Raw genomic sequence first — 72,089 nt, 5'->3', positions numbered from 1 at the left:
TAACTAAACTTTTAACTTATATTAGTTTTATAAATGTTAAACAAATAGGTTACTGCTTTCTAGTTTTTAGTTTCTATTTCTAGTTTTTTGTTTTCGTTTCAAGTTTTTATTTCTTTAATTTTTTATAGTAATCCCAAACAACCCCTTAGTTACCCTCAAGTACCTCAACTAAACAATGGGACAACAATATGGTCCATCTTAACATGTCCTCATGTTTATTAGAGAACTTCTATTAAGAGAAATGGATCATGCATAAAAGATTGATATTCATATCACCTATAGCAAAAACAAAAACATTAATAGGATGAGATTAAAAAATGAAAAAGAAAAAGAAGATAAAATAGGCAATAAATAAAAGGAGAATAAGAAGAGGATGGTTATTGTTAAGACGAGAAAAGGGTAAGGATAAAGAAGAATAAGGAACTCGAGAAGGAGATTATGAAGAAGGCTAAAGGAATATTAAGTAATTGTAAGAATGAATTTAACTAAAGTTGTATTAATGGTATGAACTCAAAAGTTTCATACATCATATCATACAATAGTCAACATATTTATAGGGATAAATGCATTTACCTATAATCAAACCTAATTAAAATACTTTTAACAAGAATGATCAACCCATGTGTTGGATGAGAATACAATAGGATATGGATTAATCCACAACATCTAGATAAGAGATTTGATGCCTAACTTTCACAAGTGTTAATCATTCTTCCCCTTGTTTTTCTTAGATACCTTGATCCATGTTGCCTTTCTTTTTGTCTTTATCTTGGTTGAAAGAGTCAGTTCTTCATAATCAATCTCATTATTTAAAGGTGTAACGACCCGGCCCTTTATACAGACCTAGATTGCTACCACAGATACAGAATACATGTACCTAATAAACATACATAAACAACCCGCCCTAAACAGGGACATACGGGTGTATCTCATACATAACTGTAATTCAAATGCTGCAGAAAAACAAAAACATCCATAGAGATTCTATTAGACATATACCAGAGTTCTAACTGTATCTTTAATACATAGGATCCAATAAAACATAAATTGTATTACATCCGTAAAAGAAACTAACCAGGCTAACAACCCAGTACTAGTACAAAAACTTACTCTTATCAATCAGATTCTAAACTCCAAAGTCTCATTAGAAGACTAGGATCGATGCCTTGAAGGACTTGAAACAAAGGTTGTAAGATTGGGGTGAGACACTTTTCAATAAGGTGGAAGATATTACAACAGCAGGTGATTACATGAGTTTATTCTAGTTAAAATAGTTGCACAATTCCAAATTCATATTACTACACCATAGGAGATATACAAATATAATTTAGCATCGTTACAAGTGAGAGTTTCCGAGGTTAGGGTAGGGTACAGGCCCATACACTATATGATCCCTCCACACTGTACTCAACCCTATGCCCTTGCCCATTTTAGTTTTTAAATCATGTATATGAATATTTAAAATAACGACCAACTTTGAAATGTCATAATATGCCTATTTACCCCGTGGCATAGGTTGTGCACTAATAACTCTGACATGCCCTATTCGTGCAGGCACTGTCAAACATCTATTATATAGTCCAACTGCCCCACCTGGTCCATTATTTCACCAGTGGTCCCAATACTCCTACAAGCTGACTACCTTTGTACCCACATTGATTCACATGTGTGGTTGCATTGTACTTTACTAACAACAGAATCGCGCCTTTAGAAATTGGAGTATCTTTCAACTCCTTTAGTCTGAAGTATCTTTCAACTCCTTTAGTAACAAGTTGTGGTCTCATTTATCATATATACAATTTACAATGAAAACTTAATAACCTGTGCATTTCCAGTATTTTCACAATCTCATTCATGGACTAAACAAGCATTCTTTCTTTCTTTCAAACTGAGGTATCAACTAGCACATGTACTCTCGGTTTACCCCTTTTCACTTATAAAGCTTGGTATTTAACTGGCACCTGTTTTCCACAGTTTTAGATAGTATAATGGAAACTTAGTTCCTATAGTTTATAACTGTATATACCAATGCATTATAAGTCCATTTAACAGCATATATCATGTTCATTTCGTCAAAAACCACTTTAAGGAGTAACCGTTTCAAAAAGTCATTTAAATGAAAAATGAGGGTTCAAGCATCTCCTACTAGTAGTTTAAAGCAACTAGGTAAGTTTTTAAAGCATTTGGAGGTCATATGCAAAATCTCTAAATTTACCAAAACCGTAAAAATAATTAAACTGACACTTTTTCCCGGTAGAATTTTGCAAACGAACAGTCATAACATACATAATAGTATGGACTATAGTTTTATCGGTTTACTTTTCAAAATAAACTGATGTAAACAAATCCCCTTACCTTAAACCTGAAATCGAAACACAAAAGAATCAATCCAAAACAACGACTCGGGGTCCCCAAAACCTAAAAACCGGAGAATAATACTTCAATATAATTTCCTATACTACCGATCTACCGAACCGAAATCGAATTCAGACCCTTACCTCGATTTTAGGGAAAATCCCAAAATTCCACAAATGAAGATCCGTTTCACAATAAACGTAGAGATTCTCCTCCTGATCCACGTGGTAAAGACAAATCGTAGATTCTGGCAATGAACGATGCGAAATCCTAGAGAGAGAGAGGGTTGATTCGAGTTCTAGAGAGAGAGAGAGAGAGAGAGAGAGAGAGAGAGAGAGAGTTTATAAATTAAACCCTAACTTAACCTTTAATAAATCAAAATAAATATCTCCTCCAAGATATTTATATATAAATATCTCAAAATATCTCCTTTCAAAATATCTTCTCCAAAATATTTATTTATTTATTTTTATTATTATTATTATTATTATTATTATTATTATTATTTTATTTTTTTTGGATCGGGTTACTACAAAAGGGATGTATATCACTGACCAAGTAGAACTATTGGCTCAACTAGGCTTTTACGTTTATAAACTACCCCACTTGAGTTTGTTGATAGCTATTCACCCACATTTTTAATTAATAAATATTGCACCATCAACAACGAATTTTTTATCACAAATTGTCTTATTTGTGAACTAAATTTTTAAAACTAAAAAAAAAAAAAAACTTTAAGAAACCTTGTTGTGATAATAATTATGATATATGCCCTTTCTTTTCAGTTTGTTGAGTAAGCAGTTGGACGATCCCTTTGCATGTGACCTTTTCTTTAGTGCAAAGCAAAGTATCTTTCTACAATAGGGGTTTTGCTTCTACCTTTTGCATAGGATCATTGGGTCTCCACTTTTGCATATTAATATTATAGTTGAGGACTTCATTCATTTAGGATTTGGTGAGTGTGTGTTTTGACTACTACTTACAAATACTCATGTCTATAGGGCATAATTTACCTGAGTTTTTAAAGATTGATTACACAGTTAGAGCTCTTGGAGAGTGATGGAATCTGTTGACTTTTTAACTCTGATCCCTGTTTTGATTATGACAAACCATGACATCCCATTTGTGTACCTAATGTATGAATAGGATAAATGTCAGAATGCACGGATAATTATGCAATATAGAAGTCAAGAAAGAACTTAAAGCTCACATCAAATTGGCATATTCTATTGAATTACAAAGAGCAAAGACTGAAAACTTTACTATTTTTAAGTTGTAATAGTAATTAGGTTTAATTTGTGCACGCATCTCATGATTTAATTAAAAACTCATACTTGACCATAGATTGACCTTGGGACCCAAGATTTTAATAAAAACCTTTTATTCAAAAACTTAAACTTACACCAACAGGTTTAAATTGGTTTTGAAATCAAAACAAATGTGCAAAAATTATTTCAAGTGAAAAATTCCAAAACAAGTTCTTCAAAATCCCTTTCATGTTTTTGTTGTCCCATTGATGAGTAATTTTCTCAATCAAAAAGTTCTCATCTTAAAATATGTTCAACATAAAAATTGTGTGATTTTCTCTTAGCTTTATTTTGATACCAAGAACCTCTCATTTGGAGTTTTCTAAAAAAGTAATGCCCAAAATGCAGAAAGGTATCCGCAACAGAAAAATTTCCTTCATGTTTCTTTTGTCTCTTTGATAAACATTTTTCTCAATCAATCACTTCTTATCTTAAAAAGTGTTCAACATGAAAGTACTGATATTTTCTCTTAGCTTTCTGTTGATACCAAGAACGTCCAATTTGAAGTTATATAGAAAAAGTTATGTCCAAAAAATTGAAAGGTGTCTATAGCAAAAACCCAGGGCCAGCCGATCGGATCTTCACTTCGATTAACCAGAACTCGTGCCTTTGAACATCTAGTCGACCGGACCTTGGCCCCAATTGACCAGGCCTCTCGAAAAATTGTCCCAACTACCAAAAAATGGCGAATTTTCAAAATAAAATTATATTTTAACCCCCTAACGACCATATAACTACTATATTGGGTCTTTACCTATAAATGCAAGCCTAAAGCACTCGGAAAATGTTAGAAAAACAATTTGGGAGCTTACTTGTTTATTTTTTCATTCTTATTCATTTTTATACCCATTTCTTGAAGATCAAATTCTATTTTCTCCTTCTCTTTCATTTTGAAAACTCTTTTGGGAGAAAATCTTTTGGGTTATCCAAGGAAGCTTGAAGCATATATCCATTCATATATTTTTGCTTCAAAGGCTTCTTCTTCTTGAGGTATTTTTGAAAGCTTGAGCACATATTCACATCTATATATTTTGCTTGAAAGCTTTCTTATTTTTGAAGATCGAAGTTCATTTTTCTCCTACCTCTATTTTGAATATCTTTTTGGAGAAAATCTTTTAGGTTATACAAGTAAGGTTTGAGCATATAGTACCGTTTATATATATTGCTTGAAAACCTTCTTGTTCCTTGAGTTGATTTTGAAAGTCTTGAGCATATATTCAAATTATATATATTGATTCAAAGGCTTCTTTATCCTGTGATATTTACAAGTTCAATCTTGAGAAAAATATTTTTCTCCTCCTCTTCATTTTGAAAAATCTTTTGGAGAAAATATTTTTGAGTTTTACAAGAAAGCTTTGAGCATATTTAAACTCATATATATTGCTTGAAAAGCTTCTTAATTTATCAAAGGTCAATATAAACAAAATCATATTCCTACTCTCATATTTTACTTGTAAAATATTTTTAGAGAAATTCATATACTCTACTAAGCTTCAAATATAAATTATTTGAGAGTGCATATAGCTTTTAAATTGTACATCTTTGCTTATTTAAGAAGTACTCTATTGTACAAAAATTTCATTTTTATTTGTATCTCTGCGGTTCGAGTCGTGAACTATGGCCAAGTGAGGGTACATCACTTGGAGAGGCAGTTGCGCCTAGAAGTAGCGACCAAGCGTGGGGTGTCGCTTGAAGAGGTGGGATCCATCATGTAAGGAGTGTGTAAAGGGGGACTCCACCCTGCAAGGAGTGTGTAAACGGCTTTGCTCCGCCCGGTTAAGTGAGCAGGATAGTGGATCTTCAAGCGGGTTGGCTTGAGGCGAGAACATAGGCGGGTACAGCTGAACCTCGTAAAAATCGGTGTTTGCATTCTTTTTTTCCCTACACTCTTTATATTTTTGTACTTATATGCTTGCATCTAAATTATTGTAATTATTGTGAATTCTTGAGATATACTATTTTGTGATTGATTGGGAAATACTTAGACTGCTATATTTGTTTTAAATATTTACTCGGTTATATATTGTGGGATTTGTAATTGTTTAGAAATACCCTAGGTTGTGTAATACTAGTTGTGCTCAAAATTAGGGATTAAGAAACCTAGAACTTTTAATACCCAATTCATCCCCCCTCTTGGGAACATACCATAACTGTCAGAACCTTTTTTGCATAATGTTCACCCTTATTGGCCCTCGGTTACACTCTTGGGAAATGTCATCTAAGAGTTGATTAGATTGTTGAGGGATGTTGATCCTTTGTATGTCTTGTTCGAGTAGTGTATGGTGTCACTTCCCTTAGTTATGGCTAATGGGTGGTAAATGATAGATACTCTAACACAAATATTATGTTGTGGGGATGAGAGTTACCCTTAGTGTTGGCTAGTGGAATGCGAGTTTAATTCCCTTAATATTCAAATCATGATTCCTTGGTACAACCTCGGTTGGGTTTTCAAGTCGTGAGACTTGACCACTGGGTTAGATAGTAGAGTGTTTTCATAAATGAAAATGAGTACAACTAGATAGAACTAGAAGGAGTTTTATTGCCGCACGAGTGTGACTTCGTCACACTTTAAGCAGATTAGGGTAAGGATGATTCCTTGCAACTTTAGAAAATTTTAAGCTCATGACATATGAAGTACTAAACTCAAAAAGAACCATAAATGTTTCCTAAACTCTAAACCCAGAGTTACAAACCTTTAGAGGACTTTGTTGTAACCCTAAAATGTTCTTATGGTTTAAGTTTCAGTGGGAATGCGATTCAAAACCTTTTTTTTTGTGGAATTAATAGTTGGATGCTTTTATGGTGTCGCGAAGTCCCGGACTCGGCCAGAGAACCACTCTCTGGCAAAAATAGGGTGTGGCTGCGAATAGGGAAAAATGGATGTGTGATTTTGAAAAAGATTTTCGTGGAAAATCAATGTGTGATGGAGTCGCCACTAACCTTTTGAAGTGCGATTAGAATACTTAATTGCTACCCCGTTAGGGGTAGAATTGATCTGCGTCACCAGAGTCGGCTTTGGGAGTACGGTTATGTGAGGGGAAGGGATTAGCACCCCCTATGCGCCCGCTCTTATGAACGGTACCAAATTAATAAAAAATTATCCCCAAAATAAATCTAATAAGCCTGTCAAAATTATTTCCTTTCAAAAATCAAAAGAATGAAAATACCATATAAGTATTCCCTCAGAGCTGGGGAAATCCAATACTCAGAAGAGTCTATGCCCTTTGTTGCAATCATCGGGAAGGAAAATCAAGAAAAAATAAGGTACAAAATATGCTCTCGGTGGTTTTGAAATTTATAGATTTTTCTAAGTGTAAAAATAATATTTCAGGAGGTTTTCGGACTCCTTTGGGATGAAAACAAACCTTAGAAGTATTTTTTGTGATTTTCAAAGACTTTTATGGATTTTTGTGATTTTTTCAAGTGCAAAGACATTTTTTGGTGATTTTTCAATATTTTTTCCAAAGTAATTAAATATCAAAAAAGGAATTGAGACAAAATCACAAAAATTTGAAAAGAAGATGAGAAATAAAATGGAAGACTAAACCAGTTTCATATCGGTTCAAAAAACCCAACCAGTTCGGGAAAGAACCAACCCAAGGAGGGTCGACCTGTTTTAGGCTTGGTCAAGGCCAGCAAGCCAACATGCGATGATTTTTATGAGAGTGCATGTATCGAGATGACAAGGTACCAGGGATGGTCTTCATGTTCCCAAAACATTTTTTCTTTTTTCAATTTTTATCTTTTCTATTTTTTTTTGTAATTTTCCATATCTCTCTAATCTCAAATATCGAAAAGATAATTAAAAATAATGAAAGTCAAGTATAAAAGGCTAATAATATGATACAACTATAATTGTGACAACTTGAATAAAAATGGGATTTGAATAATTAAGAGGGAGAGAAAATAGGAACAGAAACAGAAGGAGGCTCCGCGTTCATTGACGACATTTTATTTTAGAGAATGTAAATAAATTCAAGAAATTGCCAACATTCGTTGACGAATATAGGGCCTCGTCAACGAGTGCATAAGAAAATTCATCGATGAATACAGGGCTTCATCGATGAGAAAATACCGAGCGGGGTTTTTGGCCGCTCTGAATTTCGTCGACGAATGCAGGGTCTCGTCGACGAATTTAATGAAGGACTCGTCGACGAGGTGACATGGCTCGTCGACGAATCCTCTGCTCTATAAATATCAAAATCCAGATTTAAACTTCATTATTAAGCAAGCTTCACTCCTCTCTCTCCTCCCTTCGGTTTTCTCTCTCTCTCTCTCTCTCTCTCTCTTATATTCTGGGCCAATTTTACGCCGGATCGACAAACTGAAGTCACCACAACGCTCTTGGGGAAGTTCTCTCCAAATCTACCAGAGCGGATCGTTGGTGAAAGTGAGTTGGAAATCATCCCTGAATTGAGGTAAGGCTTTTTAAGCCATATTTGGTCTTGCGATAGTTATAGGAAATGATGTACGCATGGAAATACTAAAGTTTAATACTGAGAATTTTCAGTTTCAGGGTATTGGTCAGGAAACCCTACGGGTGTTAGACTAGAGTATTTTGTGGGCTTTCTCAATAGCCAGGTAAGGGGATAAACTAAGCTAGTATTTTTTAAAAATTGTTTGTATATTATTATAGAATTCGGTTTCAGGAAAATAAATATATTTATATATGATTTATATTTGGGAAAATTCTGTTAAAATGACGGTATGTTGAATATGTGAAAATTTGTTAGTGTGGCATGAGTATAGAATGCTATGAAATACTGTTTCTGGAATTGTGTCTATGATACGGATTTTTATAATGGGAAAACCGGCGTACGGGTCGAGATTTTTATATGTGATATGTTTGCCGACGTACGGGCCATGCTATGATGTGATTTGCCAGTGTACAGGCTGTGCTATGATATGTTTTTCGGTGTACAGGTCGTGCTATGATGTGATTTGCCAGCGTACGGGTTGTGCTATGATATGTTTGCCGGCGTACGGGCTGTGCTATGATGTGATTTGTAAACGTACGGGCTGTGCTATGATGTGGTTTACCGGCGTACGAGCTATGCTATGATAAAATGTATAATACCGGCGTACGGGCTGATGATTTTTATGATATACATATAAATGCGAAGTGATATGATTAATGTGAAAATTAATGATATGAAATATCAATGTATCACAGTTTTTAATATTTGTTATATGGTATCAGAACCTGGTTGGCTTGGTCTAGGCTAGCACTTGCACGGTACCGTTGCTATGTGTCCATGATTATGATATTTGTGTTAACGCCGCTATACGGAGTGGTGTGAGATTGGATGGTCGATGTGGCTTTTAAGTAGTGTGTGTGATCGCCCCTAGTGTACGGACCAGGTCAAGCAGGCCCATCGGACTTACAGACTGTATGTTTGACTTGGCAGTAGTCGGCCAACCATTGTCAGGTCCCACCTTCGGGCCACACAACCCAGTCATGTGTGGGTAATACATGACAACAGCCAGTTAACCTACCAGGATTGCTTTTATGTTACTATTACTATATGAAATGAGATATGTTTATGAAAATACAATATGTTCTGCCATGATTTGATATATACATGTTTTCCTAAGTTTGATGAAACAAGTACTGAATATGTTATGTATGGTATATGTAGAACACAGAATACTCATGTTGCCACACACTGGTATTAGTTTATTTCCCTTATTGAGAGGTGCCTCACCCCTAAATTTTATAAACTTTTCAAGAGCTCCAGATAGGAGAGCGAGAAAAGTCCTGCTAATCTAGAGCAGTTACCCGCCCTTTCTGAAGGGTAAGTCTTGTAGGGACGGTTGGGTTTTGTGGGAAATATCCCTAGATTTTATTTTTGGGATGTATATACTGGATCACAGTGAAAGTAGTGACTCTGGTATTTGTGTAATGAGATGGATGTTTTGTGTTTATAATACCATGATTACATGTTTCATGCTGCTTAGGTTTCAGTGTTGTGTTCTGATTTATTCCTGGTACCCACGGGTCCAGGTGTATTATGATCTGCTGAGCTGGGAATTATGATATTGATTATATAAGAAAAAAAATGTGGAAATTAAGCAGGTCGTCACAATAATGTGGAAACCCATTACTATAATATGAATCACCCAACATATATACACTAACCATGACCAGATTTAACTCATATGTTAACCAATTCTAACCAATAAACATAATAACGATATAAAATCGCTAACCGGTATCGCAACAAGAAAAAAAACCCACAAATACTACAAACTAAAAATAACAAATTAGTATCAATAATATACAATAGTGACAGCTAAAGAAAGGCAAAATAAAAACATGGATATTATTATTCTAAACAAATACTAAAATAATAAAATAAAATGAGTGTGTGTGCTTGTGTGTGTGTGTGGGTGGCATGCATGCATGCGTGAGTGGGTGTGTGTGTGTGAGTGTGTGAGAGATTGTGTATATGTAAGAGTGTGTGTAACAGTGTGTGTAAGTGGTGTGTGAAACAATGTGTGTTAGTGGTGCGTGTTGTAGTTTGTGTGCAGGTGTGTGTTGTGGTGTGTGTTTAGGTGCATGTAGCAGTGTGTGTGCAGGGTGTGTACAATATGTATTTTGAGTGCATGAAATAGTGTGTGTATGTGTGTATTTGAGTGCACGAAACTGTGTGGGTGTATGTGTATATTTATGTGCATGAAACTATGTGGGTGAAACAGTGTGTGTGAGGGTGTTTGAGTGCGACCATTATTGTGTGTGTTGTTTAGTGCGTGTATTTCTCTGTGTGCGCAGGTGTGTGTTGCTGTGTGTGTGTGCTCTACTGTGTGTTGCCTGAGGTGGTGTGAGACTGTGTGTGTGTGTGTTCTGCTGAGGTGGGGTGAGGCTGTGCATATGTTCCACTGTGTGTTGCCTAAGGTGGTGTGAGGCTGTGTGTGTGTGTTCTACTGTGTGTTGCCTGAGGTGTTGTGAGGCTATGTGTGTAGGTTCTACTAAGGTGGTGTGAGGCTGTGATCATGAGAGGGTGGGTGAGAGAATGGAGGAGAGTTTTATGAAGAGAGAGAACTTATAGAGAGAGGAGAGAGAAGACAGAAAGGAGGCGAGAACATAGGATGAAGAGGCGGGTCATGAGGTGAGGGAGAGGGTCGGGAATTGTAGGGGAGGTGTGTGTATGGGTTAGGAGAATAGTGTTGTGCTTGCCGCACCTAACTCTAGCCTGGGCTTCTTCGTGTTGGGAGTCTCCGTGGATTTCGAAGCTGGAGGTTTTACATTGGAATTGATGGCAGGGGGATGATGAAACTGAAATGCAATCAAGCAAACAAACCTCAAATTCTTAAGAAATCAAACAAACGCACCCACACGAGCGCAGTAATCATAGAACTATCACCTGAAATTCTTAAGAACATTATCAATTGGCCATCAGAACTGAAATTGCACATTGCAACCGAAAAATATCAAATTGGAATTCTTGAATTAGAATTTGAGCCTCAAATTTACAGAAGTTCTATAGCCTACCTTGTAATAAATGAAAATTGAAACTGAAAAAGCTGGTGGTGTTTAAACCGACGATGGTGGGATTGGTTTCCCGATGGCCAAAATCTGAGCAAGGTCGAGGTTGCCAGTTGGAGGTTGCCTGCTATTTGCAGCTTGCGAACGACAATGGTGGGAACTATGGCTAGCGGAGACAATATGGTGATGGAGAGGATGCCGAAGGTGGATGCTGGTTCTCCAGTTAAGATGGGAGAAACTGGGTGGTTGGAAGGTTCGGACGACAATTGGAGATGGAAGCTGAGACAACAAGGGCAGCTAGGGACGATGTGGATTAGGTGAGACTCGTGGGATAGGTTGAGTAAGGGAGAGATCATGAGCGTCTATTGCGATGAGAGAAACTGTGAGATAGAGAGAGCTGAGATTTATGATGAGGATGCCGAAGTGGGTGACGGTCGATGGTGCCGGCGTGGCTTTACTGGGATGACGCAGAGGAGGTCACAACTGCTGTTTGATTTGCTCATAGCGGTGAGGGAGGTTGAAGGTTCAGTAGTGCGGAGAGAGAGATGAGGGAGAAGAGACGAAGGAGAATGAAGATGAGGGTGGAGCTGGCTTGCGATGGCGTGAAGAGAATAGTTAGGAGTTGGAGTTGGCTGTGGCAGTGGTGAGACAGTGAGGAGTTGACGATGATGGTGGTGCTGATACTAGAGGTGGTGAGTGAAGGTAATCGGCTGGAGTTGTGGTGGCTACCAAAAATGAGAGGGAAGAGCTGTGGGGGAAGCAGAGGTTGAGGGAGATGTGTAAAGGTGGCTGCTACATGAAGAAAAGGTGAAGACTCCCCCTGTACGTGTATGATCAACGAATAAAAAATGACCTCCCCACTCCCTTTCTCTCTCCCTCTGCCGATTGTGCTGGGCTGAGACTCCCTATTTATGGGGAGTCTGGGTGGTGATTACAGCTGAAGATGCCTACTCCTTTATTCCCAGGAAGGAAAATGCTAACAAATTTGGTGCATGCTTCTCCACTGATTTTTGAGTACTATAGCAAATGACAATTTGTACCAGGACGAACTTGAGTACTATAGCAAATGACAACTAGGATGAACCTGAGTACTATAGCAAATGATGGCTTGCACTGGGATGAACCCAAGTGCTATAGCAAAGGATGGCTTGCAGTGGGATGAACCCAAGTGCTATAGCAAAATATGGCTTGCACTTGGATGAACCCAAGTGTTATAGCAAAGATGACTTGCACTAGGATGAACCCAAGTGCTATAGTAAAGGATGGCTTGCACCGGGATGAACCCAAGTACTATAACAAAGGATGGCTTGCACTGTGATGAACCCAAGTGCTATAGCAAAGGATGACTTGCACCGGGATGAACCCAAGTGTTATAGAAAATGGGGAAAATTCTAGAAAAGATCATTTGAATGTTGAAGACATATTTTGGGATTTGAAGGCCTATGCCCTTGTCTTAAATTGGTGTTTCAAAGCATGTTATTCTATGTCTGGGGTCAATTGCCCCAGTTTCAAGTATTCTCAAGACAAGGATGACTCAAACGAGGATGCAGAGGAAACCTATTCATAGGAAAAGCGTGAATGCATGTTGCTAACTGCGATCTAGAAAGCAAGGACATATGCATATTGAACAATACCATGTGTATGCAGAGTGTGTCTACTTTATGCAATGCAATGCAATGTTGAAGCATGAAAATTATTTTTCTAATGTGCCGATGATCGACCATCCCAACTCTTACTTTGGCCATTTTAAATTCCAATCCAATATGAGGGTCCATGAATTGGTTTGTCGAAGATTCGTCTTGTCATTTGCCCCAGTTACATTCTTTCAACTTCTACTTTGATGTGGAGATATCGGGACTAACTATAGTAAGGCTTAACTCAAAATTTGCCCCAGTTGCCACTAGTCGTGGCCAAGCTTTCATCCTCCAACTCCTATTCTGACGCGAAGGCACTGAAACTGATTATTGAAGCTCTTCACGAAATTTGCCCCAGTTACATGCATCTATAACTGCTCCTGGCCTTCTTTTCAAATCCTATTCGAGTAAATCTCCGAATTGGCTATCTTTGCGGGATACTTCTTTGACTATCCAATCATCTTCTGGAGCTTTTGAAGGATGGAAGGGGTTTTTGTGAATGAGAAATCATGCATCAATTTGCAGAGTCAAAATGGGGTATGCACAAGATAGATGTTTTACTATGTTCATGCCTGAGAGGAAAATTTTATACCAGTATTCGAAAGTCGTGTGATATTGATGCTGGTCTTTCAGCCTGGATGAATGGCTTTCTCCCTTTATTGATTGCCCCAATTTTGTTAAAGGAAATATTCCCTTTTTTTTCTTTTGATAAGGGAACCATTAACACTCCGTTGTTTAGATCATTGTCCATAGCTTAATGAATCTTTACCTCTGTTTTGATCTCAAGATGGACTTTAGGACTTAGAATGAAACGTAGGCCTCAGGATTCAGGTTCTCAGAAAAATAAGGAAACTAAGGCTAGAAATTTCCTTCCCCGAATGATATATTTTTTTGCCCTAGTTTGTGGTGAGGTACTTGAAAAGTATTGACCAAACTTGTCCTTTTGAACAAGTTGCCTACGTACCCTTTCGGGATCAGGTCATTACGTAGTTCAGACTCAACATTGAGCCTGATAAATCATTTGAAACAACAATATATTACCAATCTGATCAGGACTTTCATTTGGACTGTAATGTAGGCTAAGGGTTAAAGGTTATCAAAGAAAAAGGTATGATAAGGCTCAAATTGTGTTCATATCATCAAAGGTAATCATTGGTCAAGGATCACATGTGATGTATGTCTCTTAATTTCTTTCTTTGTCTTCTTTTTCTGCGTTTTCTTATCTTTTGCTTCCCCTTTTATGGAGGATTTTTGAGCATCATGTTCATTGGGAGCTCAATAGGGACTAAACTTTTCAAAATTTCTCTAGTGTGGGGTGTGACCCTTTTATAGGTTAAATCAAGAATTGAATATTTTGAACTCAACAGGGCTAGCAAGGGATTTTTAGATCTTCTTTCTTGGTAGCAAAAAGATGGTCTGCCATCATTTTAAGTAACTAATTGTTGTCTCATATAATTTGTCAAACCCCTGAAACCCTAAACCCGGTTTAATTTTGAAAAATGACTTTTTAGAAGAAATGGTTTGACATTTAGACTCAAGTGGTGTAACAAACGATAAATCAGTGCTTGGTTCTTTTGTGGGAAAACTGGTCGGCCAATAATGGCCATCTGTCATTTAATCAAAACAGGAGTGATGAACATCACAAACTTATGGAACAAACAACACTATTTCATACTTTTTGACATGTGAATCCATGAGGCGAGGGAAATTGTTTCATTTTTTCATCCTCCCTTTTTGAGTTCTCATCATTTTCATGGCTCATGAATACTGGTATTTTTGTTTTCCTAATCGTAGCATGAGACACGAGCAAACAAAAGTCTTGGCACTTGAACTCATAACGAAAATGCATAATTTCATTGAACGGAATTGTCAAAGGATTACAAGGAAAAACTAAAATAACAAAACGTGACAAGAAGTAAATCAAATAGCAAAAGGTTTTCTATTCCGATGATTGGAAAACAAGTCAATCTGCACTGTCACCGGTGAACTTCTCCACCCTTTCGTGGCTCTCAACCCCTTACTTGCTGCTGCCTTCCTCAAGATCAGATAAAGGGTCGCTCTGAATTCCAGACTTCTTATCATCAAAATGCAACCACCCCACGTCCCTCAACGTATGCACATTGTTTTTGAATGCTCAGTAGCGCTCGCTGGAGTGCCCAGGAGTATTGGCGTGATATCGGACATCCGGGTCGTACCAACGCGAAAAAGGGGGTGAGAAAGGAATCCCTAGAATGGTTGTAACCATGTTACGTTCCATCAGTTGAGTGAATAGGTCTGAATAAGCCATCAGAATGGGGTCTATCTTCCTGACATTTCTTTGGATGCCCCTTTCCTGTGCTTGGTTAATTGGCTAGGCGGGCATCGGCTTGGGAAGAGCTTTTTGAAGTCTCATGCCCTGTTTGCGCAATCTAATTAACGGAGGGTCTGGAAGAAAAATTTTGCATAGACTAATGATTTCCACCTCCCCAATAATAATGCCTGTTGACTCTATGAGTCTAATCCAGTTTTGATAATGACAAATCACTTGGTATTTGATCTGTGCATTGAGTTTGTGAACAGGAACCATATTAAGCATGCACCAAAAGATAACGAGTCATGGAAGCCATAAAGTAAAACTGACATATCTTGGTGAGATCCATGGAACTTAAAGAGTACGAGAATCAAGATGTAAGCGACAAAGTTCAAGAACATCTTGGGAATGGGTATTTAGAACTTATGTATTTACATTCTCGTATGATTTGATTTGACGCTCAACATAACTTAGAATGATTTTAAGATTCATGCATTTCATGTATATCATTAGGGGACTTTCATGGACTTAGAAATATTCTCAAAACCTTGGAAAGTACTTTTATAAAAGAGCCAAGAAAGAAAGTAAAATAGATTTTTAAATTAAAAAAAAAAATTGAGAAAAGGGGACTTCAGTAGCCTGAAGAATTTCTTCAGGAGCTTGAAGATTAAGTTCAGTAGCTTGAAGAATTAATGGGAAAACACAGCAAGAAGGCCGAGGTACTTCGGTTGCCTGACCCTAGAACTTCAGTCGCCTGAAGTCACTTTAGGAGCCTGAACTTCAACATTAGTAGCCTGAAGTAGCGAGAAAGTTTGAAAATCAGATTTTTATTAAATGAACTCACGAGTTATTTCTTTGATCCAATGGTTGAGATCAATCCTAAGGGTAAGACACTATAAATACTAAATATCTAAACCCTAGAACTAAGCTAAGACACACAACAAGAGAAGAACACACCTTATTGCAAGACTATAGAGAAACTTGATCTAATTGCCTGCCCTTCATTCTACTTTCATCTTCTTTGGGCAAATCTACTTCGAAAATCAAAGGGCATTCATTCATTCAACTGTATTTTAATCTAGTATTGAGGTTTGATCATTCAAGTTATTATTCTCAAGAACTTCTCATCTCATTACGTGTTCTTGATTATCATTAGAAAAGTTTGATCTTGAGTGTGCACATATATATAAGAATTTTTTTTTTTAAAAGATCCTTACTTGAAAAAGTTGTTTAGCTTGGTTGATTGGTTTTTGATTCAAGAGTATATAAATATACATATATATTGTTCATAGAGCTTATTATTGAAAAATCTATTTTGATTAAAAGGTTGATCTTGAAAGTGTCTATACATATACATAGTTATTTTAAACAAGATCATTACTTGATTAAGGTTGTGTGATTGATTGAAAGGTTTGATTCAAGTGTGTTTTCAGTTAACAAATTCATAATTTAGATATTTTAAAACACTTGAATATATATATCCTTAGTGTTCATAAATATTTATCTTATTGAGGGATACTTTGTTTGGAAAACCTTATACTCAATATTTTGATTTTTGAATTACATATCATATATCTATTTACATATTACAAAGATCGGGTCATGATTAAATATTTTGAAAGAAAGCTTTTTGATATATATTGATAAAATATTCAAGATAAGGCTTTTAACAAGTTTACAATAGACATAATTGTGCATCTTTACAAAGTGAAGTAAAATCCTAATATACTCCAAAGCCTTTTAAATATATCATTACGTGAGAGTTTTGGTTAAAGAGGGTTTGTGTGTTGAAGCATATCATACATAAAACGATTGTATCGTTTTCATACATTTATGAGCTTCAAGTTTTATAATATGTTAATGTGTTAGGAATTTGAATTGTACTCACCACCTTTGGTAGAAGCAACATTGAGTGTTTGTAGATTTGAGCCTAAATTGTAAACACGGTTCGGGTTGTGAACCGGGTATGAGGAGGAAGTTGTACCTTTTGTAACCAGTAGATTAGGAGGAAGCTGTATCTCTTGTAAGCAGCAGATTGTAAGGAAAGCTCCGTCCCAATTTAAGGAGCAGAGATTTTAGTGGAATTCTTGAGTGGGTTGCTCAAGGTGAGGACGTAGGCCGAGTTGGCTGAACCTTGTAAAATCACGGTTGCATTCTCTCTTCCCTTATCCTTTTTATTTTTCGCATCGTATTTTAATTTCCTGCTTGCTTGTGTATGTTAAATAACTTTACATGCACTTAACTGGGTAAAAAGGAATTCATTGATAAAATAACTTTAATTCAGACATAAGTCCCTACCATTAATTAGTTAAAAATAGAAATAGGGATTGATTGGTAAATAGGTTTCAAAGAATTTTTAAAATACCTAATTCACCCCCCCCCCTCTTGGGATTACACCTTAATCAACAATGCCCCTAGACCATATGAGCTTCCTCATCGTTCTTCCTACCCATCCATCTTTTACCCAGACTGGCCTCATTTCCACCATCTCTGACTCGACCTGCCTTGATGTCGACTTCAATTCTCCCTCCTACAGCCACGATATCCATGAAATCATAGGGATTTGCTCCCTGAAGGTGCATGCGGTAGGGGTCTTTCAGTGTGCTCACGAATAAAGGAATGGCTTCTCGGTCGCTTACTGGGGGATCCACCTGGATCGCCATATCCCCCCATCTATAAGCATACTCTTTGAACATTCAGTGGATTTCTTCTCCATTTCTTGCAGCATCATTTGGTTAGGTGCCATCTCCGTTACGTGGCGGTAATGAGTGACAAAGGCGTGGGCCAAGTCCTTCTAAGTACAGACTTGAGCCTTATCTTACTGAATGTACCAACAGATATCTGACCCAGTCAAACTGCTTTGAAAGCAGTGCATCATTAGTTTTTCATCATTTGAGTACGCCACCATTGCTTGACAGTACATCAATATATGGGCTTAAGGACACTGGGTGCAGTTGTACTTTTCAAAGTCAGGCATCTTAAATTTCGGTGGCAGAGTGACCTTCGTCACCAAGCAAAGGTCTATCAAATCAATGGGACCGAATGAATTGGACCCTTTGATGGCCTTTAACCATTCTTCAAGTACGTCACAGCGACGCTCAGTTGTGATTCTGTTTGCCCCCACATCTGTCATCATTATCGGGGGTACTCCGACTGCTAGGACCCCTAGTGTTAGTGTGGTAGGAATGAATGAAACACCATTGGGTGGGGGATTTTCTGCGGCCACCGAAGGTTGTGTCGAGGTCTACCTGTGTAACGGGGTGAATCCCAGAGGATAGGCGGGGTCTGACTCTTCCTTGACATTTTGTGGTTGCACAGTCTTACCCTTGTTCATCATAAAGTCTAAAAGCTTATTCATTTTGTTGTTAAGATTTTATTGCCATTGTTTAATTCCCAGGATTCTGCTGTCCAATTGTTCTGCCATGATCTTTGCTTTACTACTGGTGTTGTAGTGGTGAGTAGAAGTGGGCTTAATGTTGGAATTCTGAATTTTAATTTGACCCGACAAGAAGTCGGAAAGTGATTACCAACCCATTGGAGAAGAACATGCGTGCATGTATGCATGTAATGCAACCTAAACAATCATTTGGCCAAGGTTCCGGGAAAAACCTTAATGATCCCATGAATGATCCCTTTCCCCCTTGGGTAGGGTACTTTAAGAGATAGAATTTGACTTTTTAAAAAATGATCTAAACTTTTCTCGAAACATTTGCCAAGTGATACTAATGCCTAACATAGGTGCAGGATGTACACAACACAAAGCTTTTTTCAAAACATATATACAATAGACATGGATTACAACATGTGGAGAAGGATATGGCTTCTGTCCCGACCCCAGGGAAGGTATGTAGCTTAATTGTCTTGTTTTGATGATAACAACCCATTAGTGGTTCTAAGTAAGATTATCTTTGCACAATAAGCCTTAGTAAGAAGAAACACAAATGCAAAGATTAAGTAGATTCTTAATAGGTTAGACATCATCGAAAAGGGGGAGAATGTTAGCCTTGTCAGCTACACTATCTTGGTTTATATGTTTTGATGATATTAACCTATTTGTTGTTTCTAGTATTTTCCATCCTTGCAGATCTTATCTAGTATAGGTACAAAGTGTCAGATACACAGAGGTACCAAATCAGAAGCAAAGATCGGACCTAGTAGACATCAAATAGGAAAGATCGGAAGGACACTAACTCAGAAACACCAAAGCACATCCCGAAGTTTTTATTGTGTATAAATTAATTGTAATAAGGGTTGTGTGAGTGAGTGCGTATTATAACTCTTGCGGTGTGTGTCTTGCATGATTTCTGAGTAAGAGTTGAGCCATTGCATAAGCATATTAGGACACATGAGCATATAGGATCTGCACAAAAGTAACAAACTCACAATTCATAGTTTTCAAAGTAAAAAACAAATAGTTTGTCAAAATAATCCTATACTCAATTAAGTTTTCAAAATGAGACAAGTGTTAAGTAATATATGAGTTATAAACATTTTCAAAACTTGGTCCCGATTTTACAAAACTAGCTCTACATCCTAAAGTCCTAAAAGTCAAGCATATTTTCAATAAAGGACATACTAAGCATATAAGATATTGAAACAAATTTTTAAATATGTTTTCATAAAACAAGATATCTTATATTTATGGGGAAACTCACTTGGACAAGTTTTAATTTTCATTAGACTCAATATATTTCATATACTTTTGTCCAAGAATGTTTTAAGTCATTAAAATGCTTTTTGACAAGGAAAAACAAAGCAATCGTCACTACCGTAGTGCAGCCTTGAGTCCTGAACACCCTTTGGTATTTTGGGCATAACTTTTGCTATAAAATTACAAATGGGACAATCTTGGTGTCCCTGGAAAGCTAAGACAAAATTCCACAACTTTAATGTTTATTACTTTTTCTGATTCAGGGGTCTCATTGATGAACACAGGGGATTCGTCAACGAGGCGCAGTGTATGGTTAGTCGACGAGTGCAGGGCCTAGTCGACGAATTCAACAGGCAGAATCACTACAACGGGCGGAAAACGGCTAGTTTACCAAATAAAATAGTTTTTCTTCCCCCCAACGGCTAGTTAACGGCTCCTTTGGCTCTTGGGCTATAAATACAAGCTATTAGACCTGTATTAACATGGTTTTGAGCATTGTTGATCATATTTGTGAAAAATATCATTTTATCCAAAACCTAAGCACTTTGCACTTTGCATTTTAGTTATTCTTCACAAGTGCTCAATCCTCTCTTGATCACTTATCTTGTAAGATTCATTCCTTGAGAGAATAGAGTGAGGATTTGGTTATGTTTCATATTGGCTCATTTAAGGATCATTAAATTGTATTTCCAATCTATTGTAAGGTTCTTTGTAAACCATTGTTGTAAGGTTCTTTGTGAATCAAAGCGAAGGCTCTTGGTGAGCGCGGTAGGGGTTTGTTCTCGAGTGTAGGGATTTGTTCTCGAGTGTAGGGATTTGTTCTCGAGTTGTAAGACTTCTTCACCGGTGAAGGAGTGAGTATCTTTAGTGGATTGTGGAATCCTTGGCTTGGTGCAAAGGCATGGACGTAGGCTTGGTGCCGAACCACGTAAAAATACCGGTGTTGTTCTTTCTCTCCCTTACACTCTTTATTTTATATCTTGTGCATGATTTATATTTATATTACAATATAATTTCTTGTATTTTGCCAAGAGTTTTTATTTTGCAGAAAAACACATATTCCGCGAAAAAAGTCTATTCACCCCCCCTCTAGACTATATACTCCCGGACTGGGACGTCCAACAGTATGTACATAGGATTCTCGGAGGCTCTACCCTAGGCTAGGGATTATGGACAATCATGTGTGGTTAGGCTCTAATCCATATAGACAAAAGGTCCCCATATTGAAACTTCATCCTCCCTCAAAGAGGTCCGGACAAAGCTCGCACTGAGCGGAGTGGTTCGCGGGTCCCCATAGGCCATGCCACATGGGAACTGACACTATTACACTCCTATTTAATCCTAAAAGGGAAAGCTCGGATATAGAGCTGTGAAGGTGTGTGAGTTTAACAATTTCAGCCTACACCCTCTACCCCACATCTATCCATTATTCAGAATTAAACACATGATTAAAAAAACAGCAGAGGACAAAGCATCATGCTTATTCAAGATATAACTAATCACTTGCTTAACAAAAATAATCAGAACTAATCACATGCTTATCCAAATACCAAAGCAAGCAAAGCATTTACAATTAATCTTATACACACAATTATTCACATATATGCAACCAAGTCATCAATCTGTATAGAAACGACAGGGAGTACTCTCAAAGGCTTATCAAATTTGAATTTTGGGATAATCTTCAACTAATTACTGGCTTGACTCTTTAAGTTCCCCAGAAGAGTCGCCAAACTATCGCGACGTCCCGGACCCAGCTAGAGAACCACTCTCTAGCAAAAATGGGGTGCGACTGTGAACTGAGAAAAATGGATGTGTGATTTTGAAAAAGATTTTCTTGAAAAAACAATGTGTGATGGAGTCGTCACTAACCTTTTGAAGTGCGGTTAGAACACTTGATTGCTACCCTGTTAGGGGTAGAATCGATCTGCGTCACCAGAGTCAGGTTCGGTAGTACAGTTACGCGAGGGAAAAATATTAGCACCCCCTACGCGTCCATTCTTACGAACGGTACTAGATTAATAAAAATTTATCCCCAAAATAAATCTAATAAACCTGTCAAAATTACTTCCTTTCAAAAATCAAAAGAATGAAAATACTATATAGGTATTCCCTCAGAGCTGGGGCAATCCAATACTCGGAAGAGTCCATGTGTCACGACCCGCTCATTTTCTACGCATTTTTTTTATATATAATAATATCAACATCAAACATCACAACTCAGCAGGTCACAATCCACCTGGACCCATGGGTACCAGGGATATAACAGAACATAAAGCAGAAGCCCTAGCAGCAGAAAGCATAAAATCATATACATCTCATCATAATGTGTAATACAACATACCAAAGTACTACAATCACTAGCTCTTCGTATATACATTCCAAAAATGGTATCTAGGGACAATTCCCATAAAAACCCAACTGTCCCTACCAAAAACTTACCCTTTCAAAAAGGGCTGATAATCCACACTATGTCAGCGGGGCTTTCCCCGCTCTCCTATCTGGGGCTCCTGAAAAGTTTATGAAATTTATGAGTGAGACATGTGATGACCCAAAAATATATATATATATATATATATATATATATGATTAAAGTACAATAATAATAAAATAATAAAAATAGTCATTAAGTTAATATCAATACAGAAGTGTTTTTCTGTAGGATCCTTGATTCCATGTTTGATGCCTAAGAAAGACCTTGTCTTAGCGAGTGCTCAGAGACCATTGCGGCTCAGTCGCTCCCTGGAGGTCGGCCTGGTCAAAATGAAATTTCATAGGATAAACAGGATAGACACTATTTGTACACGTAAATAAGTATATATACATAAAATAGTGTTTTGACAGACATAATTTGTCGAAATACATAATAAGATAATAATAATATAGGTATCATATGTGGGGCCCACAAGACTATGTGGGGTCCACATGAGTCCCGGAGCCACAAGACACTGTTTATATACGTAAATAAGTACATAAAATAATGTTTTAACTGATATAATTTGTAAAAATATATGATAAAATAATAATAATATAGGTATCCTATGCGGGGCCCACAAGACTGTGTGGGGCCCACATGAGTCCCGAAGCCGTATGGAGGTTTTCACAAGTCTCAAAGCTATGTAGGATGCATAAAATCGTATAAGAGTTATTCGAGTTACGTAGGATCCATTCGGGTCTCGAAGTTGTGTGGGGCCCACAAGACCATGTGGGGCCCACATGAGTTTTTAAAATTTAAATTTAATTCTTGTTCAAAAATAAAATAAAATAAAATAAATACTAAATATAGTTTAAAATTAATAACAATGATAATAATAATGATTAAGAAAAATAATAAAATAATAAAATAATTAGTTAGGTAATGGATTAATTAATAAGGTAAGTAATTAATTAAAAATTTATTTAGTGAGCATAGGATATAAGTTCTACATACTCTAATATATAAATTTTACTAAAGCTTAGATATAAAACATTATTTGGGTAGGATTGGGTAGTTTAAAATATTTATTTTAGTTTGTTATATTATTATACGTTAATAATAGATTTATGATTTTAAAATAACATTTGATCATTATTTAAGAATAGATCCTAAAGATAGTAGCATTGGAGGAAATGAGATTTACGTGAAGGCTCCCAAGGACAGGTAATAATTATAAATTCTCTAAGAAAAATAGTAGTATTATTGAAGACACGTTAATTAATTTAAATATATTATTTATGTTTGTAGAAACACGTACCCATATTGATGATTCATAATTAATTGTCAAATGCAATTAATAATTTAAAATTTTTTTTATATATAAATATAATAATAAATTTGAGATTTAATTATTTTTACTGTTGTTATTTTCACTAAATTTATAAGAAATAACCTATTAGACCCTACTGAATTTAGAAGTGCTACACATACAAATAGATATGAACAAACGGTCTATTATGAAATCTGAATTTACCCAAAATTTCGTTGCATGTATAAGTTGGATATGAATATGTATTTTTACATTACATATTCAGTTATCAACAAAACATTCAAGCTTAATTTAGGAATATATATTTTGACAAAATCTTTATTTTGTATTAGTATATAAGGAATTAAATATCATTTAAATATTACTTATTATATTTAAATTCAATATATATATAATCCCTTAGCATGTGCAAGTTAAATATGTATATCTATTTTTTTCCCATTACATATTCAATTTCCATCAAGTATCCAAGTTTAATTTAGGAGTACAAATTTTGATGAAATCTTTAATTTTGTATAAATTTATAAAAGTTAATACAACTTAAAATTTTCTATATAAAAAAATATATATATATTTTTTAATGAAAGCAATATAAAAATTTACTAATTTCTTTCAAATAACTAACCAATATCAAATCATCAATTGGCTAAACATGCCCAACATATATTTGATCTAATAATAATAATAATAATACTAATGTTAATGGAATATATATATATATAAAAGGGGTACTCTTGTGGTTATAAAAAAAAAAATGGGCCTCATGGGTGGAAATCATCGGCTATAGCTCACTTACCCCCGAAGCAAGGTCAGGGCATGAGACCACTTGGGCGTAGTGGGGATTCGAACCCGTGATCACATGGATGCACGGCCGGTTCCTTACCACTAGGCCACCCACCCAAGTAGTGACATAAGGATGAAATTAATTATAGTTAAAGCATTAATAAAGATGTAGAAATATAAAAAGAACCTTGAGTCCGCAAATTTTGCAATACATGTCGCTTGCTCGATTTCCGCGACACATATCGCTCTCCCTCGATTTTTGAAAAATGCATCACTCGAGGCACGCGTCGCACCCTCTCTCGGTTCTCGCGACACGGGTCGTTCTCCCTCAATTTGTGCAAAAAGCGTTAATTGATATCTGTGACACGTGTCACCCTCTCTCGGTTCTCACGACACACATCGTTTTCCCTCGATTTGTGCAAAACACGTTGCTCGATATCCGTGACACGCGTCGCTCTCCCTCAAATCTCGTAGTACACGTCGCTCTCTCTCGATTTCCACAACACGCGGCCATCCCCTTATAAAAAGGGGTCTGCCCTTCTCAAACTCTAAACATCACAACTTTATATCATCTTGAACAATCACATTTCGGTTTGTAGTGATTAGCTCTTCCCAACTTGTCTCTTAGTTGTCTCATTACTCGAAAATGTTGCCAAATCACCCAACTCCCGAAGTTGCTGAAAGCAGCACTAGATCGTCGATTCAAAGATGGAAACCCGGTAAGGCACAGCTGGAGATTCTAGAGGAGGTCTTCCACAACAGTCAAGGGGAACTCCCTTCAGTGGAGCAGACTATCTTGCTTGCAGCACAACTCCGACGGTATGGTCCAATCGAGCCGAAAAATATACGCTTTTGGTTTAAGAACCGTAGGCGTAGGCGGGGATCAGTTGGAGAAGCCACTATCTCAACTACTGCCCCAACAATTCTCCATATTACCTCCTCCGCCACTACCGACCCGAGCAGTGCCCCTGCCATTCTTCCAACCCTCTTGCCTATCGAGAATATTCCGACTGTGAAACTTACAACTAATATCTCACCAATGAGCCATATCCCTTACAATGGCAATATCGCAGTCACCACACTAAGGGTTTCGGATAATGCTGGCCTACTTCACCATTTCAAGGAAACCCGATTCGCAATGAGACTCATATATGGGCCCCCAATAACTCGGGAAGAGAGTAGCTCTTCCTCCTTCGCCGAACAAATGGGCGTCCTCTCCCTTTTTCCGACCCAAGTCGGCGACATTATAAGAGGTCAACTCTGCCAAGAAAGAACACAAGCGGTTAGCAGTGACACCGCTAGTACTGCGATAGATGTTGACGTTGATCTAAGGCTCTAAAGGCCAGATCTCGTATATTTTTTATTTATTTATAGGACATGTATAATATATGTACATATATATAATTATCCTTTTCCACATCTTCTGAATTTCTTTTCCATTTCAACCACTATTAGACCGACGATTCACACTTCAATTCCCAAAATAAAATACTTAGTCAAATTGACCCTCAATCTATTCTAAGACTTAATTAAATCATTAATCAATTTACTCTTTCTAATAGCGCAAACCAATTATACAGTACTCATTTTAAATTAGCAAATTTCGAGGACGAAATTTTTGTAAGGAGGGGAGATTGTGATGACCCAAAAATATATATATATATATATATATATATATATATATGATTAAAGTACAATAATAATAAAATAATAAAAATAGTCATTAAGTTAATATCAATACAGAAGTGTTTTTCTGTAGGATCCTTGATTCCATGTTTGATGCCTAAGAAAGACCTTGTCTTAGCGAGTGCTCAGAGACCATTGCGGCTCAGTCGCTCCCTAGAGGTCGGCCTGGTCAGAATGAAATTTCATAGGATAAACAGGATAGACACTATTTGTACACGTAAATAAGTATATATACATAAAATAGTGTTTTGACAGACATAATTTGTCGAAATACATAATAAGATAATAATAATATAGGTATCATATGTGGGGCCCACAAGACTATGTGGGGTCCACATGAGTCCCGGAGCCACAAGACACTGTTTATATACGTAAATAAGTACATAAAATAATGTTTTAACTGATATAATTTGTAGAAATATATGATAAAATAATAATAATATAGGTATCCTATGCGGGGCCCACAAGACTGTGTGGGGCTCACGTGAGTCCCGAAGCCGTATGGAGGTTTTCACAAGTCTCAAAGCTATGTAGGATGCATAAAATCGTATAAGAGTTATTCGAGTTGCGTAGGATCCATTCGGGTCTCGAAGTTGTGTGGGGCCCACAAGACCATGTGGGGCCCACATGAGTTTTTAAAATTTAAATTTAATTCTTGTTCAAAAATAAAATAAAATAAAATAAATACTAAATATAGTTTAAAATTAATAACAATGATAATAATAATGATTAAGAAAAATAATAAAATAATAAAATAATTAGTTAGGTAATGGATTAATTAATAAGGTAAGTAATTAATTAAAAATTTATTTAGTGAGAATGGTGGCAAGCACTCCCAAATGGCCTCCACTCAAGTTTAAAATTAATAACAATGATAATAATAATGATAATAATGATTAAGAAAAATAATAAAATAATAAAATAATTAGTTAGGTAATGGATTAATTAATTAGGTAAGTAATTAATTAAAAATTTATTTAGTGGGAATGGTGGCAAGCACTCCCAAATAGCCTCCACTCAACCCATACCTTACCCATCCCTTGCCCATTCTTTAATTTTTTAAAAAAATTATAATTTCACCCATCTCCCCACACTTTTATAAATTCTATTTCTTCCCCAAAATTTTCCTATAAATAGGGAGCTCTCAACCTTCATTTTTCACAACAATTTTCCAAGGAAAAGAAGGATTAGTGAGTGAAAGAATTTGTGGTGGAGAGAGAATTTTTGAATAAATTCTTAATCACCCACTCTTTCCGATCTCATTTCTTAAAGATAATTATTGTGTTCGTAGCACACGGTAAAAGAAGAAGGTAAGTAAATTTTGATTATGTTAGTTTCTTTTTATTTTAAATTCATACCCGAGTTTATTTTGTACGTAAATTTTAATTATGTTATTTAGTTCCACAAAATTTCCATGAGTTTATTTTTACTTATATTTAATTATATCAATTCTATCTTTAATATACCTGCACCTATTTTTGGGTTAAGAAATGTTCTAATCCCCTCGGGTAAATTTTCAGCATTTCTTTCTATTCAAAAGTAAAATTATATATATTTTTAACACAAAAATTGTGTGGCATGAGTTTATTTTTACGTTGCATTTTTATGAAAATATAAGTAAAGATGAGATTTTCACGATATTATTTTAAATTGCATAAATTATAATAAGATGATTTTAAAACCCCTTATGGCAACGAAAGTTCAAAGTTACAGATGCTCGGTACCGCAGCTTAAAGTTTATACGGATCAGAGTGCACCCACACTGTTTACAAAGTGGTTATTTATGTTAGTGGATTTCTCCTGAGTGCACACCTGGTTCCGGACCAGGACTTAATAAGGAAAATCTCACTTAAAGTTTACGTACGTTGATTTAGTTTGGTCGGCCAGCCAGCTAAGTCCAGTCTTCGGACCGCACAACCCAGTCATGGGGGTAAACATGACTTACGGCAAACAAGCCTAAGGGTGGTTTTTATAATATATGTTTATACATATTTAATTACGTATACAAGTTACTGATGATTTGAAGGAAAAGTATAAGTTTACGTGAAAAGGATCATTCTGGTGCTTAAATGACGATTTAAGGAAAACGTATAAGGAAAAGTATATGTATGTTTATCATTAAATGTTTTTACAGTTTTAAAGTTAAAAGTTTAATTTAACAGTTATAATATATGATTATAAAAATTTACTGTTGAAATTGATGACAAAAGTTTTATGCAGAAATTTTTAAATTTATATCTATTCTAAAAGCAGTCTTGAAGTTATAGTATTAAATATTGTTTTACGAAATTCTTTAAAAGCTCATTTTAGCCACACACTAATAATAATCTTATTTACTTACTGAGCGTCGTCTCACCCCAATCATATTTTATTTCAGATAACTCTGAAGGACATTTCAGAAATCAGGCTTAACAAGCATGCGGGTGGGGATTAGAAAAATAAAGATTTATTAGAAATATTAGTATGGTTTCAGATATTTATATTTGTGTAATTTGTCTTCTTTTGAAATAAATGATTGTAATATGGAATATTAGTGCTCTGGTTTAATAAGAATTGAGTGTATTTTGCTTCCGCTGTAAATCAGTAGTAAAAAGTTAATATCCCAGGCCTCTCGGGGTCGGGGTGTTACAAGATACCTCTCAGTAAGGGAAATAAACTAATACTAGTGTGTGGCAACATGAGTATACCGTGTTCTACATATACCATACATATCATATACAATACTGTTTATCAAATCTGGGAAAACATAAGTACATCAAAACATGGCAGAACATACTGCGTTTCATAAACATATCTCATCTCATATCATAATAATAATATCATAAAACAATCCTGGTAGGTTAGCTGGCTATTGTCATGTATTACCCCCACATGACTGGGTTGTGTGGCCCGAAGGTGGAACCTGACAATGGTTGGCTGACCACTGCTAAGTCAATAGTCTAGTCTGTAGGTCCGATGGGTCTACCCAGATTGGTCCGTACACCAGGGGCGATAACAGCACACTTTTTGAAAATAACCACATCGACCATCTAATTTCACACCACTCCGTACAGCGGCATTAACACATATATCATGATCACGAAGACCATGGACACATAGCAACGATACCGTGCAAGTGCTAGCCTAAACCAAGCCAATCAGGTTCTGATATCATATACATATACTAAAATCGTGATACATAAATATCTCATATCATTTATTTTCACATTAATCATATCATTTTGCATATATATATATATATATATACGTGTATCATAAAATCATCGGCTTGTACACCGGTATTACACTTTTTATCATAACTTAGCCTGTACGCCAGTAAATCACATAGCACAGCCTGTACACTGGTAAATCACATAGCTCGGCCCGTACGCCGGCAAATCACATAGCACAGCCCGTATGCTGGCAAATCTCATCCACATAACATGGCTCATACGCCGGCAAACATATCCACATAGCACAACTCATATGCCGGCAAATCATACATATATAAAATATCTCGGCCCGTACGCCGGTTTTTCTATCATAAAAACCGGTGTCATAATCACATTCCCAGAAAACAGTTTCTCAAACATTTTATACTCATGCCACACTAACGGATTTTCACATATTCAACATACGATCATTTTCGCAGTATTCTCCCAAATATGAAATATATATATATATATATATAAATATAATTATTTCTCTTGAAATCAGATGTTATATATATTTATACATGCACTTTCTCAAAACGAAACTAGTTTAGTTTATCCCCTTACCTGATTCTTGCAAAGCCACTAAGATATCTTCCCCGCACCCGTAGGGTTCTTAACTCAACACTCTGAAAATGAAAAGTCCTAGAATTAAACTTCAGTATTTCTAAGCATACAATACTTTCCTCAACTGTCAAAATCCCAAATATTGAGTAGAAAGTTTTTACCTAAAAACATTCAAGTTTAACACCTAAGGGGTTCCTTGACCAATACCCTGAGACTGAAAACCTCCAGTATTAAATTTCAGTATTTTCATGTGCACAACATTTCTTATAACTAGCACAAGACCAAATATAGCTTAAAAAGCCTTACCTCAACTCTGGGATGATTTCCAACTAACTTTCTCCCACGATCCGCTCTAGTAGATTTGGAGAGAACTCCGCCAAGAGCGTCGTAGTGACTTCGGATTATCAATCCGGCAAAGATCTAGCCCGAAATCGACGAAAGAAACAAGGAGAACCGAAGAGGAGAGAGAGAGAAGAGAGATGGCTTCCTTAATAAGATAAAAAATTTGGATTTTCGTATATATAAAACAGGGGATTTCGTCGACGAGCCCGTTCTTCGTCGACGAGTCCTTCACAAATTTCGTCGACGAGACCCTGTATTCGTCGACGAAATTCAGGCTGCCTCAGAACCCCTCTCGGTATTTTCTCGTCGACGAAGCCCCCCTGTGTTCATTGACGAAATCTTTAAAGCCTTTGTCGACGAATCCCCTGTATTCGTCAACGAAGCCCTACTGACCCCCTTTCCTTTAGTCCTTCCAAAGTTCGCATTCGTCGACTACCTCCTTCTGTTTCCGGCTTCCATTTCCCTTTATTTTAATTATCTAAATTCCATTTTTATTCGGGTCATTACACCATGCCCTTTGTTGTAATCGTTGGGAAGGAAAATCAAGAAAATGAGGTACAAAATACGCTCTCAGTGGTTTTGAAATCTATAGATTTTTCTATGTGTAAAAATAATATTTCAGGAGGTTTTTGGACTCCTTCGGGACGAAAACAGACCTTAAAAATAATTTTTGTGATTTTTTCAAGTGCAAATACATTTTTTGGTGATTTTTCAATATTTGTCTCAAGTAAACAAAAAAGGAATTAAGGCAAAATTCACAAAAATTGAAAAGAAGATGAGATATAAAATGGAAGACTAAACCGGTTTCATACTGGTTCAGAAGACCCAACCAGTTCGGGAAAGAACCAGTCCAAGGAGGGTCGACCTGTTTTAGGCCCGGTCAAGGCCAACAAGCTAACATGCGGTGATTTTTGTGAGAGTGCGTGAGAGTGAGTGTATTGGGATGACAAGGTACCGGGGATGGTCTTCATGTTCCCAAAACATTTTTTATTTTTTCAATTTTTATCTTTTCTATTTTTTTTGTAATTTTCCATATCTCTCTAATCTCAAATATTGAAAAGATAATTAAGGGCCAGGGTGTTACAGTCCTAGTCATTTCTTAGAGTGAATTATTCTTCCTTTCAACAACTCCGTTTCTTTAGGTGTACGTGGTGCTGAGAAGTTGTCATATATTCCATGTTCATCACAAAAGTTCTCAACATCTTTATTTTTGAATTCTCTACCTTTGTCACTTCTAATGTTTAGAACGCCATACCCCTTTTCATTTTGAAGTTACTTACGTAAGTTTGTAGACACCCTAATTTTTACCAGGCTTTCCTAGAAATACCCTGTGCAATAAAAGTTCACTTTGAATTCCAAAAATTGGAAAATCCTTTTTTAAAAGCCCAATGTTCTAAATTGAGTCCCTGTGTTTCTGTCGAGTCCTAATTTGTTTCCAATGAGTCCTAATTGTTTTTAACAAAGTCTCGGTGTTTTTATTTGAATCCTAGTATGTTTAATTGAGTCCCGATTTTCTTAACCGAGTCTCGATGTCCTCAATCGAGTACCGGTGTTCTTAATTGAGTACTAATGTCTTTAATCAAGTCCCGTTGTTTTTTATGGAGTCCCGGTATTTTAAAACCAAGTCCTGGTATGTTAATTAGAGTCCCAGTGTGTTAATTCGAGTCCTAGTGTGTTAATTTGAGTCTCAGTATCTTTAGTCGAATATCGGTATTTCTATTTGAGTCTTAGTATTTTAATTGGAAGTCCTGTTTTAAGATCTAGTCCCGGTATTTTTTTATTTTTTTTTTAAAGTAAGTCTCGTTTTGTTTTAAAATCAAATCTTCTGATTTGAGCTTTTTTTTTTTTTAAATTGAGTCTTTCTAAAATTTTCAAATTTTTTAGAGTCGAGTCGTTTAATTTTTAAAATGAATTTTTACCGAATTGTCTTACCGAGTTCGGGTCTTTCCAATTCTCGGGAATCAAGTGTTATTAAATCAGGTTTCTTATTTTAAAATTGGACAAAAAAAGGAGCAAAGAGAAAAACAAAAAAACAAAAAAAAAACAAAAAATATAATAATAATAATCATTAGAATAATTGAAGAGGGGAAAGCATGTGAGAGATAGAGATTCTCTCAAAACTGCCTAACAGTGCGCGGGAGTGAAATATACCCTGGAACCAATTGTGGTGCCAAATAATGAGAGGGCTTTAGAGCCTATAAAAAGGTTGTTCTCGCACAGGCATGAGGGGGGGCGGCATCCAGACTCCACTATGCATTTCACGCACGGGGCATTCTTTTTTTCTTCCTATCACCCTTCTCATCTTCCTCTGTTCCCTCTCACTGCCACCACTCGTGGACCAGCCTCTCCCTCAGCATCTCATCTTCCTCCTCATCTCCTTCAATCTCCTCCCCCATCATCGTCCCACTCCCTCTTTCGTCTTCATCTCTCCCAGTCACCCCTGCTCCATCTTCACCAGATCTAGTCACCACCCTTCATTGTCACCCAGACCTAGACCTCTAGACCCCATCATCTCTGGCCAACCCCTCTCACTCTCCATCCTACAGCTCCGCTGTCACACACGGTTCCTTCCCTGCAGACCATCAACAACCAGAACCCGAGCTTCCTCAACCCAACAAGCTCGCGGGCACCTCCAACCAGATCCCAGCACCACCATCTCCACCGTAGCCACCATCTCCATGGGCTCACCTCCTGGCCGTATGAACGCAGCCTCCTGCTTCTGTGAGTTTCCTGCACACACATATATATTTGTTTTGTTTACAGGTCTGCTTGCTCATGTATTGTGTTCATTGTCATATTTATCGTGGTATGAGTATTTGAGTTTTCGTTGCATTATTCCATTTTCGTATTATTGTTCAGTATTCTGTTGGGTGTCCCTCCCATACCCTTGACTTGAAAGCTGCACCACTCTTTGATGTTTGTTGGATTCCCTGTAAAAGCAAAAAGTGGAGCTGTTCTTGAGCTTCCAGCCCAAGCCTCACACGCAATTATAATAGCCCCTTCATCTCCTTTTTACTTTTTGGCTCCATTTTTCAGTAAGCTGCCGCCTCTCCCATTTTTTATTCATTCTGTTTCCACTCACAAAAAACCTTACCCAACTCCCAGCACTTGCAGCTACCAGTGCCTGCAGCCAGTACCTGCAGCACGCCTATGCACCAGCGCTGGTCATCTTCTTCATTGCAGCAAGATACTGCTGCTTCTCCTTCGTGTGTCTCCAGCTGCATATTATTTACAACATATTGAGATTTCTTTTATTATGGTCTTTTGATTGGTTCTTTAGAGCTTTGTTCATAATATTTGATGAGACATTTTCATCTTACTACATTTGTTTATACACTTTTGTGTATTTGTAAGACATATGTCTTTTGTATCCACTTTGTACAACATATTTGGTGATAGTGGATTTGGACCGCCATGCCCTGTGGACGTACCTCAACATTTGAGGGAACCAAGTTAAATTTCTTGTGTCTCAATTTTTTATTGTTTACATTACTCCATTGATTTACTTGTGGGAATTAGTTCATATATAATATTTTCCCAACATATTCATTGTGTGTGCTTCTCGGATTTATGTTTGTTCAGCTTGTGTAATTGCATTGATTCAGAACCAGGTGCTTCGAATCTGCTCCCATTCACGACCAGCCCAGCTTTCCTTCCCCATCAACCATTCCTGCACATGCACCGTTACACTCACTCACGCACGCACCTCCGATAGCTACCATGAACTACAAACACCCACGGCTGCCAGACTTCCTGCCTCCCTCACGCCACAGCACACATTTTTTCTGCACGCAGTTTTCGCTCCTAACAAAACATGCACCCATACAGTGCTCATAAGCATATACCCACAACCACCACCCTAACTCCTTTTAGTTCCGGCAACCACGCAACCCAACACCCCCTTGGTGCCTCCATACCTGAGCCACCATCTTCTAGCACACCCACGACTCACGGTTGCGAACCACCGTCACTAGCTCTCCTTGAAGTTCTCGGGTCTCGCCCTCTCTTCGACGTCGTCATCGATTGTCGTTGTCACGATTCTCCTGCCAAGAGCCACGAAAGTCACGGAATTTGTCCAGTAACAGTGAAGCAGATTAGTGGAGCCTCACAGTCTGGCGGTGACAAGTCCAATTTTCTCATTGACGGTGTTGATGTTGCTGACGTTACAGTGATTGGATTGGTTTTTGATAAATATGAAAGAGTTACTAATGTTGATTTCTCTTTGGATGATGGAACAGGTCGAATTTTCTACAAGAGATGGTGTAATGAAACTTTTGAAAAAAAAGAAATGGAGGATATACATGATGGAATGTATGTTCGTGTTGTTGGGCACCTAAATAGCTTTCAAGGCCAAAGGCAAGTAGCTACCTTTTCTGTCAGGCCAGTGACAAACTTCGATGAGGTTACATTCCACTTTATCTAGTGTATTCATGTTCACTTGAAAAATTCTAAACTAAAGCTGCGAGGTGAATCCCCATCTCATCCTGTGGAGACAAATCGATCTCGGCCCAGCTCTCTTCAAAATGGTTCAAATGGATATCAAGCTGCCCAATCAAATCAATTCTCTGAGGAATTGAGTATTGAAGGACTTGCAGCTTTTGATCAAACTATTCTTAATTATTTGCGGCAATCTTCGAACGCTGGACAGGAAACAGGGATACATAGGGATGAACCTTCTCGACAGTTGAAAGTCCCTCTGGAGAAGATCATGGAATCAATCAGAACGCTCGAAAGAGAAGGTATGGTGTACTCCACGATAGATGAATTGCATTACAAGTCAACATAAAAGGTAGTTGACAATGCTGAAGAACACACCCAGGAGTTCACACACACTGCCACACTGCTGCACATACTAGAACACACCTAGGAGCTCACCCACACTGCTGCACATACTAAAACGCACCCAGAAGCTCTCACATGCCGTTACACACACTAAAACAGTCTCCTGCACATGCTCCTCCCAATATACAATGTACACGCAGCAACACATGCATTACATGCACACACATGGCAGCAAAACACTCACTGGTATACGTACTAAAATATACACAAACATGCACCACAACACACGCCTCCAAATACACAATACACACACAACATCTCCCACTCACACACACTATTAAACACACTGAAGCACACACTATTTACACACACTATCATGCTAACTCACATACTTTCAGCACTCTCCTTCACACACTATTACACACAACACTCTCCTTCACACACAGTCGAACACAAAACACCCACATACACTTGCACCGTTCGGCACCGTTCGGACAAAACTCACGCATGCAACACACACAGAAAACTTACACTAATGCGCACTGCCACACACCAACCCACCCAGTGTTCACATACACCTGTACACACCTGCACACACTAAAAAAACACACACTATTCACATTCACTCACACATTGTCTCACACACCCATGCACGCACTAACTCACGTCTCACACACCCATGCACGCACTAACTCACGCACCTTTAACACCCACTGGTACACACACATACAGACACTTCAACACCATCTGTTACACACATGTACACACACTTTAATACCTATGGCCACACACACATCGACACACACTAAAACACGTTCATACACACCGTTCCATGCACCAAAACACACCCACACACACCTGCACACATGGAGGAATACACGCACTAAACAACACACACAATAATGCCAGCACTTTGACCCCATCTCACGCATGCATGTTTGCATACAACACATTCACACATGTGCACAGGCATGTCCACATTCATTAATACAAATTCACACATTCACGCACATCATGTTTACACTCATTCCTACAAACTCACACAATCACAGCATTCATGCATGCACACGCATGTACATACTCACTTGAGCACATTCTTCATTCATGCATACATTCCTGCACTTACACATACACATACTCACACCATAATTGTACGTACATGTTCACGGGCTCATGCACGAACATGCATGCAACATGGATGCAACATATACATCCGCACACTTATACACATGCATGCTACATTCATACCTTCATTCATGAACCTGCACTCACACCACCCACATGCATGCAATTTCACACATGTGCACCCACTCAAATACCCATGCATGCATGCATGCAGTCACATATTCACATTTACATACACACTCACACTCAAATGCACACATCAGCGTGCTCATGCATATACATGCATGCCATTCCACACATGCACACACATGCATGCATTCCTTCACCACGCATGCGCACTCATTCCCATCCATGCGCACATACACTTAGATATTCCAATATCGCCCATGACATCATTACTTTGACTATTGTCCATTCACGCCAGCATGCATGTGCATTCTTATACACACACCACGCATGCATGCTCGTGCTCACTCACGCTCACGCATACTTCATGCACCACTTGCACATTCTGACATACACTTGAACACACACAAATGCATGCAGGAGGCAACGCGCGTTTATGGTCTCAACCAAGACCTTAAATTGGTTTTCCCCCGGACCGGTCAACGTTTGACCGGTTCATCATTCCTTGAACCAGTTCGGGCCGGTTTTCTCAATTTCACTTGATTATTATTTAGATATTCAGAAAATTCATAAAAAAATCACAAAATTTTCAAAAAAATTTGAAAATATTTTCTTGCTTTAATTTTCATTGATTTTATTTGTGTTATTTTTTAAGTTCGGGAAAAATATTACAAAATCACAAAAATCACAAAAAAATATTTTCACACTTTAGAAAAATCACAAAAATGTTTTTTAGGCACAGAAAATCATTTCCATCCCGAACAAATTTCGAAAACCTCCTAGAATAGTATTTTTCTACTTAGAAAAAACCTACAGATTTCAAAACTCCGACAACGTATTTTATATCCTATTTTCTTGATTTTCCTTCCACATGATTGTAACTAAGGGCATGGACTTTTCGGAGTATTGGATTGCCCCGGTTCTAAGGGAATACCTATATAGTATTTTCATTCTTTTGATTTTTCAAAGGGAGTAGTTTTGATAGGCTTATTAAATTTATTTTGGGGATAGTTTTCGATTAATCTGGTATCGTTCGTAAGAACGGGCGCGTAGGGGGTGCTAATACTTTCTCCTTGCGTAACCGTACTCTTGAGCCTGACTTTGGTAATGCAGGCCGATTCTACCCCTAACGGGGCAGCAATCAAGTGTTCTAATTGCATTCCAAAAGGTTAGTGGTAACTCCATCATACACTATTTTTCCACAAAAATATTTTTCAAAATACACATTCCATTTTTCCAGTTTGTAGTCGAATCCTCATTTTTTTTTCTTTCCAGAGAGTGGTTCTCTCTGGTCAGGGTCCGAGATGTCGCGACAAAGTTGATCAACATCTTACACACTTCATCATTAGAGGATGGGAAAAGTACCCATGTAAACTTGGAGTAGTCATCAACAATGACGAATTTGTATTGCTTTTCTTCCTAGGCTTTGTGTTTTGGTGGGGGCCAAACAGGTCTAGATGAATAAGTTCTAATGGCCTACCAGTGGAGATGTGCTTCTTCTTCTTAAAACTTGTCTTGGTTTGCTTCCTAAGTTGACAAGCATCACACACCTTGTCCTTTACAAACTAGGTGCTAGGTAGACCCTTAACTAAGTTCTTTTTAGCTAATTTGGACAACAAGTCCATACTAGCATGTCCTAGTCTCCTATGCCACAATCAACTAGCTTCAATTAAGGTTGTGAAGCATTTAACTTCTTGAGATATCAGGTTTTCAAAGTTTATGCAATATACGTTTTCAACTCGATTAGCAATAAACAAGGTGTCATGCTTTTCACTATGTTCAACTATGCTTTTGTCTTGTTTGAATGTTACGTCAACACTTTTGTCACTTAGTTGACTAATGCTAAGCAGATTATGCTTTAACTCAACCTTCTACAATAAAACATCATCAATTACCAAGGTGAGTTCCTTACCGACTTTCCTGATGCCGATAATTCTACCTTTAGCATTGTCTCTGAAGGTGACATGTCCACCATTCTTTAGTGTCAATGAGGTGAACTTGGACTTGTCTCCTATCATATGCCTTGAGCATCCACTATCCAAGTACCATTTGTCTTTTGATGGGGTGGATCTAAAACATACCTACAAAAAAGGATTCAAGATGTTACTTTTGGTACCCAAACCTTCTTTGGTCTTTTTGAGTTTGTTTTAGTTTCATTTTGGACTCTCCATTCCTTTTTGATTTTAACATTCTTTCTCTTGAATGAACATTCAAACTTTATGTGTCCCTTCTTCTTAAAAGTGTCCAAGAGAAACATCACACTAAAAGATCAAATTGAAATGTTAAAAAAGGATCTTCCAATTTTCGGAATTCGAAGTGAACTTTATTGCACCGGGTCTTTCCAAGAAAGCCTGGTAAAAATTAGGGTGCCTACAAACTTACGTAAGTAGCTTCAAAATGAAAAGGGGTATGGCGTTCTAAACATTAGAAGTGGCAGAGGTAGAGAATTCAAAAATAAAGATGTTGAACTTTTGTGATGAACATGGAATATTTGACAACTTCTCAGCACCACGTACACCTAAAAAAATTTGGTTGTTGAAAGGAAGAATAATTCACTTCAAGAAATGACTAGGACTGTAACGCCCCGACCCTTAATATGGCCCCAGAATGCTACTATACATACACATCCTGCACAAATCCTGATAAACATACATAACTACCCGCCCTAAATAGGGACATACGGGTAGTCCATAATGATCTGTACTCACATATATTGTGAAAAATATAAATCATTCGTATGGATTCTAATAGACATACCAAAGTATCTAAATGTTCCTTACATATTTTTAACCGTACGTAAAACATAAACTATATTACATTCCTAAAAACAACCAGGCTAACAACCCAGTACTCATACCGAAACTTACGCTAACTAATAGGACCCTACGCTCCACAGCCTCTTTAGACTACTAGGACCAATTTCTTGTAACTCCTGAAAACAAGGTTGTAAGATTGGGGGTGAGACACTTCTTAGTAAAGAGGAAGATATTACATTAGTGTGTGATTATACAATTTTATCCAAACTCCCGTCGGCGATTCCTCATCCATGACGTGATACATCACATTATCGGCTAGACACAACTTAAGAGTAGCCACAACTTTCGCTTCCAACTTCTTCCAACTCGTGTCGTCTATGCCCTTTGAATGTTTCTTATACAGTGCCTTCACCATACCTTACCGCACCAAAGTTTGAAATTTACCGTTCCATTGAACTTACCAATCTCGAACTTTGCAGAAGAAATCCCAACCATTGCAACCTATAGTTCTGATACTAATTGTTGATTTGAATGCACAACATAAACACACGCAACTTGAATCAGAACAAGCAATGAAAGCACTCGACGATGAATATACAAAACAATCAATCACAGTGAGAATAAAGGAAAACAATAAAATTAAAGACATAAGAAATTACATGGTTCAGCAATATGCCTACATCCATGGGAACAAACGACTGATTTTCACTATCAAATTGTGAAGCTTACATCAAAGGTTACAAATATAGTTTACATATCTAACCCTATGCGCACAAATTACTTATAATACATCTAAAACACTTCTATAGCAAATCTTGAAGGAAAAATCTCTGAATCCCCCAATCTACTGATCTCAAAATTCAAAAAATCCATAACCTGTGTTGAACAAAATTATCGTCTGTTTTAGGCAAATCGTCGGCGGTTAAATACCGAGAGTTGTTCCTACTACAGACTAAAACCATCAACAGTTTGATGCCGAGAGTAAACCGTTGCTCATACCATCGATGATTTGATCCTATAACTAGTTTCCTTATTCTTGGTATTACTATGCTTTCCTAGCGCATGCGTTCTACTCAATATAAGTCACATCTCCAACATAAGTGATAAGTTTGGTGACCAACTTGTCTTTAACCTTTTAAAATTGTATTGAAATTTATCTAAATCCACTCAAAATCTAAATTTAAGATATAAAATCCATGCTGCCAAACACAATATTAGAAAATTTGAAGAAAATGTTATGAGTAAAATCGAAAACATGATAAATTCAATGGAAAAGTAACTTTTAAGTTATTTTCCTCTTAAAATTACGGAAACTGTACACAAGAAAGAAACATGAGAAGTCCTTATCACCAAATGAATAGATTCACTTTTGTAATTTTTTTAGACCCGATTGAGTTCACTGCTTTGCCACGAAATCATTAAGACAACTTCAGAAACTATAGATTTAGGATATTTGCCAAGTTGCTAACTTGCTAAAAGAAGCTTTTCATTGCATTTTTTTTAATTACATGATTCCATATTGGCTTATTTAAATATTATTGTTAGTTTATTGAGCATTTATAGTAGATTCAACTAGACGGTTTAAGCCGATGCAAACGGGGTCCTTCTCATCCCCTAAACCCAGACCCAATCGAACCACGTCGGTGGCCTAACCCGGACCAGGCCGCCCGCCCAAATAATCGAATATGAATTACAAATTATTCAAAGTTCCTAGCATTTTCGTTTGCACATAAATTTTCCCTCTCTTTCTCTTTATTGATCCCTGCATCCTTCGCTCCTCTCTCTCCATCTCTCTCTAAACTTGTTCGCCCATGCCCAGCCCTAGACACGAGTGCAGGTGAGAGAAACTTTCGAGACGAGAGACGAGAGACGAGAGACGAGAGAGGGACTTGAAGGCACAATTGGCCCGACGGAGAGAGAAGATTGGAATAGAGAGGCAGCGGTTTTGGAGTCGTCTCGAGGGAGAAAGATCGACACAGCTTCGTCGAATAGAGGCTTCGTCGAGGGGGATGCTTTGTTGAGGGAGATGCTTCGTCGAGATGCTGCCATCATCGAGGAGGCCCAAGAGGGACTGGATCTTGCGCGAACGAAGGGCATTCGTGCTCTAATCTGCCTTTTCTTTAGTTCTTGAAATAATTTTTAAATTTCAGAAAACAGGTTGATGGGGGGATCAATATGCGTATGCCTTAAACTCTAAGGCGTGAAAGGCGCAATTTTTTGGCTGAAGCGTACGCCCAGCTGCAGAAGGTGTACGCACTAAAACACTGGTACATATAGCATTTCCGTGAATTTGTCATCTTTTACTGTCGTTTGTTGCTATTTTTTATTTATTTTTTTAAATTTTGCTTATGCTAAGACGGTAATTGATAAAAATGTTATCTGATTGGTCTATCAAGAGTAATTGATTGCACAAACTGGGTCTTAGAAACATAGGTTGTAGTACTAAGTAAAATGCATTGAGTTTATATCATTGTTTGCCAATGAAACGTGAGTTTACAGGTGGCATTTTGCCTATACCATGGAAGAGATTAATGAAAGGGAGTCAGAAGCTCAACAGCTGATGGATAAAATGGGCTTTTGACTGTTTGATCATGGAGGAAATGAAGTTCGTTTGGATGGTGGTAAAAGGAACCTGACGAAAGGCCAGCGTGATAGAAAATTTGCAGTGCTCTGTGAATTATGTTGGAAAGGGCTTAAAGAAGAGTTCTCTAATTTAGTTTTTGTTAGGTTTTTTTTTTAAATTTTTTCTTTTGTTGGTTTTTCCTTTTTGAGGATGGTTGTCCTCTCCTAGGTTCAATTTTATTATTCTTTCTTAACACACTTTCTTTTATGATAAAAAAAGAATGTTCATTGCTTTGAGAAATAGATTTTGCTTATAACACATTTGATAGACTTTTTGGTTGAAAATGCTTTACAATATATTATTTGATATAATCAAGATTGGAAGGCATAGACTATCAGTAGATTCAGTGCACAGAGTATACTGCTCCAGGTTGGGAGACCTTTGAAAGCCTTGTTACTATATGTTTGTTTCCTATGTTATCACAGCAGTGAAAAAAATGCTCACTTATTTCTACATTGTGCTTTCTCACGAGGCATTTGGAATAAGCTTTTTGGTGTATTAGGAGAGTCGGGTTTGCCCAGTAACATTGGAAACATTTTTTCTTCAAAGTTTTTAAGGGCTTTGATTCTTGGAAGGACGCGGAATTATTGTTGAGATGTGCTACTTTTGCCACTGTATGGAGTATTTTGGCTGGAGCATAATTCTATATTTTAAAGGAGAGTATGACAGAGATGTGGAGTAGGGTTTCTTTGGTCTGTTTTTTGTGTTCTGCATTTGGAGGTTCCCAGGGTACAGATGTTGATTTGCTAAGTAATCTGAGAGCTTTGCTGTTTTAGATTTGTTTTATTTCTTCTTTATTGTTTTGTTTATTTTTGGAGGAGGATTCATTATCCTCTGAAGTACTGTGATCTCTTTCTTTTCTAAAAGTTATATTAAACCTTATTTGTTCAATAATAAACCTTAAACTCCAAATTATATAGCTTGATAAATGGTAACACTATATATAACATTAAATACATAAGCCCTATAAGTATAATTTTGTTATTTAATGTTCTTACAGCCAAAATAAGTAAATATAGGTCTCTAGCTTAGGATTTTCCCTCTAAGAAGCCATAAGGACTATATACCTAACAAGAAAATATATAAGTGTACCACACCTTACCCGAAAAAGGAAAATGAGCAATGTGTCATTTGAAGATAGCAGTTGTGATGTTGTTAGATGATTGGGGGGGGGGGGTGAATAGTAGTTTTGGCAATACGCCATGCGGCATATATTCTCATTCTCTCTCATGTGATCTTTAGTTCAGTGCATTTTATGCTAATTAAATCATGCTGTCACAACAGCTTCTTTATTGAATTTACTATATAGGCTTTATATGTTTGTTGAAGCATCTAAAATTTTCAACAATCTTTTCCTGATCGAAATTTCTTAATTTTTTTTGTTCGATTCAAGACCAATTAAGAGTTAACCAATGCTGTCTATTTCAACACAGGTTCTGATTTTCAAATCTGTGGCTGAAATTATTGTATAAGTTGGTTCGATAAAGTGAGTAAAGTTATCTCCAGCTGAAAAGTGAGTTTCCACTTTACCTTTTGCAACTTGAAAAGTATATTACTATATTTAAATTTGACTTATACTTTATGGTTGCGCCTAAAATGTATCAACTAAAGGAATTAGGGCCTTGGAGGTCAAATAAAGAAGTCCAAGAAAATGCTGTCAGAAAGTCCAAGATATATTAATACCCGTATGGATGACATATTTCCTGTCAGAAAGTCCAGCTGCAGGTTAAGGATGCTTTCTAGAAAACAAAATGCTAAGGTCAGTGCATTTGTGTTTCAAAGTTACATTTTCTTTATCTCATTTTCCCTAATATATCATGGCAGAACTGCTGTTTCACTCGTTTAGATTGCGGCTCTGAATGCAACCGCAGTAGTTAACTTGATAAACAACTGCTCCTTTGATACGTGTATTGATTTTTTAAAAGCAGGAAAATATATCAAATGTGAAAAATGACTGCCTGAAGAGTGACTCTGTTCCTTCTAATGACTCTGTTCCTTCAAATTTGCCGGCTAAGACTCAGAGCTTGCTTTCATGGTATGCTTTTGCAGAATGATGCATCTTGTTTCTTGCCAATAATCTATGTTATTATTTTCAATTTGATTTTATTTCATCATTTGCTGGTAGTTCGGAAATTTCAATGGCTTCATCTACAGTTTCCAAAGATGGTAAGGGTCAAGCATGTCAGACTTTGGAAAACAGTCAAAATGCATTTTGCCGTGCTGCTGAGGTATCATTGGGTAGTGAAAATTATCTGGTCAGGAAAATGTTGTTATAGCGTTCTTTTTCAAATATATCTTTGTTATTTACTTTTACCATGTCTTTATACTAAAAAGGAAACTATTGTTTATAGGATAAAACTTTAAAGGAACAGCCTAAAGATGGTATGGCGCAGACTTGTCAAACTACTGAAAAATGTAGCCAAAATACATTCCGCAGTGTTGCTGAGCTTTCATTGGGTCATGAGAAATCATTTTGCTTGGCAACTATTGATATGGTATTCTTTGTTTCTGTTAACACTTCCACCAACTTTAAATATACCTCTGCTTAGAAAAGGGAAACTATTTCTTTCCACAGGATATAGCCTTAAAAGGACTGCTTGCCCGTGGGCCCCCCGTCTCTTCTGGTTTTTCTGCTAATTCTTCTGAAAGATTTGGTGATCCTACAACTACTAAATCTGGCAGTTTCTGCTCTGAAATTCATATTCCTGGCAGAAAAATTCCTCTAGATTTTACATTGAAAACTACTATGTGGGTTATGTCCTCCTCTTCAGTGAATTGGTGAGTGCACTGTTCACATTCCACTTTCTCTTCCCTTTGCTTTTGAATCTTTCAGGTGGTTAGAGTAACTTGTGCTGGTCTTTTTTGAGGTTGAACAAGTTGTTTTTTTGGTTGTCAGGACATACCTTTGTGTTGGATGTCATCATATGCATTTAAATCATCTTTAATCCAAGTTGATGGATTAAAAGTATGAAGTTTGGGGGTTTTTAAAAGGGTATTTGCAGTTTAGGGTGGCCAGAGTCTATGCCAGACTAGATACAGATATGAACTCGATGGAAAGATGGGTAATCAGAAGCATGAATATTGTCAATTACAGGACATAATTTTGATGATTCTAGTAACACCTTTTTCTGCTGTGCTTTATACTTCATCATACACCTTGTAAATCATTTACATCTTTAATTTTTATCATGCTTTGTAGTGAATTTGCCTGTAAATCAATGTATCCTGATTCCTTCAGGTAGAAGTATTTGGACTTGGCGCATCTTGAATCCTCAAATGTAGATAGGAAGTGGGGCATGATTAAATTCTTCTGCTTCTTCTTCTTTTTCTTGATGTGTATCGAATACGTTTATAAAAGAAGTTTACACTACATAAATTTTTAATTCTTTTCCATACTCAATCTGTTTGGTTGTTCTTATTTTCAAATGATTTTTGCCTTCTGTTGCAGTTATGGTGTCATGCAATGAAAATTTTGCTACTCATTCTTCTTTCCACTTGTATTTTTGTAACCATAAAATTTTGGGTAAATTTTATGGTGCGGTTAAGAGATAAGCAATTGATTGGATTTTGCTTTTTAAGTCATTGTGGTTTAGTTTTTTTAACCACGTATTTTTTGATCTCACAAGGGACAGATATTGCTGGATAGTTGGGTTCATTGATTGATGTTGCTGAGGATATCTTTTTAGAATGATATTGATAACTTATTTGACCTTTAAAGTATATTGTGCTTGAATTGTTTCCTTGGGCTTTTTTAAGGTTTAAAGAATTATCCCTAGTGCCCATTAATTAAAAGAGTTGAACTGATATGCAATATTGAAGGACGTTAGATGATTAATTCTACATTCTTTTTCTTTAATAGGTTTCATAGGTTAGTCACATGTGGTTCTCACAATGGCACGGCAAAGTTGTCTTCCCGATTAGGCTATTCCAGTGATCAAAATATTAGCCATTCTTCCGGGCTAACTTGTGCCACTCAAGTCCTTAAAGCTAACTATTTACATTCATGGGTGTATCCACAATCCAATCTACCACCTTCTATTATCTCAGCACTGACTTTATCCGCATCAGAGGGAGGTATGAGGTCTACAATTATTAACTCATAAAATAGTTTTTTTTAAAGTTTTTTTTTCTTCCTAGTTTTCTTTTCCAGTAAAGTTTTTTCTTTACTTCAGTGGAGTCAGATTTTCTAAGAGAACGGCATTTTGCATGGGAGGATTCATTGCGTAGTCTTTACTACATGCTTCGAAAGAATGTTTGTAACATTTTTTATGGTAACTACTTGACACAGCTTTTTGCAATTCTCTTTATTATTTATGATATATTTTATATGAGATTGCAAGTGATGAATCATCGTGCTATTGCTTAGCATCACTGATTCATCACATGCTGAACTTTTAATTATAGTTTATTTCGTAGTGTAATGCATCTTTGTGTAGGAGCATACACACACCCACATGTGCACCCAACCCAGGCCAAATTAACTCATGTTCTCATTCACTCTTATATGTACGTGCATATGTATTTCTTATTTTTTAACTGATATGACGGCTCTAGCATTTCTTGGGATTTTTATTTTAGAAGGGTCTAATAGGGAGTTGGAGGAGCTTGCTCCTTACTTTGAGCATGGAAGGTCATGTTTCTAATAGGAGGGATGCTAGGGAGTGGGTTCTTTGCTTGTCTCTTGTAAGTCCTTTTTTGACCATCTTATCATACCAAATATGCCCTTCATTCTTCATTGCTGTATATGGGAGTTAAATGTTCCTTATACGATCAAAGCTTTTGTTTGGTTGGTGGGTGGCCTTTAATATATTTAATGGCAACAATCTGTTGCAGAGTAGGAGACCTTTTAAAGTGTCCTTAGATATGTGTGTATTGTGTTTTAATAGTTAAGAGATTGTATGATGTAGGACAAGAAGCCAAACCATGGGTTGAACCTTCTTGTAGATTAATGGAGAAGAATTGATGAAGGTTGTTGTGTTTGATTCATTAGTTTATTATTTGTTTTAGTTTAATTAGTATAATATTATGTGTATTTGGGGGCTTGTGTGAAATATTTGTGTAATTTAGGGATGTTTTTGTAATTTCATTTAGTTCTAGAGGTATGTGTATAATTTCTTGTGTTATTGAATTTTTTTATAAATAACGGAAATCTATAGGACTAGAAAACATCCCAATTGAAGTTTGGAAATGTCTAGGGGATAAAGGAATTATATGGTTAATTTTATCAATTTTAACACTGTTATAAAAACCAATAAAATGCCGGGGGATAAAGGAATTATATGGTTAATTTTATCAATTTAACACTATTATAAAAACCAAGAAAATGCCGGAGGAATGGAGGAAAATTACGTTAATACTTGTATACAAAAATAAAAATTATATACTCAGAAGATTAATGGGAAAGTTCAGGGAAAAGAAGAGGGACTTGCATATGGTTTTTATTGAGTCAGAGAAAGCTTATGATAGAGTACCTCGAAAAGTTATTTGTGGGTTTTAGAAATGAAAGGAGTATGCAACAAATATACTAATGTTATGAAGAATATGGATGATAGAGTAACGACTGACGTTAGGACTATAGGAGGAGAGTTTAGAGAATTTCCAATCACATTAGGTGAACATCAAGGCTGTACTTTGAGCTCCTATCTGTTTGTTTTATTGATTGATAAACTCACTAGGAATATCCAAAACGAGGTCCCATGATGTATCGTGTTTTCAACTGATATTGTTTTGATTGATGAAAGTTGGAGTGGAGCTGAGTTTGAGAAATTTGGAGAACAATGTTAGGGCCTAAAGGTTTTAGGATAAGTAGAAATAAGGGATAATATATGAAATGTAATTTCAGCCAGGGAAGGAGGAATATTGAAGATAAGATTAAACTTGATAATCAAGCAATCAACAACACTAGTAGATTTCGTTATCTTGGATCTATTATGCAAGTGGAGAGAGAAATTGAAGAGGATATAGTACATGGAATTAAAGCAAGTTGGGTGAAATGGAGGAGTGCTTCGAACGTGTTGTGCGATTGTAGAATCCCACTAAAACTAAGAGGAATGTTCCATAGGACGCTTATAAGACCAGCCATGCTATATGGATCAGAATGTTGGACTACAAAGAAACAACATATGAAAAAAGTAAGTGGCTGAAATGCGCATGCTAAGGTGGATGAATTAAAGGATAAATTAATACAAATTGATCCATAATAAGTTAGGCATAGCATTGGTAGAAGATAAGGGAGGGGTGGCTTAGATGGTTTGGGCATTTGAAATGCAGACCAAGTAATGCACCAATGAGTAGTAGCATGCTAATTATTGTTAATGGGACTAGAAGAGGGAGGGGCAAACCTAAAATAACTTGGAATGAGGTAGTGCGGAAAGATTTAATAGCTTTTAAGTTAGTTGAAGAAATTGCTCTTGATTTAGTGAATTGGCGGAAAAGGATTCATATAGTCGACCCCACTATGTGGGCTTAAGGCTCATTATTGTTGTTGTTGTTGTATGAGTAGTGCGTGAAAGCCTTGTAGGGGCAGGCTGTGGATGAATTTGAATTGAAAGTGAACATATGATTTACCCTATCTACTTTCTTATCTCTTCTTTCTTCCTTCTTCCATCTTCCTTGTTCTTCTTCTTCGCCTCTTCTCTCCTCCATTCTCTCATGGCTGCAGATCCTTGATTATATTCTGCACATGGTTTTAAATCACGGTAGCGGGTAGCGTAATGGTAATGGGTGTAACGGGAAGCGGGTGTAGCGGCTTGCCTTATGCCTGTGCCTTTTAAAAAACTGGCAAGAATTGTAAGAAATTGGTTCCAGCCATGAGAATTTGGTGTTTTCTCCTGAGATTTTGATTTGCTGTGTGATATTTTGGTTCCAGTCCTGCTATTTTCTCAAACAAGTGTGATATTTTGATAGGAAAGGCTCTAAATTGAACTATCATGTTACCATCAGCACTTTGGAGCATTGATTTGTCATTGCCTTGAATAAAAGTCAGTGTGCTTTGCTGCATTTCCAAGTTTTCTATGTGAATTTGTTTAATTTCTGAATGCACTAAAGAGTCAAGAATACATGCAAATTGAAGATGGTTCTTGAGACATCAGGAGTCAGGCTTGTGGGCAAATTGTGGAAAGGCTTTTGGTGATTTATAGTTGCAGTTTATGTATAAATAAATCCAGAAACACGGATTACTGGAAAAATGAATGGCTTTGCCATACTATGGACATAATACCAAGCCTTCCGTACCTTTCTCAAGTGTGGAGAAAATGTCTGAAATTCATCATTGATGAAAGATGTCCTATGAATGTGGTTTCTAGAAATGGAATCATTTGTATGCAACTTCATTTGGAATCCCACCCAAACCCTTATGACATATCTTGGATTGATAACACTACTTTATATGTTTGTGAAATATGTTTGGTTCCCATCCAAATAGGTGACTATTTTGATAATAGTTGGTGTGATCTAATACCCATGATTATTGGCCATGTACTCCTTGGTTCTCCTTGATTTGATGATTTGGGTGTGACTCAAGTACGTGAGAACACATACATCTTTCATTATAATGGTAATAAGATCATTTTGAAGCCTGCTCTACCAACCAACTGGGACAAAGAACCTAAGATTATTGATCATGTCAGAATTCCTCAACTTGGAGACACTACAAGCATGGAAATGCATGTGTTTGAAGACATTCAAAGTCTTTCAAACATTCCTTTTGTTGACCTGTCATTCCTGGTGTGTTCATTGATGCCAATTCTCATTGAAAGTGAATGTGTGATTACCCCTTGTATCTCCTACCTTCTCTCTTCCTTCTTCCTTTTCTTCTTCCCCTGTCCTCTCCAACATTCTCTCATGGCTGTAGATCCTTGATGCTGTCCTGCATCACAGTTCCTCATCTATTTCTGCACTGTACTTTTTCTCTGGGCATGTGAAGTAGATTGTTTGGTTTATTTGGAGAGGAGTGGGTGTGCCTGAAGACCATAGATGAGTTTTTGATTGTTTCTTTTATAGGTTTTGGGAAGAGGAAGACTGCTGCAACTTTGTGGAAGTGTGTGCTTTTTGCAGTTATGTAAGAGATCTGGTTGAAGTGAGTTCACTAATTTTTAATGGGAAGAAGTGGTCTTATAATTTGCTCTGGGATTGAATCTGGTGTCTGGTATCTCTTTGGGTGTTAGTACAGGTTGTTTTAAGGGTATATGTTTTGAGGATCTCCAGTGGGACTGGAAGGCTTTATTGTTCCGATTGTACTCTTTATTTCTCATTTTAAGGATTTCATATTGTCATCATTGTATATTCTTATTTTCTAATTAATGAAGTTCTTTTTCTATAAAAAAAGTATGGAAATGGATATTAGAAGATTTCCACCATCCACTTCATATGCTATTTAACTTGATATGCATATCCCAGATAGTGTAATACTTTACATATGCTTCAGATCTAGTTGATATTCATCCCAGCTGTTCCTGTCAATGTATTCATATCACTATTTATATTGACTCAGTTTACAAGTACTATCATTTCTTAGTGATGCAAATTATTTTAACAGAAACAAGACAGCTTGTTTTTGCTTTGCTAGTTACAAGAATTAGTAATGGAAAGGGAGGGAGCTGGGGAGGGGGAGAAGTGGCCTATGGAACTGCATGTCTGCATCTGCTGTGTTATATTCATCTTCCCTCATTGTAGCACATTGAGTTTCTGTATGTTTTTAACTTTGGCTCTGCTCAATCACAAATTTTTACAAATTAAATGGGCATTTTAGTTCCCCTTTGGACTTAAAATGCTTAAGCTGTTAGGTTGTCGGCCAACAATGTATGTCAAACCCTGAAACTTTCCTGCATGTGCAGCCTGATTGCATCTGGAGAGATAAACAATTACATCCATTATGTGGAAAATGATAATTTTTAACATTTATGCCATAAACATGGACAACTAGAATAGAATCTAGGTCTTCCTGTAACCATTGCTCTGATACCATGTTAGACTGCCATTGGACCTAAAAGCCTGAGCAGCTTATTGTTGGTAATTCTTTCTATAGTTTAAAGTTGAAAATTGCAAGGCTGTGACTTTAGGAGAGCCTAATGGTTCATTAATGCTTATAAAACTCTGCTATCTATTTTCTTCTAGTGAGAAGAGAAAAATTTATTAAGAATAGTAACAATATATTCAAAACAGAGGACAAGAAGTCTATCCAACAATGAAATTAGAAAAAAACAAAATAATACATTGAAGCAAAGCAACACTCAATAATAGAAGTACGTGTAACAAAGATCTCTAATCGCTGAATCTGAGGCAATGGAACTCCTCCAAAAGCATCAGTCCCTGACGCCTAATGAGAGGCACAGAAATCACCCCATCCCAAAGCAAATGAATGGGAAGATAGAAGACAACTTTACCATCTGTTACTCTGGATTTGTTGTAAACTTATGATTTTGGGACCACCAATTGGCGAAGGTCTGCCTAGGTGGTGCTTCGACAATCATCATGGCAATATTATGTCATTCTATATTTTAAGTTCTTTGTTGATATGCTGCCAAGTGCCAACTCAGTTATTTGGGTATGCAATCATACTGTTGGGTATCATTTCTTTTGTTTTGGCGGTCATAGATGTTAGGCACAAAATCTGTTTAATTTTGATGTCACTCACTTGATACACTTATTTGCTGGTTCCAGTCTGTACTTCACAATTTGTAGTGATGTTCACTGCTGCTAATGGTTTGGGGAATAGACGCTTGTGCAATGCTCATGTGTCCCGGTCAACAAGAGGTTTAAGGTCACTCCTGAGAGAGCACGTAAGTACCTTCCTCTATAGGATTCTTCTTTTCCTTTAGTATATGAATGATTTCTTTTATGTCATGTGGTCATAGATGAACAGTTTGCTGTCTGAGACTTTTGTTAAGTCCCTCAAAAGAACTTGTTAGGATATTTGTTCTATGGAAGTTGTTTTCTTAAAACCTAGACATTTTATTCCTTATTATCATAATCCTGGAGTCTCTGTTTCTTCATGGTCAAATATAATTAATTTTTATTAGTGAGCATTTGCTTCGTGTTGCTTCAGTATTAGCGGAGGTAGTCATATGGGTCTATGGAAACTAGCTGAGTTTAGGTTTTCTGTGGTTGGAACTGAATGGGACAAAAAATTTCTTTGAATTTTAAATTAGGATATAGTGGCTGCTTCTTTATTATGTTTTAAATAGAGCTCTGGATGCTGAATCAATTGTGGTCTTTGGTTTTCTGGTTACAGTTAAAATCAACTTGCAGGCTTATGCATTGTGTTTGGGATATTGTAATAGAAAATTGGACTTTTCTTTGGGCCTTTTCTTGTGTCTCCTGATTTTGTGTATCAAACTTTTTCTACTCCTCCTGCCTAAGCAAATAATGCTATGATTTTAACCAGCTGAGTTTGGGGTATAATTTTTAAAGCTATTTTTATGTCGAGATTTGAGAAAGGATGAAAGTTGCTTTATTTGATTAATCACATTGTTTTCTAATATATGTCATGTAAAATTTGTCCACTGGTTTAGGTTCTCTTTTTTGTTGGATTTGATATTGATATCCAGATTTTTTTATGCTTTGAAGGGGAATTTAGTTTTTTTTTTCCCTAAAATGATATTTAGAATTTAATATCAATGACCAAAAAGGAATTTTTTTGGACTGGCTTGCTTGTTAGCTTGTGACAAATTACATTAGATTTTATCCTTATTCTTTGTTACTTGAAGTGCTATTTTCTTTTGCTTCCAGCTTTTTAATAAACTCTACATGCACTGTTGTAATGGGTGAAACACTTTGCAAACTTTTTTTTTGTTTTATTTTGTTGCATTGGCACTTTGTTAGCTTTCTATATGTTGTTGCACTTCTAGCATTTCAATATCTCATGATATTTGACTCTTTCTATTTATTTTACTTTTTTTGATTGTAAATAATGAAACTAGGATGTTAGTTACTCTATGCCTCTCTGCCATTCTAAAGTAGAGCAAGTTTCCACAGAAGACTTGGTTGAGCTATTGGAGATTGAAAAACATAATCTGGGCCAGGTTTATTCCTATTCTTTTTGATTTTTCAGTTACTTGCTACATCATGATTTTTCTGACTCTTAACTTTAGACATAGGATGTTTGCATGAGGCATCTTTCCATGGCATTGAGGGGGCATTTGTGGGGTTTGGAAATGGTCACCTCTTAACTCCACTGAGTAGAACTGGCTGGTCCAATGATATTAACATCATTCAATTTATGACAAATGTTTAAGCACTAAGAAAAAATATATACATGTGGTTGCCATTCTCACATGCCACACAAAATTTTGGTGGGCAGCATGGAATGCATGCTAGCCCCTTAAGATGTGTTGCAGGTTTGGAGAGGCAGGGTCATCCTATCATCTAGCTAGTGTATTCTGATGTAATTGTTTGTGTCGTTTCAATAACCTTGACATAGTACTCTGTCCTGAGTAATTCATTGTTTTCTATTCCTTAAACTAATGCAGACTCGGCGCTTAGGATCCATGTATGATGTGGATAACAGCCCACAGTCTTTGCTGGCATTCAATGGAAATGAGAATGTACATGGGTTATATGATTTTCTATTGAATTATAGGTAAATACAATTATGCATCTTTTGTTGGTGCAAGCTATCATGCCTCTTTAATACGGTTGGAGAGTATATCCCTCAAGTAAATTGGGTTAATTGAGTTTATGGCTGCCATAGGTGAATACCGTTCTTAATATTAATATCAAAATTTGGTTATTTATTTAACGCGGGATTTGAATTTGTTTTTCTCCAGATCTTTCTTAACTTCTTTGGCTGGTGTGGATGTTCCTGCATTGTATTCACCCGTCCCATTTCAAAATGCTGCACTTTGTGCTCCGGAGGTAGGCCAACTAGTACTTTGATTACTGTAAATTGTAATATTAACCTATTTCTTCCCTTGCTTTATGTTTTAACTGCAATTACTCTCTTTTGGTATTTTATTATTATTCTTAAAGCAACTATGGCTTGTTGCTACTTTGTTTTATGGAAACTTTGTGACATCCAATTCTGTTGTCATTTTTGAGAGAGAGATATAACACTAGAAACCTGATTAAAACCAGATAACTTCACGTCGCTTAGCGTTTTTTATTGAAAAATGCAGATTGTAGGCGCAGGACTCCTGGAGTTTATTAGGGGTTCTTGATCAACCAAAAAATTCCACTCATTACTTCTGGTGGTGCAGGATATATATATTGGTGCTTATTTGGGTGCTCTCTTGGAGTTTCTAGCTGCATTGGTTTAGGCATTCCTTTACTGAATACTGGACACCTTTCTGTGCAATATAATAAAAGAAGTTGGTTTTCAACCTTACTCATAGTTTATGTCTTTGTAACTTATGCTTTTGAACTCAAGTGTATCTGGTTTGGCATTTTGAAATGCTTTTGGAGGTTGTACATAGCATTTTAGCAGTTGAAGTGTTTGGTAATCCTTAGCGGTTTGCAATTGCTAAATTGTACTATTTTTAATTGTTTGGTATTTGTCCAACTTTCGTGGTTGGCGGTTGCAAAAGTTCGAAAATTTTGTTTTCCCAACAACTTCCAACAACGACCATAACAACAACAAAGAACTGCAACAGCAATCGCCAACCACAATAGCAATGGCAACCGCCAACTGCGACTGCAATACCAAACAGTCCCCAAGAAACAAAACCTTGAATTATTGGCATGCGTTATAGCCCATGTTTCTCTTAGCCCATTTTGAGTGCGTCATTTATTAAATGCAAACTCACTGCTAAACGAGCACATTTATCTTTGTCAATCTGGGTGAATGTTTTTACATTTTAGTTTGGGTATGAGTGTTTACATAATTATTGTGAAAGTTCTTGCTGATAGGCTTAGGGAGGTGGTACGGGATACTATTTCTAGCTCTTAGTCTGCTTTTACTGGTGGTAGACAAAAATTGGATGCTTTCCTTGTGGCAAATGACTAATGAGGTTGCTGAAGATGTTAGAAGGTACGAAAAAAGGTCTAATGTTTAAATTATATTTTGAGAAGGCTCATGATAGGGTGAGTGGGAATTGTTTAAATAGAGTTTTGGTTAGGAAGGACTTGGATGCGAGATGGATAGGGTGCCTTATGGTTTGTATTAATGTAGAGCTCAAAAACTGTCTTTGGCTTTGAGTCTTGAGACAAGGGGATTCATGATCTATCCTTTTTATTTTGGCTTCAGATATTTTGAGCAGGGTGACTGAGAGGGCACTGGGCAGAGGTTATGTTGTGGGGAGAGATGCTGTGGTTGTTTCACACTAGGAAGTTTGTTGGTGATAGTATTTTATTTGTTTGATCATAGGTACTTTTGTAATGTTTTTGCTATTCTCATGATTTTTGAGCTAGTTTTGATGCTGAACATTAACTTGTGCAAGTGTGATTAAAGGTGCTTTTAATTTAACCTAGAGGCGGATTCTAGTTTTCCTATGCTTACGGGGTGTGGCTGTTAGAGTGGCCTATGATTTATTTAGGAGTTCCTTTAGGTGCTACTCCTCACTTGGTGAGGTTTTGGTATCTTGTGGTTGATGAGGTTTTAAACATCTTAATGGTGGAAGAGTTTTTTTTCCCCCTAGTAGGATGGGGGTGGAGGGGAGAAATGCTGTGGTTGTGGGGAGAGATGCTGTGGTTGTTTCACACTTGGAAGTTTGTTGGTGATAGTATTTTATTTGTTTGATCATAGGTACTTTTGTAACGTTCTTGCTATTCTCATGATTTTTGAGCTAGTTTTGATGCTGAACATTAACTTGTGCAAGTGTGATTAAAGGTGCTTTTAATTTAGCCTAGAGGCGAATTCTAGTTTTCCTATGCTTATATGTTGTAGGTTGTTAGAGTGGCCTATGATTTATTTAGGGGTTCCTTTAGGTGCTACTCAATTGCTTCTCCTAGTAGGATTGCGGGGGGTTATTTTGAAGAGCACTACAAGGGCTTTTCTTTGGTTCGTCGTGGGTGAGAGGAGAGATCATCTTGTGGGTTGGGAGGTTATATGGGGGTCTAAGAGTGGTGGGGCTATGGTCTTCGTAATTTGGTGCTTAAAAAAATTGCTCTTGTAAATTATTATGCTGCTTTCATTGGAAATTAATTCTCTTTTGGCAGAAAGTATTCAATGGTGCATTTGGTTTGCAAGCAAATGTTGGGATGCTAATTGTTAATTGTTATTTTGGTCATTCAGCATTATTAAAAAAATTATTTTATTTTTTTGATAGCAAAAGAAATTCATTAGATTGAATAAGAATGTACAATCTGGAGAAGAGACATCTCCTTCGCAAAGTTTGGAAAACTCCAGGGAAAGCAAAAGGAGAAAACCAAAATGTGTAAAAAATAACCCAAGGAAATTAGCACAGCCTAGGAAGCCAATAGAGAATGCCAATCCCACTGAATATTTGAGAAACATATCCCCTTGAAATTACCATTCTCCATGCACCATAGAGAAGCTAGAAAATGAATCTTCTCTCCCACACCAACTCAAGAAGGGATTGAGAAGGGGCGAGCCATCATATCTTGCCTTTGTTTTGATGGATGAAGATTTAGGATAAGAGTAGGTGCCTACTGCCATTGAACTTATGTAGGAGTGCAAAGTTATGAAGTCGGATAAGTTACGGCACGATGTGCCTTTGTGATGAGATGTAGAGCATGAGATTGAGTTGTTATTGGGTGTGAAGCCTCTTGCTAAGGGCCATGTCGATGTCATCACCAAAGTTAGTAGAGTTGAGGAAGCAACTTGATGAGTTATTGGAAGGAGGTTATATTAGGGTTGTGTAATGTTCGGTTTAAATTGACCTAACTGACTAAACCAAATCATTTTGGTCTAAATGGTTTGGTTTCAAAATTAAAATGGTTTGGTTTGGCTTAAGTTTTTCAAAACAATTTGCTTCAATTTGGTTTTTGATTTTGGTCGTCGAAAAACTGAAACTGAGTAAAAATCGAAAACTTTGCAAAAAAAAACCCAGTAAAAAATCCAACTAAAAAGGGTTATATATTGATTAAATTTTCGTACTAATTCTAACACGTATAGTTTTATTAGTTTCCATATTAATATAGGGTTCTTATAGTTGTAATTATTTTTTAATAGGAAATTTTTGAAGGAAAAAAAGAAGAAAAGAAAAAGAACAACATAAAATTCAGTCGGTTTGGTTTTTATTATTGTTGATCCAGCTAGTTTGGTCGGTTCAGTGATTGGTTTCTAGTGAATTTTGGTTTGGTTTGGTTTTTATATTCTACAAGACCGAAAATTTTGGTTCTTAGTACTTTACTCTTGAACCAACCGATTGCACAACCCTAGGTTATATTCATCTTTCCAAAACACAGATTTCTATGGACTACTTCGCGCTCAACAAAGTAACTGTGCGCAACAAGAATCCTATTCTCTTGATTGTTTGATTTGTTTGATAAGCTAAGCCATGCCAGGTGCTTCACCAAACATGACTTGCGGTCAACCTACTAAAGGTGAGGATAGCAAATGATGATGAGCCAAAGACTACTTGTGTGACAAAGTACAGACATCTAAATTCTTGGTGATGCCCTCCAAGTTGATGAATTCGCCAGCAACTTGAGTTTAGAATAACCCCAAGGGATTAGTTTTTTCTACTACTTGGGGCCGTACTTTCAGAACTCACCTCCATGCGGATTGTCTGTAGGGTTCATATCTATTTCTCCTTCAACATGATGCTTACCTAGCCAACACTTAGATTTGGTTCTACTCAATATTTTTTGATTCATCCCAATATTCCCTAGTTTTTCGACTATTACAAAGCATTTTTTGGATATCAAATGGTCCTCCTTAGATGGAATTTTAATGTGGTTGACTTCCCTTTGTTTTTTTTGCAATCAATTTCTTTATTTGCACACTTATAAATTTCATGACTACCTCAACAATTGTGTGAATTTCATGACTATTCAACAATTTTTATGTGGATGAGTCTAATAGTTCATTTTGGAGGAACATGAAGTGCATCTATGAAAGGTGTTCTGAAGGAGAACAACCTTTATATGAAGAAAGAGAAGTGTTCTTGCTTTCTCGGACATTATGAAGCCCTTTTTTGAGGTACATATAGATGGCATCAGACTATGCCCTTTGGTGGAGTCTAGTTATAGGATGGACATCCAATTGCGTATAAGAGTTGTAAGCTTAGTGAAGTACAACTAAAGTACACAAACAAGAGAATGAGATGCTAGTAGTGATTTATTGTCTAGGTCTAAGTTCATGATGGAAACATATAACTCAACTATCAGTCATTTCTTTACACAACCTAAGTTATCCTCCAAGTATGCCCATTGGCAAGAATTTCTTTTTTGAGCACAAGGCTTGGTGGGCGAATCAAGTCGTAGATGCATTGACCAATAAGGCTGAGCTTGTGTCCTCATAATTAGTTGCACACTTGATGGTAAATAAGGTTACCACGACAATGCGGGAGTGATGAAGGAGAACCTTATCAAGGATCTAGTTGCCTAAAGCTTTATGAAGTTGGTGGAAGTGGGCAAAACACACCAATTGTGATTAGAAGACAGATTGCTGTCTACTTATGGTAATCAACACTCTATGCCTCGAGCTAGTGACTTGAGGAAGACACTATTGTGAATGTTGTCACACCATGTGGGCAGGCCACCCACGGTGACATTGGACTTTGCCATTGTTGAAGAAGAGTTATTGCTAGCATGCGTGATGAGGTGGTTGAGTATATCGAAACCTGCTTCACTTTTCAGCAAGACAAGGTTGGGAAGAAGACTGCAATGTTGGAGCCTCTTCAAGTACTAACGAGACTATGAGAGTGTCTCATTTAACTTCATCACCAACTTGCCCAGAGTCAGGGATGTAGGGTCTATACTTGTGGTTATAGACTGGTTTTCAAAGCACAATACTTTTATTTTGGCACTGAAGTATTGCTTGGCAAAGGAGATGACACATGTTTTCTAAACATGTTGTGAATTATTTTGGTGCTCCTTAATACATTGCCAGTGACCATGACACCATATTCATAGGAAACTTTTCGACAAAACTTTTAAGAATCCTCAGTCACAACTTAACATCTCTTCACTTGCAAATAGATGGATAGCCGAATAGATTCAACGGGCTAGTAGAGGAGTACTTGTGCCATTTCATCTCCACCAACTAGAAGAATTGGGTGCATTTGTTCAATGTGCATCTGGGCAAAATAAGGGGGAAGACCGTTGCACTTCAACGTGGGTGACTTGGTGCTTGTTAAGCTCCATCTAGTCACTATGGTGTCGAGATAGAATACTAACTTGCAAACATGAAGGATCGGTCAATCTTGCAAAAGTTGAGAAGGCCTTTTACAAGGTTGATCCTTCAGCTTGGATGAATGTGCAACCTATGTTTTCATGTTAGCTTACTCAAACCATTAATCATCTTCAGTTGACCATAGCTCCTTTGAAGACCTTGCAATCCAACATATGAGAAGTTGAAGTTATCCTTGCAAACAAAGAGTTTACATCATTGAGGGAGAAGCGATAGGAGTTCTTAGTGAAGTGGAAAGGCCTGCCTTGGTGATGAAGAAATCTGCTGATGTCAACGAAAACATGGAAATGTTCGTGGATAAAGTTGAAGAGTGCTTAGCGTCAAAAGTCTACAAGGACATTGATTGCTTAAGTGGGGGAGAATGTTGCCTCAAGCTTGTTCAAAGCATTATGCTTCCTATGACATCTTGGCTTGTGCATGTATGATGGGTAACCGTCATGTAAATACTAGTGTAATTTTTATTCTTTGAGTAGGATAATGCCTTAGTGAAAATAATGAGTCATGAGTATGACTCCTTGGTCTCTTTGATGTTTCCTAGTAACTAAGTGAAAATAGCATAGAAAGCTCTTTAGGGTAGGTTGAATTTTCATCAATCATTGTAAAGCTCACTAGCTATTGTAAATGTGTTTAGTATATTTGCGTTCTCTCCTAAACACATGTTGCCTATGAATGCGTTAATAATGAATTGCGTTACGTTACAATTTGCCATATGACTGTAGGAGTCAATAGTGTGCATGAGGTGCACTGAGGCACAAGGCTCATGAGGCGATGTGGTTTGTGCCTCAGTGGTCAAAGTGACACGACCTTCAATAGGCACATTGAGGTTCGGGGCACAATGCCTCACACATGTTTACCTTATATTTTTTGTTTTTTTCGTCTCTTTAATTTCAGCCATATGACTTGTGTGTGAGCGTAACAAAGAAAAAGGTCAAAAGCATAATATAATATGTTATTCCATGTAGTATCTTCCAACTCTGAGCCAGTTAGCATTCTCTCAAAAAAAAAAAATGTCAGCATCTCACGATACAGGCAGAGCTTTGATTGAAGGCCAACCCTAGATTCCTAAGGCCAACTCTTGACCTTTAATTGAAAGTAAAATCAGTCTTTTCTTTATTTTTCTCTTCTTGATTGACCAAGCTTCTTCTCCTCTTTCTTTTTCTTCTTCATCTTGATTGACCAAAATCAATGATTCTGCTGCTCCTGCATTTTGTTATTTTTTGCTGTTTTTATGGAATTTCTGCTAACTTTTTCCTGGCATACTTGCTCAGCTGCTCTCAGATTTCTTTACTTTTCTTCTTCTTCTGGCCTGCTGTGCTGCTCTCAGTCAGAGCTGTGACCTCTGTTTTTGATTTGTTTTCTTTTGCTGTATTTTTTTTTTGTTTTGAATTTCTACTCCATTTTCCTGCAATTTCTGCCCTCCTGCCTGCAGTCTTCTTCTTCGTCTCAACTGCTCTGCCGCTCTGGCCCCTTCTTGATGTTCTTATTTTTCCTTTTTTTTTTTCGGCTGTTGTATTTGGGAACTAAGTTTTTCTTTTTTTACTCCTTTGAAGCATTTCTTTTTCTTGGCATTTCTGCTTCTATTATTTGGAAATTCTGGCGTCTCAGTCAGAGCTTCACTGCTGCTGCTTTTGTCTTTTTTTTTTGTTGTTTCCTGCTGCCTATCTCAGTTTGTGGAACTTATGGCATGGACGTTGTATATTATTTAATATTTGTGTTATAGTATTCTTTTCTTTTTTTGTTATAGTATTGAATATTTTGATATTTTAAATTCAAATATTAGTGCTAATGTTCTTTCAATCAAGAATCCATTATATAGGGTATTTTACAACAATTTTAATACCATGCGTGTAACTCTTATTTGCTTTCATGTTTGCTTATTGCTTTCGCTTCATTTGCACTAGATGGCTGTGAATTTGCTCATGTTATGAAACTAGGGTATACATTTGACTCAATAATTAAGATGGTGATCTATAACTAGTGCCGCACGGCCCTTCACAAGCTGTGAAGTGTTCATCCTCTAATAACTGGATAGGAGAAAGTAAGTTAATACTTAATAGATACACATCGTAAGGTCTTATAAGGTTTTGTCTCATGATGGGTGTGACGTGTTGGGTATGCACTAGTTCTTCTGTGGATTTTCTCCTTACTATTTTTGGAGGGTTAAGGAGGTATAGCCGCGTAAGGATGTGAGGAAATTTTGGGGATGTGCAGTTTTTACGGTCTTGTGGAGGCTTTTGCTGGAGAGAAGTGCTCATATTTTTTGAGATTAGATCTCAACAATTGATGTGATTTGGAACTAGATTGGCCTTTTTTTGCATTGCTATGGATTTACCTGTTATGTTGCCCTAGGAATGTGGATTTTTTTTGATATATTGCAAGATTGATTAACATTATTGTCGTGATTTTGTTTTCTTTTTCTTGTTTGTAGTTGATTAAGTTTTTCCTTCTATTCTTTTGTTTGTTTAGGAGAATTTGTTTTTGTTGGCCTGGCTAGGCATGGGGGAGGGGTGAAATTTGGCTGTTCCATAAAAATTTAACTTAAACAATTTTTTAATAAGTAATGTACGCTGCAGAGGCAAAAAAAAAAAAAAAAAAATTTAAATTACCCCAACTCACAAATACAAATATTTATTGTGGTTTGGTCCTCTTGACCTATGTGGTTATGTCCACTCCCTAAGCAATCTCCTTGGGTATTTTAGTATGTTCAATAAAATTACAATAGTGACTTGGCACATGGATGCGTTGTCCAATCTTACAGCAGGACTATAATTCGCCGATCAAAGCCAAAAATCGGCCATCAAAGCCTCAACTACCTTTTGACAACTGTTCATGAATCCCACAATGCAATAACAAATGGCAACAAGGTTTAAGATAAGAATTACAATTTGCACAACTTATATCTTATGATTTTTGCATTGTCAACTCAAAAAGGAGAGTTTAGTTGAATACAATTGACTAGTTAAAGAGCGTACCTTTCAAACCAATTTATATTAAGAAAAGAAGAATGAAAGAATAAATAAAATTATCACAAGCTTGATATTCTTCTTCAATCCTTCAAAAATAATTCGTTCTATTTTTGCCCTTGAATGTGACAAGGCTTAGCATACTTGGATTTTATTTTCTTGCACATTGAAGAGTGCAACAAGGATAATCAATATTCTCTATGTTGCTTTTCTAGAGGAAATACACAAGCCTTTCACCAACATCTCTTTCTTGAGGTTCCTACATACCACAAAGTCAATTAGAAGATATACCATCACAATAATTTATGTTCAATTAAGCAAATAATCAATTAATCTTGTGTCTAGTTCCAATTTAACAAAATAAGAGTCAACATGTGCAAATAGTGAAATTAAAAGAGAAGCACACATTGAATTTTGAGGGAGTAATTGGATGATATATTTCCTTATCAATAGAATTTAATTTAAAATTTCAAACCAGTTTCCTAAAATCAAGGAAGGATAAAGATCCTCAATTCAAGATGATAAGGCAAGCTCACTTAATAGCTAATGACCATTGAGATTATATTTGGGATCCATACAATTGAATTCAAGATAATTTTGAAGATTAATTAAGAGAAGCTCTAGAATATCTTCCATTTGTTTGACTTTCAAAACAAAGATATTCAAATTTTAAAATATGTGGGGACCACATATAAACACTAGAGAATATATTTAAGAATATATAAATCCAACTGTAAATATAAAAATATTGTGAAATATTAAAAATCCAAAGAGACAAAGCATGTAGCAATACATCTTGCATGCATTCTGCCTTGCATGAGTCATCTCATGGTGCACTTTTTTTTTTTGTATCTATCCAGCAACTAATCAAAATAACCCATGTATGTAAACTCATAACATGTAAAACTTACTCATGTTTTGAAAATAATCAAAATCTTATTACTATGATAATATTGAATCTTTAATAATTCATACATGCACACAAATGCACAACATATTTCAACATTTTTCTTCCTCATATATTTTTTCTTCTCATAATTTTTTTTTATTTATAAAAAATCTGATCTCTCACCTTATTTTGCAGGTGCGGTGCAAGGAGACAAGGAAGGCTGATCATCTTGCTTTGCCTCTCAAAGGATGTGACATGAAGGATGGTGATTTCAATCAATGTTCATCTGCTGGTCTTTGTTATTGCATTGAAATAAGAAGTGAATATCTCCCGCCATGGATTATTTCTGATGTATGTGCAGCCTTAGGTTCTGATTGTAGGAGCTTTGAGGCAAGGTATTGAAAGTTCACTCTCACTATGACTAAAATATTTCTGATGCTTGGAACTTATTTGTTACTGCATTTGGGTGCAGCTTCTGAAATGATGTCAACTTGATGCAATTGAATCTCTCTCTCTCTCTCTCATACACGCACACACACACTTACAAAACGACAAAAACAAGTTAACTAGTTAGAAGTAGGATTAAGTAGCTGAATTAGGTACTGTTTTAAAATAATGAGTAGTTGTGGTGAAGGGTGAATCAAGTTGAGCTGAAATTATAAATCTATAGTACTTCATAATTCATAAAATCTGGGTTTGGAAGGGCATTTTCTCAAGCAAGGAAAGAAGAAAAGCTTTGAATCTGATTCTTCTTTCCATTTTCTTGGATAGTGTTTTTTGAGAGAGAAGGGGGGGGGGGGGGGGGGAGGGGAGTACAAGGGCTTTTGAAGGATTAGGCATGTCGCTCACTATTATCAAAGATAGATGGATTACTACATTTGCTAGTTGGTATAGTGGTTTGCGCATGATAGACTTGCACAATTCTCAACTTTTTTGACATCCTGCATTTCCTGTGATTCTTTCTTTCATTGTTTGTACACTTGGGTGGCACCTTCTTGCTGCCCTTTAATAAATTCCCTTTGTCGATAAAAAAAAATAGTACTTCCATCATTCAATGAGTAGAAGCTAATGAGGTACTAGAATCAATAATTCAAGGAGTGGATGATGAGCTGAGGGGCCTAGCTGTACCTAAATGGGCTACAAAAGCACTAGATGCTGTGGAAGGTTGAGTGTCATGTTCCAATGTCAGACATGAATTAGGGAGATCTTGGTTATATAAGGATGGTTTGGGCTTCAACTTTAAGAGATGCCTTTATGGGACAAAGCCGTGAGGCTTAATGGGCCAAAGCGGACAATCATCTCCGAAGTTGGGCCAAAACCATTACATTTGGTATATGAGCTACCTTGGTACTGTCATGTGGCTGGATTCTTCATTGAGGTGTGGGTCCCATATAGAGGTGTAGGCCAACCTAACAAGGGAGTTCGAGATTGGGAGCCTATCATGATCTGATATCAGGCATATGCTAGGAAGATTTGGCGAAAGTAGGGTTTTACACTTCAACTTGTAAGGTGCCTTCTAAGGGACAAAACTGCAAGTCCCAATGGGCGAAAGCAGCTAATACCTCACTGGAGTTGGGCCAGGACCATTACACTGATCTTGAAAGTCGCTACTTGCTAGACCATAAGAACTAGATTGTAGTCCTCTATGGTCACAATCAATAATGCACTTTTCTCATTAGAATGGCTAGGTGTGTTAGAAAAATCCACTTTAGAATCACCATCGGCGTAAGACTTGTTGGCCTACATTGTTTTTCATGGACATCCCGACAACCATCAAGAGTGTGGTTCTCATTACCACCCAGTCAATGCAAACACGGGCACCACCAATGCTAGTACCTCTACCAGAACCACCACCTCTTTAAGGACCTCCCAGTAAACCTTTGCCTCTTACATCATTACCACTTTGTCCATGGACAAAAAGAGTGCCTGCCATGGCTGAACTCTCCTTGAGAGAGTTGAGAAGAAGAGCCTATCCCATCTTTTATAATTTGCTAAATTCTAGAAGATACTCAAGTCATGGATGGTATATACTCTCCAGCAAGAATATGATCATGAATAGACTAGAGCTCAGGCCAGAGAAGAAGTTTGCAGCAAGTAATTTTGCATGCTTCTTAATCATGTCAATGTTAGTATTTATTGGCTGGTTGACATTTACTTGCTCTCACATATCCTTTATGGTGCCGCAATCTCGTAGACTTATTTTCTTTGCCAAAACTGAATTTTTTTTTCATAAAAAATCAAATATTTGAGTTTGATTCTTATTTTATAACTCTTATGAGGATCATCCTAAAAACCTTCACTGTTCTGTGAAGCTTTACACTAGCTGTCACTCTCAACTCCATGCCATTTCACAACTCTTTTTTTTTTTTTTGGGGGGGGGGAGGGGGTGTTGCCAGGGTGGTTTGTGACAAGGCGAGGGGCATGGTGATGATGGCTACACTGTTGGCTGATTATTATTAAAATGAAGATGATGTAGTAAATATTAGTGAGTTGGATGGGGGCTTATTAATTCATCAGTTATGATGGTGAATGGGTTTACAGACAAAGTTTCTGGAAAGATTTGAAGCAGCATCCTTAGACCTAGTAAGCCTGAGGCACTGTTTGAGCAACAAGGGAGGGGTGGATGGACTGGGAAGGACTTCTGAGAATGCTCAGGTTAAGAATGATGATCATCATGATGAAGGCGGTTGATGATCATCATGATGCCTTAATTGAGGGAGGACCTTTGGCTGCCATCCTGTACAATGATGCGTCCTCTTCTATTCCAATTTGCTGTGTTGTTTCTTCCTGATAATATTGTGGTGCATTCTGCACTGGAATTTGTTAAGAAAGATCAGTAAAGTTCTAAGTTCAATAGAGGTATCATTTCAAGTCCAAAAAATTTGTGATTTGTCCAATTTATGGAGCATATCTTTGTACCAAAGTGAGAATGCTAGTGCAGGGGAGGGATTATTTCCATTAGTCTTTGGCAGCTGAGATTGATGACTGAGATCCCCAAGCCCTTTTGGAGGGGATGTTTATTGAGTTAGTCCTTTACAAAATGGCGTATAGAATTTCTATTTCTCCTATATGAGAGCGAAAAAAAGAGTATTTCAAGGAGAGCTGAGAAGCCTTGAGACTATTGTTAATTATCAGCAGGGGAAGGGGGTAAAATTGTTAAGATATGAGGGTGGTTAGTTCGAATGTTAGATGTTGTGATATGTGGCTCATATACAGAATGAGATGCATGTACAAAGGGAGAAAACATGGTAGAAAATCGAAGTGTTCGTGGAACAGCAGGGAAACCGTCGACGGATTGGCTATAACCGTCGATGGTTTGGCACCCAATTTCAGACAATTTCATTTTGTCTGAAACTGTCGATGGTTTGGCTCGGGAACCCAGTGCTGATTTTTGAATTTTGAATAAGGGGATGATAATTTGGTTGGGGTTTGGAGGGAAAACCTCTGGGAAATTTATATATATGTTATCTCAGATGTGTATATAAGAGGGTTGAGAGGGTTGATGTATTGTTCATGTACTTTGGACAAGAAAGATAGTGAATCTTTGCTGTTTGCCCCCGTGGATGTAGGCATTGCCGAACCACGTAATTCCTTGTGTTATTGTTTCTATTGCTTTCATTTACAGACAGTGTGATTGTTATTTTTGTATATTTTACCGTTAAATGCTGCGCTTGTGTGATTGCAAATTACGCTGTGCATTTGATTTATACAACATTAGAGGATTGGGTGATGTTAGGAATATAAGTCTTATTAAGGAGGTTTTGCCTTGATATTCTCCTAATATTTTCTTCTTACTGGAGACTAAACTTGAGTTTCCTCTCTATGTTGCTTGAATTTAGAGGGAGGGGTCAGTGGTGGTCCTTTCTTTGGGTTCCTAAGAGACCTACTTTTCATTGTCCTTTATTAATTATTTTATTTTATTTTATTTTATTTTTATATAGAAATCTCTATTCTCGGGAGGATTATTTTAGGCCTATGGTTGAGAGTTTGGATTGGAGTCCCATTTCTAACGTCCATAAGTCTTGGTTGGAGAAGCCATTTGAGGAGAGTAGGTGAGATAGTGATGCTTGGTTTCAATAGGGATAGGGTATGGGGCCTCTGCCTGGATGGATTTAATTCTGTTTCTTCATCTTCAGGAGTGTTGGAGTTTGGAGAAGGCAGACTTGTTAATAAGTTTTCATGGGTTTTATGGGAATGGTGTTCTGGGGAAGCTTTAATTTATGTTTATCACCTTGGGGCCTAAAAAGAATTTTATTAAGGTTTCAGAATTTTGGCCTTTTAGCTCAGTAACTTGTGTTCTTGCTGATCAATTGTGTTCTGTATATAATGACACTATTTCACAAGTAGAGAGTACTTTGTAGGCAGTACTGATTGTGGATGCTATCTTAGCAGTGAATGAGTTGTGGAAGATGTTTGTCCATTTCTGTATTTGTACCTCTTGTTTTTCAATAAAACCTCTCCTCTCTCTCTCTCTCTCTTCCGGTCTCTTATATAATGATATCAACAAACATCAACACTGATTGATATCAAATTCTTGCTTTGCCAACTGAAAATCAGATCAAGAATCTGTGTTCAAAGTGCAAGATTCATCATAAGTGAATTAAGGTTAATTTATAATTTTCAACCCATCCAAAACTGCAATGACAGAAAGGATGGGGAGGATTGTTTGGCTATCCATTTGATTGTGGCAATCTTGGTTTAAACTTGGGGGTATGTTGTGTTGGTATTACTGTATTAATGTGGATGTTTTTAATTAAATATAAGTTAAATTTAATATATTAGTTTTAACGTTTTTAGAATATTAACTACTACTTTAATGGTTTTGTATTTATGATGCTGGAAGTTATACTTAATTTCACCTATGTAAATTGTGATCTAGCTTCATTTCAAGATACAGTTTTTCTTCTTCGAAAGAACTTTAATTTATACTCTTTCTTGAGATTTATATTTTGTTGGATAACTAAATGACACTACATCTCCTATCGCTATGGTGTTTGTGAATGCACACAAAAATCGAGCCAATTAAGTAATCCTGGAGGTCATGTGCGCAGTGACTATATGCACTGAGAAATGTTTCTTCGTAGGTGCAAAATTGGCTTTACGGACAGTTGCCCTTCCATGCCTCAGCTTTTGATAAGTATTTGTATTTTTATTTCATATTAATTTATTAGTAAATATTTTTCCTTCTATTATATTTCCAACATGTTGTTTCTAACCTTGAGGGATTGATGCATAGTTGTTCCAATAGATGTTTGTTTTTAAGTCCATTTTTTATCCCAAACCAGGCTTTAATTTACTGCTTACTGATCCTATTATTTGTAAGTCTTGAAGCTGTTTTTGGGGTATTTTTGTCAATAGACATTTCTTTTAGAAGTCATGTAAGTTTTGAGAGAGTCATGTGATTGGTTGGGGGTGTTGATTTTTCTCATGTTTTATTTTCTCTTGTGTTTTTCTCTTCTGCGTATTATATTTGGAGAACTAAAGTTTCTTCTAGGTGAGAACTTTTGTTCAGTTTGCGATCCTTAGCAGCAGAGCTAATATCGTCCAGAACGAATTAGGAGGCCTCATATAGCCTGTTATCTTCTGACATTTGCTTAATGTGCCTTGGTGGTGAATTTCCTCATTGCTTTTTGGGTTGTTTGGAGAGCAGTGGTTTTGCCCAGATTCTGTGGCCCATTTCCTGTTTACTTATTTTAGGGGTTTTTGAGAGGGATATGGATGCTGTGAATTTTGTGGTATCTGCTCTTATATGGTGTGTTTGGTTGGAGAGTAATGGTTGGATCTTCGAGAGTCAACATTTTCCGATGTGCTTGCTTTGGGATAAGATAGTTTTTTCCTTGCCCTTGTTGGTTTCTGCTTTTGGAGCCTTTAAAGGAATGCACTTAATTGATATTCAATGGGATTTGAGATCTTTATTGTAATGCTTTTTTAAAAAATAAAAATAAAAAATGGTAATTGAGATGATGTCTTATCCTCGTGTTTTTTTTTTTTTTTTTGTTTTTCTTTCTATTTTTGATTTTTTGATTTTTTTTTTAAAAATTGGTGGGCTTCTTGTCCCTGCAGTTTTACCTTCCCTCCTTTCCATCTGATATAGCTTTTTTTTTTTTTTCTTGATTCTTATCCTCTTTTTCATGTATTGTTTTGTTTCTTTTATCTCTTTAATTAAATTTTTCTTTGTAGAAAAAAAAAATTGCTGGAAATATATACAGCCCTTGGATTGTAATTCTGAATGAAGGGTTGAGATGGTTTCTTTGCTACTGGCTAGTGCAGCCTAGAACTTTGAGTTGTTCCAAGTTGTATTCAGTAGTTTCAGGATGATTTAATGTTATCTTCAGCCTGCAACAGCAGACTTCTTCCTCTCCTTTTAAAGGTTTGAGACACTTGTTTAATCATCATTCTTCTCATTTTCTTGACCCTCTTTATCTTCATAAGTTATTTGCATTAGAATTGATATGATGAAAGTTATGAAGTTCATGGGAATTTGAAACAGTGCATCGTCATTATATTCTTGTTATAAATTGCATTTTAGCTTTTTGATTATTTTAATGTAATATGATTTAAATCTTAGTTTCAATCAAGTGAATAAGTATGATGCAGTTTGCTAACAGCATGCCGTCTGTTATTTGTGCTAATTGCGGTTATGTTGTGTGTGTGTGTATATATAATATTTTTTTTGATAGGAGAATTATTGAGTGAAGAAGAGAAGTACAAAGGGGAGGATAGGGCATACGCCTCCAAGAAAACATAAGAAAAAGAAAAGGAAAAAAGACATACAACAAAATAATTACACGAAGAAGATTGAGCTTACAAAACTAACCAATTCTGCTGAAACTTCAAAAAACTAATTCCCTTAGAGCAGTTAGACAAAATGGTCTGCAGAAAATCCAGGAAAAAACAATTATCTCCCGAATGTGTCTGTAAAGGCATAGAGCAATCACTAAGAATATGGATATTCCTCTCTAACCAAATGCTCAACTCACTAGTGGGGGCAATGTGCTTAACCCTAAAATTTACCTAGACAAAAGTGGACCATGACCATCATCTCCGCCGCTCGGACAGCACTCTCTGAGGACAACAAAAATTTAAAAATATGGATATTCCTCTCTAACCAAATGCATGGAGAGTGCTGTAAAGACTAAACAAACCACAAGCTAGCATCTTCATGCTTTGCAGTGCCTCTAAAAGAGATCACCTAGAATGTCTGAGGTACTGAGGCATGCATCATTTGCCTGTAAAATCAAAATACTGTCCCTTGAACTCCAGTCCACAAGACAATGCAAAAATAAGAAAAAAATGCCTTGACCATGGAAAGAACTATTAAATCACCCCTTGACCTACAAGCTTAAGCTGTTAGATTGTACGCCAATAATGTATATCAAGTCTTAGCACTCGCCTGCCTGCATCAGCAGTTCTATTTGTATGTGGAGGGGAAAACAGACTAGCAACACTCATTATAGGGAATAAAATTATTTTTAATAAACAAATGGTAAGTGTGGGCAGCATGATTTGAATCTACGAACTACTACACCTAAAAGCTCAAGACGATACCAGCGGCTTTGATGCCACAATGAAGAACTCCTGGAAGCTTAAAAACCGGTTGTGGGCAAACATGTACATTCAATGTTACAGAGAAGCAAAAAGGATGTCACCTTAAAGTTTGAAAAATGATTTGATGCTCAGAAACCTAATATGCCAAATAGCAATTCAGACGATTGCAATGGATGTCATACCATTTATGTGTTTGAAACTTTGATGCCCATGATTTTGCAAAACTGGCTCTGAAACACTTGAACTGCATTAGGAGTTGATGCCAATAATTCCATGTGTTACAAAGAAGTGAATGAAGAGAAGATCCCTTACTATCAAATAAAATATTTGAAACGTGTTACTCTTCAAATAGAAGAGTTGAATGCAAAATTCTTGTCTTGTCCCTTAACAGTATTGGCTCATTCTTTATGGTTTCACTGTACATTGTCAAACTGAAGCTGAAAATAGAAGCTTTTACATGAGCAATAGTGACGTACTGTGACTAATACTTATACTACTAGATGATATGTCTAGGATTTCCACATTGTGTAGTTCCCAATCACTTTTTTGTCCAAGAATTCATTGCTATGACCTGATGTGATGAATGTGCTCACCAATTTATAAGCTTCATGTTGTTGGGGTGATCCTATGTGAACTAGTTTTGAGTTGCTTTTCTTTTTGAATGTCATGGTTACCGAAACTAGCTGATAAATACTATTCATTTTTAGCACTTGTTTGCCTGTGTGTTATACTATCCAATTATTTCACTCTGCTTCATTCATTTTACTTGCAGTTTTATGACGGAACCTACTTCAACTGGCTTGAATGTTGCTCTTGAAACTGTTGACGAGAAACCTGATTCACAAACCATGGAAAGCAAAGGCCTCCAAGAATTCAGCCATGATTTTGGTATTCAGGATGTGATTTTTTCACCTTCTTTGCGGTCTGCCTCATTAAAGGGCTTGAAGTACTCTGATAGTTCTTATACGGTTTCTCTTGCACCTATCTAAGAATAACATCGGCCGACTTCCGGTCGAGATGGTTAACTGAGATCTTGTTTGCTTACATGGTGATTAGATTTCTTTGTTCTGTAGCAATCTATTTTCTCTGTATTTTGATCTTGTATAATCTTATTCTTGCAATGTTGTATGACAAACATTTTCATGAAATTCGTTTAATTTTGACCCTTCATCGTGTTAGAATTATGCAAGTTTAAAAGTACAATAAAACCCATGCAATGAAAAATCTGGATGTTGGACTCAAATTTTCAATTGATTACAGGGTTGGTGATTCTAGCTTGAACTTGTATGACAAATGATGTGATTATGAGAGAACTACAGCATTGCTGATAATTGTGTGGTGTTCGTGAAACTTTTTGTTAGTATTCATGAGCCCTTTAAATGCGTTTGGGAGCTATTTGCTGTGCGCGAGTGTAAGGGCTCCTCTTGTTTGTCTCCTTGATGTTTTTGAACTGCTTTTGGAAGAAGTTAGGGTTCTTAGTCAGGGAAGAAGGGAACTGAAGTTGATTTGGACATGGTTCTGATAGTTTTGAAATTGCCATTATTGCAAAACCTAAATGGCATACCATATTAAGATTTTTGAAGAGGCTAAACTAAATCGTTCATTACATACCATATTAATGTATGGAGTTGGCGGTGATTTTGTCATCGATAGATCTTCACTCATTACACTCGAGTTTCCCTTGGTAAGAAAAATTGAATTTTTGGTGTAGGGATGACAAGACCACCAGCCATGCGGATCTAGGGTCTTCCCAAAAGACAACTATAGGTGGGAGGAATATCCATTACTTGGAACTCAATTTCAAACGCCATGGGTGAAGAGGAATTTCCAGGACTCCCATTATTTTTTTACTTGGTTTGTCAAATGCTCTGACTATGGCATGACTTTGCTATAGGATGCATCTAAGGGTAGCTTTCTTGGCATGGACATAGGCATGTCGTTTAGAGCTCCATTATGGATTAATACCTGAGCCATCATGTGGTCTTTGC

The 72,089-nt window shown here is 36.8% G+C and overlaps 1 protein-coding gene and 1 pseudogene across 6 annotated transcripts; both read left to right on the top strand.

Moving 5' to 3' along the window:
- Positions 1-18,104: 18,104 nt before the first annotated feature.
- On the top strand, positions 18,105-34,824 carry LOC131148266 (replication protein A 32 kDa subunit A-like; annotated as a pseudogene).
- Positions 34,825-40,454: 5,630 nt separating this feature from the next.
- On the top strand, positions 40,455-71,378 carry LOC131157984 (uncharacterized). 6 transcript variants are annotated; one of them, XR_009137373.1, is made up of 16 exons: positions 40,455-41,094; positions 42,884-42,963; positions 43,062-43,209; positions 43,376-43,485; positions 43,576-43,705; positions 43,802-43,945; positions 44,026-44,228; positions 45,310-45,524; positions 45,623-45,721; positions 51,111-51,229; positions 52,370-52,471; positions 52,919-53,028; positions 53,216-53,303; positions 62,749-62,948; positions 68,734-68,923; positions 70,874-70,997. XR_009137373.1 is itself a non-coding variant. In XM_058112499.1 (15 exons), exons 3-15 carry the CDS (start codon positions 43,102-43,104, stop codon positions 71,088-71,090), a joined length of 1,845 nt encoding a protein of 614 aa, XP_057968482.1. In that variant the 5' UTR covers positions 40,457-41,074; positions 42,884-42,963; positions 43,062-43,101; the 3' UTR covers positions 71,091-71,378. The 6 variants fall into 6 exon arrangements, 5 of the variants coding, with proteins under 5 accessions (XP_057968482.1, XP_057968508.1, XP_057968474.1 ...); XM_058112499.1 differs by lacking the exon at positions 68,734-68,923 and having other exon boundaries at positions 40,457-41,074; positions 70,874-71,378; XM_058112525.1 differs by lacking the exon at positions 68,734-68,923 and having other exon boundaries at positions 40,458-41,094; positions 43,379-43,485; positions 43,576-43,678; positions 70,874-71,378.
- Positions 71,379-72,089: the final 711 nt, after the last annotated feature.

Source organism: Malania oleifera, chromosome 1 (assembly GCF_029873635.1).
Source record: "Malania oleifera isolate guangnan ecotype guangnan chromosome 1, ASM2987363v1, whole genome shotgun sequence".
In the NCBI taxonomy this organism is placed as follows: domain Eukaryota; kingdom Viridiplantae; phylum Streptophyta; class Magnoliopsida; order Santalales; family Ximeniaceae; genus Malania; species Malania oleifera.
The sequence above is the reverse complement of the archived record's forward strand: the minus strand, read 5'-3'. Positions and strand labels throughout refer to the sequence as shown.

What these genes read in the sequence shown, in the direction of transcription:
- LOC131157984 (XM_058112499.1), top strand. Translation starts at nt 43,102, where the DNA reads ATGCTGTCAGAAAGTCCAAGATATATTAATACCCGTATGGATGACATA. An exon ending in TTTATCCGCATCAGAGGGAG is followed by an intron (nt 45,525 to 45,622) that starts GTATGAGGTCTA and finishes TCTTTACTTCAG; the next exon opens with TGGAGTCAGATTTTCTAAGA. An exon ending in GGTCACTCCTGAGAGAGCAC is followed by an intron (nt 51,230 to 52,369) that starts GTAAGTACCTTC and finishes TAATGAAACTAG; the next exon opens with GATGTTAGTTACTCTATGCC.